The sequence below is a fragment of the Xenopus laevis genome, chromosome 6S, assembly GCF_017654675.1.
Source record: "Xenopus laevis strain J_2021 chromosome 6S, Xenopus_laevis_v10.1, whole genome shotgun sequence".
Taxonomy (NCBI): domain Eukaryota; kingdom Metazoa; phylum Chordata; class Amphibia; order Anura; family Pipidae; genus Xenopus; species Xenopus laevis.
Window position 1 is genome coordinate 26,860,912 of NC_054382.1, and position 61,540 is coordinate 26,922,451.

The window sequence follows — 61,540 nt, forward strand, 5'->3', positions numbered from 1 at the left end:
CAGTAATGTATTGAGCAGCCACTTGAGGTGTTAAGCTTTGCAGCAATATGGGCCAAAAGTCTTGTGCCTGTTTGTTATAATAGTGTGCAAGTTTCAGGCCTTAGCTTCTTAAAAGGTTGGTCAGGACCAAAGAGGAAGCCGATATGCTGACTTGAAAGGAAATTATGCGATTCAAGGTATCCAAAGGGTTAAACAAATCGAGGTCAGAATTTCAGGCAAAAGTCAGGGGCAGGCAATGATTAGCATAATCAGGAATTGAAGCTGAAGGGTCAGAAAGCCTGAGATCAGTCAGGTAGCAATTAAAGAGCACCCAAGGAGAAGGCATTTGGGCATAGAACCTGGACTTCTTTTTATTTTGAATTTGGCACCAAACCGTGTTACAATGACATCACCTCGCCGGTGTCACAACCCATGTGGACACCATGCTGCTGCAAAATGAAATAGGAGCGCCAGCGGACGCTCCAGACAGCAAGTTGTTTATTCTGAGCTTTATTGAGTTGTCCACAGGTATGTAGGTACTAGTGATGTGTGGGCAGGCCTGATACCCATGGGTCTTGCAGGATTACCCACGGGTCACGCTCCTTTCCGGGACCTTCCAAATGCTGGCTTCGACTTCCAGGTTGAGCTTTTAGAGATGCACGTCTCTCGCCCCGCCCCTTTTGTGACATCATGAGCGGACGAGTCTATAAAAGAAGTCGGGCAGGCACGGGTGGTTTGCGGGTTGGGAAAAGCCTGACTCGCACATCACTAGTAGGGACCCATAAGGTAAAATTCTCTTATTGGCTCTCTTATTTTTCTTTATTTATGATGATGTCCCAGTTTACATATGCCATTTGGAAAGAAAAAAGACTCTAGTTACTCAAGGATGTTATGTACAATTCCAGCCCATCATTTATTTAATAGAAGGGGCTACATGGTTCTTCCTCATTGGACTCATTGACATTTAAGGGGTGGTTGCTGCTGGCAAGCCTTGAGCAGAAGGCAGGGCCGGAACTAGGGGTAGGCAGAAAAGGAACATGCTTAGGGTGCAAAGGTGAAGAAGGCACCAGGCATGTACTGTACCTCTTCCATGTGTTTACCCCTAGTTCAGGCCCTCTTCCCCACACGAGAGATAGTATTTGCATTCTCTGGTGCCCCAACATGACATCATCGTGTGTACTTGAGTGTGTGATGTCACTGCACAAAAGAGCGCACATGCAGGAGGGGGAGAGGTGGTCTGGCTCTTCCAGAAGGTCCTAGTAAATAAACCATTCCCTCAGGTAACCAGCACCTTTATGAACATATAAATATATTAAATTTGACTTTAAAAATGAAAAACATATTTCTGTGCAAACTATGCTTTGATAAAGCATTAGTCCAATGTCTTACTTTTTTTAAATCGAAAATTTGAGCCAAAAATAATTGGTAGAAAATGATCAATGGCCTTTTTTGCTTAGTCTACACATGAAAAACAGAGTATTGTTACAATAGTGTCTGGGTGCTCGTACAAAGACAAATTGGTTTGTCTCTTTGTACTGTTTATTCACACGGTGTTTTCTAGCGAGCGCTGTGTTTAGCCATAATTAAAAACACATGGCATTGTACACGAGGCTCTCATATTTTACCCATCGTCCCGCATTACGCTTTCCAGAATAGAGCAAGAGTGACAGGGATATGTAGGTGAGTAACATCGAAAGCTCTATTTGCAGAGGGAACTTTTGACACCTCGCCTTTCAGTCTGCCTTTAATTTCAGAAAATCACTCCCTTCTGGTGATTGTATATTTTTCAAGTAATGCTTCTCTCAGTATAAAAGACAAGGTGTCATTTCTTGGCTAAGGCTCCTCAGGATTTATCACTTCCACAAAATATATAAATGCATAATAATTTAAAGGGGAAAAAATGGCAACATTTCAGCTGCACCTCCACGAAAATAAGATTACATTCAGAATTGTTCTCTTTACAACTCCATTAAAATACAATTTCATCCAGTTTTTTTTCTTACAGAAAGAGACCTGACAAGTGTCATGGAAAAACACAATCTTTTTAGAAACAGGCATAATACTTATACTGCATTTAACATGAAGAATCGTGTAATTAAACAGATTTCTAAAATTCTTCAGATAATTTGGAATTGCAGGTGTCTCCTGTTGCCTATTTTCTGTCATGTCTCTCCACTCCAACATGCATACTGTAATCATGCACTTGTCTGTTAAAGACAGTGACAAGAAGACAAGGTAAAGATCTTTTCTTTAATCTTTTCTTTAATCTCAGATGTAATGGAATTAAACAGCAAAAAGTGCCTTCTGCAGTGTGTTTGTAGATTTCCATAAGCCATAACTGGAGCAGATGATGTAGAATAGGCTCATTTGTGGTCAGTTTTGGACTTTTTTCCAACATTGGTTTCAATCTATTTGTAACTATTCACAACTCTGATCCCACCCATGGGGATCAATTAGCTGCTTTATCTTTGTAGTTTCTCATTATTAGAATGGAGTCACTCTTCGAACTCTTTGCCCATCAGGTCTCAGGTGTGTTTATACCAAACAAAAACAAATATTTATATCTATTTGCATAGGGGGTTATTTATCAAAGTCCGAATTTATCTCAATATTTTCTGCTACAAACTCAGATCAAATCCTCTCAGGATTTTTACGCTTATTTATTGTTACATTTTCCCGAATATTTGTTTTGCGGGAAAAAAAAACAGATTTTCACAATTTCAGATTTTTCATCAGATTTTCATGATTTTTTCAGATGTTTCATCCGATTTTTTTAGATTTTTCATCCGATTTTTTCAGATTTTTCATCCGATTTTTTCAGATTTTTCATCCGATTTTTTCAGATTTTTCACCCGAAAATTCAGATTTTTGCCCGAAAACTTCGGTGTACTGCATGAAAACCACATCAAAAAATCATTGAGACTTTTCCCATTGACTTATATGCAACCTCGACAGGTCTGAGATGCCAGATTTTCAGATTCGGACTTTTCCATCGTCTGGGTTTAATAAATTCCGAAGAATTTGTGATTTTTTAAAAGTCCGATTATATAAAAAAGAAATTTTTCATTATTTTTGCATTTGGAGTTTAGTAAATAACCCCCATAGATAGGGATGGGCAAATTTTTTTGCTTTGTTTCGCCGCAAAAATGACACCCCATAGACTTGTATGGCGTTGTGCGTGAAAAAAAGACGCGCTTTAAAAAATTTCACCGCGTGGCAAAATTTTTTGGACACCCATAGACTTTAATGGGCATCGGCGACATTTCACTGGCGGCAAATTTTTGGTAAAACAAAACGAGTCAAATTCGCCCATCCCTACCCATAGAGTGTACAGCGAAGAGAAGGGAGAGAGATGATGTGATAATGTAATGTGATTAATCCAAAATGCACAAGTGGAATGAAGTAAGCTAAGCAGTTACATGCACTTAATTATTGTGAGGGTGATAAATACATTCAGGCCATTAATTAGAGTTCTGCAAGCAGACCTGTATGCATCCATTGCTGTATCTCTCCTGTACTAGCTCTGCGTGTTCCCACTCTCAGCTTGCAAATCTTACTGGAGTTCATTTTCCTTTTAATAATATTGTAAATATGCATGCCATTTTTTCTTTATCTGGTTGAAGGTTCCACTACACACTTGGATACACCCTGAAGCCTAATCATCATGACTATAGCGCCGTCACCCAGGAATCTAAATTGCTGCATGAAATGTCCATTCTTCTTCAAGCACTGATTAGATCAAGATAAAGTGACAGATACAAGGGCCTTGACAGTGGGAATCAGAGAAGGATTAAAATTGTTTCAATGTCCTATTGAACTTCAGAAAAATGTCTTCCACTTTATTGCCATATACAGCTGGCTGTTTTATTTTTGCTAAATTAACTCATATACTGATATATATACCTCATACAAACTGACACACACAAAAAATGTATACAGAGCAAAGCAATGGAGATTAAAATATGAACGTTTTTGAGACCAAAACAATATGAAGGGGATTTGAAGCAAGTTCTGCAAGCTAAACATTCTATAGAGTATAAACTTTCAGTAACTTATTGTAATATAATGTGCTGATACTAAATAAGGCTCTAAAAGGTCTACATAAAGAAAGTGAAATGTTTTAAAACGGTGCTTGGAATCATTATTTTTTTATTCATTCAATAAAAGGAAATGTGTAATAAACTTTAATTCCGTTGGGCAGCAGAGATGAGACTATAGGAAAGACTATAGGAAAGGAATTTATGCAAAACGTACTGGAATTGTTTCTTTTCTTTTGGAGAAATCAGAATACGGAATTCCCTGCCAAGAGAATTTGTTCTAGGGGATTTATTGAGGAGGCGCCACAAATCATAATCAGTTATGTTTTTTCCCCAGGTGTTTTACTGATAATGTGGAGTCAGGAATAGTAGCAGAAGGTTTCTTCCTCTGAATGAATGTCTGGGGGGGTTGTATACATATAGGTCTGACCTCATTTAGGGCAGAGACACACGCTGCTATTTCAGGAGATTACTCGCCCATCGACAAATCGCATCTTCTTTGGGCGACTTATCGCCTGAAGAAGAAACGATTTGTCGCTGGGCAACTAATCTCCTGAAATAGCGGTGTGTGTCTCTGCCCTTATTGTAACACTAGCCAAGGGATGCAGTAAGCCAGTCTACACTTTTTCAGTTTTCTGATATGAAATCTTTAACATTTTAAGACAAGCTCATATTACATTGGAAACAAATCCCCTTATCTGATCTCCTTTATTGTTAGAGAACAAAAGTCTTTCTTTGGAAGTCATACACCTTATTAGTCCACGGTTCATTGTTCCCCTTTTCAATAGTATTTGTTCAAAACCATCTAATTCAAACATATCCACAGTTCAGTTCAATAAATAGTAATATTGATAGACTGAACAGGAAGAGAACTTTTCATAAGAACCACCAGTTTGAATCAGAACAGGTCACTATCTAATTCTGGTTGGTTAACTGGGGTGGCTTAATTGATAATTGTAAATGAATGTAAAACGAATGTATAAACAAAAACGTGTTGATAGCCTTTAAAGGGATTTAGCATCTCAGACCAATTTCGGGTGCTGGTTTTTTATATGCAAGTTTATCACTTTTGCTCATAATAAATTGTAACTATTCGAATTTCTAGAAACATGTAATTATAATGTTTGTTAAAAAAAAACTTGAATTGCGGTAAAACCACACATGCATGGGGTTCTTTATTAAGGTCCGAATATCTCAGTATTTCTAATATCCAACTCTGAGCAACTCTGAATTCCTGAATGGACCTTATTTATGAAGAAAAATGCCGGAAAAAACTTCGAAGCTTTCCCCGAAAACTCCGAATTGTTCTGCGTTTTCCGCAACGAACGATTTTTTTCTGAGTTTTCTGAGTCTTTTTGCTCCGAATCCCCAATATCATTGGATATTGGTACGCACATCGGGACACTTGACTTATACAGGACCTCGAGAGCTTTTAGATGCTGGGGTTTCGGATTCTGAGTTTTTAGACCATTGGACCATAAGTCTCGAATGATTCGTAGTTTTTTTTTATTGCTGCAAAAACAATGAATTATTCGAGGTTCAGATATTCGGAGCTTGATAAATAACCCCCGCAAAGTCATATAACCATTGGAAAAAGTAGCACATTTTTGTTTTTCATTATGCAATGGGTTTTTTTTATTTATTTTTTTAGCAAATTTAAATATGCTAATTAGATTCAGTTCAGGATTCAGCAAATCTTTTGTTGATGATATGCTATATGTCCAAATTAGAGATTTGGTCTTTTAATTAGCATGTGGGACCTGTCAGCCTCAACCTGTCAGTTAGTAATGATGAGCATTCATTATATTATTATAACTAGCCAAGACTTCTTTATAACAGTGATCCCCAACCAACATGTTGCTCACCAGCCCCTTGGATGTTGCTCTCAGTGGCCTCAAAGGAGATGCTTTTTTTTTGAGTTCATGGTTTGGGGCAAGTTTTGGTTGCATAAAACCAGGGTCGAATCTACAACTTCGAAATTCGACCATCGAATTGAAAAAAAATCGTTAGACAAAGTTTTTTTTTGATTAAATTTAGCAGTTTTCGAAAGTTCAATCGATCATACAAATTGTTCGAATGGAATGATTCGAACGATTCGAACGATTTAATCGATCGAACGAACAATTTTAAAAAAAAACCCTTTGACTTCTAAAAATGTAGCCAAATGTTGGCTATGGGTTCTAGGAGGTCCCCACATAGCAATTCGGCAGGTTTAAGGTGGCGAAGTGTCGAAGTCAAAGTTTTTTTAAGAGACAGTACTTCGATTTTCGAATGGTCAAATATTCAAAGTTTTTCCAATTCGAATCAAAGTTGAAGTCGAATTTGGCCTATTCGATGGTCGAAGTACCCAAAAATTACTTCGAAATTTGAAACTTAAATTCAAAAATTCACTTGGATCTCACAATTAAAAAAGATTGGGGATCCCTGGTTTATAGCATTAAATGGCATGAAAATACTTGTAACTGTAGGACAACTAGCGCCTCTTTTGGGCACGCCTGATCCCTTTGTGTAAGTAGTGATGGGTTTGTTTCTTTGAAATCATAGTATCCTTAGCTTTATTTATAAAGTAGTCCCACAAACAGAACTACAGACAGCCCACTGATAAAATGAACATTAATAGGACAGTCTCATTGATTCATGGGCATAGCCTATTGGAGACTAGAGAGACTAGGGGGCAAATTCACTAAGCCGCGAAGCGCCGAATGCTAGCGTTAATTCGCTAGCGTTTGGCATTTTCGCTACTGCGCAAATTCACTAACGAACGCTGGCTTAGTTTCGCTAGTGTTACTTCGCAACCTTACGCCAGGCGAATTTTCGCTAGCGACGAAACTACGCAAATTCACTAACTTGCGCAGTGTACTGAACGCTACCTTTTACGCTAGACTTCCTTCGCCACCTCAGACTGTTTTTTGTTTGTTTAAAAAAAAGTCAATTTTTTTTCTAAGTCCCAAAAAAACGCTGGCGTGTTTTCTACATGATGGCTGATAGGCTGAAAAAGATTGAAAATTTTTTGGGGCTCCCCTTCCTCCCCCCTACATTTCCTGACTCATGGCAACTTACCTAGACAGTGGGCACATGTGTAGGGCAAAATAAAATTTTTATTTGCTGATTTGAAGGTTTTCTAGGCATTTGTAGTGCAGATACGTGTTCCTCCATTGAAATTTGAATTTCGCGCCGTATGCAAATTAGCCTTCGCTAGCGTAACTTCGCTTTATATAGCGAATCAACGCTAGCGCAACTTCGCAACCTTACGCTACCCCTGTGCGCAACTTCGGATTTTAGTGAATTTGCGGAGCGCTGGCGAAACTACGCCTGGCGAAGTGCAGCGAAGTTGCGCCTGGCGCAACTTCGCATCTTAGTGAATTTGCCCCTAGATTTGAAGTCTAGAGAGTCTAGAAACTAAAACTAAAAAACTAAAAAGTACAAAAACGGATGTTGAATGCCCTTTTTTTTGCACTTTAAACAGTAACCCTATATGTTGTGCCTTGAGAGGCAAAGAGGCAAATTCATTAACCTCCAAAAATTTGCCAGCGACGGCTTTGCTCACAACGCAACACTTCACCAGGAGTAGAACTGGTGGCCATAAACAAAATTTAGTAAAAATGAACATTTAAAAGGCAGAGTAAAAAAAAAAGCTAATTTTTATTCTCTCCTACTACATGTATGGGATCCTTTACCCAGGAAACCCGTTATCCAGAAGGTTCTGAAAATTCGGAAAGTCTCCCATAGACCCCATTTTATCCAAATAATCCAGATTTTTTAAAATTATTTCCTTTTCTCTGTAATAATAAAACAATACCTTGTACTTGATCCAAACAAATATATAATTAATCCTTATTGGAGGCAAAGCCAGCCTTTTGGATTTATTTAATGTTTATATGATTTTCTAGCAGACTTAAGGTATGAAGATCCAAATTACGAAAAGATCTGTTATCTGGAAAACCCCAGGTCTCGAGCGTTCTGGGTCCCATAACTGTACTTCTAGTGGGATAAACTTCTTAAGTAGTAAATATGTTCCTTTCATTTCAGATATAATTTAAAGTGATTACCTGAATTATTTGTTTTTCCCCCTTTCTTTAGCAATTCCACATCTTAATGACAAGTTTCTGTATGTTTTGGCTTGGATTACCAACCACTATTTCTGTGGTGCATAAATCATACTGCATAATTCTCTTTCTTTTTTTTTTAAAGAATTAGAACTTAATCATGTTTGTAACCTCCAAGGTGCAAGTAAATTACTCATGAACCAAAGCAATTTTTGTACTCTTTCTCTAAACCTATGAATGTCTGCAAATAAACTGAATGTATTCTATAGCTCTCTTCTTTGCTATTAGTCATAAATGGTTGTCTATTGCTGCTGTTATTTTAAGGGATATGGCCTTATGCTTTTAGGTATGCATTAGTTCTGCATATTGGCACACACCACCATTTTATTCTCTACCAGTGGCTCTTTTATTACCAGTAAAACTAATTATCTGATTAAAATCCTCAAATTGGGTTGCCAGGTTCTGCCACTGTGGCCAAGCAGGGGCCATGGCTAGTGATGGTCCAGGGAGTGTGTCTGTGGCTTTGGGGGCAGGTTTATGATTTGGTGATCCCAATAACTTTATCTGGATTTCCTAATTTGGAAATTTCGACAGGCAGAAAACCATTCTAAAAACTGGGTTGTCCAGTTGAAAATCTCTCAGGTGGCAACCCTGAGCACAAAGCAATCTTGTTTTGGACAAGACAGTGATCTCCATGCAGAGTTACTCTGTGCGGGCGCCTTGGTTAGGTACATGCTCTATTTTGCCTTACAGTAAAAAGGACGACTCGATCCACCTCCAGGAGTGACATCACTTCCAGTTCATAATGACATCACTACCGCCATACACAACCCTTAGGTCAGGATAAAGTTCACCTTCTGTCGGTAGGATTGGGCACAGATTTTCCAGACCGGACCCACTCATGGCTCTATAGTACGGCCCTGGCAAGAAGAAAATTGCTCAGTGTGCCAGTTTGTGGAACTAATGCATACCCAAAAGCATAGGGATGTATCCCTTATAATAAGAATAGTAATTGATGACAATCTATTATGAATAGCCAAGTATCATAAGAAATGCTACAAGATACATTCATTTTATTTGCATATATTTATTGGTTTATCATTAAAATTTGTTTAAGTTTGACATTTTCCAAATAATTATGTTTTTGTGCAGTTATGAGGTTTTAGAGTTTTAGACTACTTTAGATTACCATGTTCTGCAATAAAAAGCTATTTTAGGGCACTTTGTTACCTGCTGGGAGTAGAATTTCTGCAGCAACTGCCCTTATAGCTCAGGGTAATTGTTCTGCTGAAGTGATGGGCGAATAATTTCACCAGGTGCTAATTCGCGGTGAATTGTTGCGCGTCAACATTATTGTCTTTAAAGGAGAATTCAAGCCATTTGTAAAAAAATTCACAGATTTTTCACCGTTTCACGAAATTCAGGACGAATTTGCCCATCACTATTCTGGTGTCATTAATGTGACCATATTTATTAATTAATAAAATTGCATTAAAAATGTATAAATCTTGACAGAACCTCAAATTTTTCTCACTATTTAAATGAATAAAAATGCGACCTAACTCCCAACCACGTTTTGGCTAAATTTGCTAAAAAAAATCTGAACGTGGTGAAGTGAAGCTACAATTCGAATCATGCAACTTTTTCTAATTGCTGCTCGTAAACCTAAACTTTTTCGAGTTTTAGCTTAAAACCCTCGAAGATCATGTAGGCAAAAAAAACTCTTTGTAAAGGGACATCTGCCATTGACTTTTACATGACTTTGACAGGCTGGAGCTGGAGTATTTATGGATTCAGATTTTTTACCCTTAAAAATTTGACCAGAAAAAATTGGGCAACCACCAGGCATTGATTTCCACATTTATCTAAAGGAGTTCAAAATGCTCTTCCCTATCTTTAAATGGATGGGAAAGCTCATGGCAGGTTTAAAGTGCCAGTACAATAAATAGACGATTAAGGGGTGACTTTGCTACTCTTCTGTGGGTCATAGAACCTATATATATATATATATATATATATATATATATATATATATATATATATATATATATATATATATATATATATATATATATATATATATATATATATATATATATATATATATATGCCGGTATATGTATTAGATGATTTGAAAGCTAGCATTAAAGCAGTGGTAGCATTGGTATTAATGTTGGTTTAAAGTTTCACAAATGCTTGGTTTGTGAAAAACCCTCTTGAAAGAATCTGGAGAAATACTGCCCAAAATCATGCAAGGAATGTGTGTGCTTTTTGCAGATTGTATGGTGCCTCTAAATATAAAACACTGTTAAAACATTTTTGTTTTCCATTACTGTACAGTTAAATGGAGAAAAAAAATTAATGAAAGAAAACATCAACCCAGTCAAGTCTCGCATATTTACTCTGGTAAAGGAGCAGCTTAGGAATCATATTAAATATGCATGGAATAAACTTTGACTGTCACTTTGACAATTTCTATGCAAATACAGGGGCAATGCACGGGGAGGAAAAAGGCTTATTTGTCATCATTATGTTGCAGTGTGGCTTTCGGGGCCTTATTTACTGTTTAATGCAAGAAAACTATACCAATCAGTTGGCTTAGTACAGGTTCTTTATGTCTTTAAAGCAATATTTCAGCATTTATTCTAATTTCTGATAGTCAAGAAGGGCCACCAACAAATCCAAAGTTTTGATATTTGAATTTTTCGAGAACGAAAACCTTCGAAGATCATGTAGGCAAAAGACATCTTCCAATTGCAAAAGGGACATCTGCCATTGACTTTTACATGACCTTGGCAGGCTTTAGCTGGAGTATTTTTAGCAGTTTTGGAGCATAAATAGACTCGAAAAATTTAAGGAGCAATTTTTTTCAGCAAAGCAAAAAAGGCCAGTTAAGCTCATCACTAAATGGGCAACTGCAATCTTCAGATCACAAGATAGTGTATGTATCAAATAAGAAGCATTCCGAATGCTCATTCCGAAACTGCTTATGCAAATTGCGTTACTTTAATGTCAGCTGCTCTCTGCGGGCACTGATCAACAAATTGTTCCAATTAACTTCCTTCTTAAAGAATGTTATACAAACATTAAACACTTGCTCTGAAAATAAGAAACTTCCTCAGCAACATCCAACTTGTTAACTTGGAATTCTGCATGGAAATTGAGCATGCTGTTCACTGAGGTGCAATAAAAGATGGAGCATATTCAGGTACTGGCATGTGACCCAACTAATAATAAAAAAAAATCCTAATAAAAATCTCAGGAGAAAAAGTATTTTGTAATTTTAGAAGTAGACTGTTGATAAAAAAACATTGCTTTTCTTTCCTGGATAAAATTGTATTGTTATGATTGTAAGTTGTGCTTCTGTTTGACTCTCCTCTGAAGAGTAACAGCATGGGATCCTCAAAGCTACTCTCAAAAGTTTCATGGTTTAGGGGAAGGCTACAAAAAGCTATCTCAGAGGTTTAAACTGTCAGTTTCAACTGTAAGGAATGTAATCAGGAAATGGAAGACCACAGGCACAGTTGCTGTAAAACCCAGGTCTGGCAGGCCAAGAAAAATACAGGAGCGGCATATGCAGAGGATTGTGATAATGGTTACAGACAACCCAAAGATCAACTCCAAAGACCTGCAAGAACATCTTGCTGCAGGTGTATCTGCACATTGTTCTAAAATTCAATGCAATTTGTACAAATTTGTCTGTATGGCAGGGTGATGAGAAAGCCCTTTCTGCACTCACACCACAAACAGAGTTGCTTGTTGTATGCAAAAGCTCATTTAGACAAGCCACAGTCATTTTGGAACAAAGTGCTTTGGACAGATGAGACAAAAATGTAGTTATTTGGTCACAACAAAAAGCGCTTTGCATGGTGGAAGAAGAACACCACATTCCAAGAAAAACACCTGCTACCTACTGTCAAATTTGGTGGAGGTCCCATCATGCTGTGGGGCTGTGTGACTAGCTCAGGGACTGGGGCCCTTGTTAAAGTCGAGGGTCAGATGAATTCAACCCAATATCAACAAATTCTTCAGGATAATGTTAAAGCTTCAGTAACAAAGTTGAAGTTACACAGGGGTTTGATATTCCAACAAAACAATATTTTGTATGGATGAATGGTCAAAAATACCACCATCCAGAATCCAGACACTCATCAAAGGCTATAGGAGGCGTCTAGAGGCTGTTACATTTGCAAAAGGGGCTCAACTAAGTATTGATGTAATATCTCTGTTGGGGTGCCCAAATTTATGCACCTGTCTAATTTTGTTATGATGCATATTGCATATTTTCTGTTAATCCAATAAACTTTATGTCACTGCTGAAATACTACTGTTTCCATAAGGCATGTTATATATTAAAAGGAAATTGCTACTTTGAAAGCTCAGCCAATGATAAATAAAACTCCAAAGAATTAAGAGGGGTCCAAAACATTTCCATATGACTGTAATATTAAAGGTATAGCAAATCATTTTCTCTCCAAACTTTGTTATAATTTGTTTATGCTGCAGAAATTTTAATCTGGGCAAAAGCAGCAGAGAGCCAGCATCGCTTCCCAAAAGGTTCCCAATCATTTGATTCAAGGCAAGGAAGATGGTCTCTCTTAGGATGAGGCCCCTAAAAAGACACTAATTAAAAAAAAAAATCAGCTGAAATTTTATAAATCTAAAGCACTAGTAAAAACGCTTTCTGTTTATTTCAGGGGTGGTGTGGTTTGTTTGTTGGTTTTTTTACTTTTGCCAGAAAAGTTTATTTCCCTTACAGACAATTAACCGGGTACCACCCTCAACCTACATATAGAAAACATTCCAAATATTTCCTCATCGTCGCACACAAACGTTTAATGCAACGCTGATCCCTCAAAAAGTTAAAAACACATAATCTATAGTAATATTTGATTTGGAATCACTTCAAAGAATCTAGTAAAAAATATATAAATATCCCCCAAACATCTGTTTGCTGTTACATCTAGGGCTTTTTCAATAAATACACAGTAAGGTTCTGAGCACAGGAACATACTGTGTGTTTGTGAAGCATTTAGTAGGTTTGGTTATATCCTCATAGCTCTGGGCTTTTCCTGAACTCCTCTACACTTTATCATTTTCCTAAAACTAAAATTTAGGTCTGGGGTTAAGCTTTAAAACATACACAGTATAAAAATTCAATCTTTGGCTTAGACCTAATTGAATCAGCGCAAGTAAAACCACTGATTTTTGTGTGTGTTTATTTATTTGGGAAGTTGCCGAAATATGACATCACCTCATTAATGCTTTATATGCATGGTCAAATGTACAAACTTCCCAGGAAAGCCATATAATACCCAGAAAACGTTAACTAATGAGTATTTTAATCTTTTGATGAAAATGCAACAAAACTCTGTGTCCAAACATAATCAGCTTTGTTGCAGGAGAAACGCAAATATCCGTTTTAAAAAACGAGTTAAACGAAGGAAACGTGGAAGGCCCGTGTTTTCCGATTTTTCATTTATCCACTAATTCAGCAAGGCAGATTCAGTTTGACTCGCTCATTAAATAACGATGTTGTTATACTTTACAAAAATAAATATTATAATGCGCTGTGTGCGTATCGATTTTATACCTACTTCCTTGTATTTTGTAACAAAGGCAATGACTGAAACCTAATACATTTACAAAAGGACTGCGCTAAAGATTTGGGGACTTTGTGACAGGTGACATATTTTTTTACATTAACTTATAATTGATTTTAATTTTGACCTTGTTTTTTCATGACAACCCATTTCACTTGGCCAGAAAATTTGTGAAAATGTGGAAAAAAATTCACAGAATGGCAAAATTTAATCTAAATCTCGCTACATGCTTTGGAGTCTATGGGTGTTTTTTTGCCATCTTTTCTCTCCTGCCAAATGCAGAAGAGTCAATGTTATTTCTCCCTCCATATGCATTGCAGTCAGTAGGCATTTTCTTGCCATGTGTTTTTCTTATGCCAAATGCATTATAGTGAAAGGGAAGTTTTTGTTTTTTCTGCACACCAAGGGGGTTATTTATCAAGGTACAAATTTATCTCAGTATTTCTAATATCAAACTTCGAGCAACTCCAAATTCCTGAATGGACCTTATTTATGAAGAAAAAGCCTGGTCGGGCAAACTTCGGAGCTTTCCCCGAAAACTCTGAATTGTTCGCTGTTTTCCGCAAAAATTAAGATTTTTTTCTGAGTTTTCTAAGTTTTTTGCACTAAACAACGAAACCATGGGCTATCGGTACGGACATCAGCACAGACACTGGGACCTTCCCCATTGACTTATACAGGACCTCGAGAGCTTTTAGATGCCAGAGTTTCAGATTCAAAGTTTTTAGACCATTGATTGGTCTTAAATAAAGCTCGAAAGTTCATAGTTTTTTTTTTTTTTGCTCCAAAAACTATGAATTATTCGAGGTTTGGATATTCGGACCTTGATAAATAACCCCCCAAATACACTGAATCAGTGGGCATTTTTTCTTCACCTGTTTTTCTTGGACTCAATGCATTATAGGCATTGGACTTTTTTATCATGTTTTTTCCTGTGCCAAATGCCTTGTAGTCAATGATGGGTGTTTTTTTCAGCCTTCTTCTACTATTCAAACCCCCAGCGCCTTTTTTTTTTTTGGGAAACCAAAACACATGCAAACTTCTAGATCAGATTCAAGAAAAATGTCACCACTCATGAAAATGGGATTTTCACAGTGAATCTGTATCAGCCAAAAAATTCATCCATAGTTTAAATACTATGCAAAGCAGATCCACAGAATATGGGAAGTGTGCCAAGTATTAAAGGAGAAGGAAAGGCTGTATTTACTTGGGGGTGCCAACTGTTAGGCACCCCCAAGTGAATCTTTATACTTACCTTAAACCCCGGGCTGGTGCTCCTATCAGCAGAAAACTACACAGGCCCAGGGTTCTTCCAGCGAGCACCACGGAGCGATTGGCTTCCAGCTTCTTCTTTCTTCTCTCAGGTGCGCATGCAAACTTTAAAGAAGAAGTTGGCTATTTCGTTCTACTGCGCATGCATCTTCCCTGGGAAATTTGAATAAAGAAGAAGGAAGCCAATTGCTCCATGGTGCTCGCTGGAAGATCTCCAGAACCGGTGCAGTTAGGAACACCGTCCCGTGGTGTCAGGTAAGTATATATATAATCACTTGGCACCCCCTTTTGCCATCTTAAACCTGCCTAATTGCTATTTTAGCCTATGGGGGACCTCCGAGAACCTATTTACATTCAATTAGTGGACTTTGAAATATACGTTTTTTTGAGGGGAAACTTTGAATTGGATTCGATTGGTTGCGCTGTTATTTCGATTCATACAAGTCTAATTTGATTGAAAATGGCCTATTTACCGTATTCAATTTCATAAATTTAATGCATTTTAATTAATTTAATTAATAAATTTCAGTTGGTCTTTTTTAATTCAAACTTCAAAGTTATTTTGTAAACCTCTGCAACTCTCTACAGGCTGTATTTCTACACATCTATATACAGTTATAGGACCTGTTACCCAGAATGCTCAGGACCTGAGGTTTTCCAAATAATGGGTCTTTCTGTAATTTGGAACACTATACTAAATGCTAAAAAAAATCATTTCAACATTAAATAAACCTAATAGGATTGTTCTGTCTCTAATAGGGATTAATTGTATCTTGTTGGGATCAAGTACAATGTACTGGTTTATTATTACAGAGAGAATAGAAGTATATATGAATTATTTAATTAAATGGAGGCTGTGGGAAATGGCCATCCTGTAATGCTGAGCGTTCTTTGTTTTTGGATAATGGATCCCATACCTGTACAAATGTGGCTCTGGGTAACTGGTTGGAGAAAATTGGGCCCTAACATCAAGGGGGTTATTTAGCCAAATCCGAAAAGTTTTTATTATTTTCTGAAAACTACTCCGACCAAATCCGCACTGACTTCCCCCCCCTATTTATCAATAAATATTCAAGAGCTTTTCTTGTGCGTAAAAAGTCACGATAAAATCTGAATTGTACAATTTTTTCGGATTTTGATCCTGAAATGTTTTCTGTAATCTACGATTTATCCAGCAACCCAGCGAGACTCAGAAAATCTCCCAATTGTTAATGGGACATCTGCCCTTGACTTTTACATATTCTCGGCAGGTCTGAGTTGGAGTCCTTTTTTTATAGAACTTTTTAACACCATCGGACTTTAATAAATCCTGAAGAAATTGTTTTTTCCTCAAAAAAATTGGTATTTTCTCCTTTAAATGTCCAACTAGAAAGATATGTATCTTAAAAAATAACCTCCCGAAATTATGTCTCGACGCTGTGTTTAAACATACAATTCTGGGACCCATATCTAAACAGATATCTCATCCCAATTCTTATTGCAATGTATAAGAACAATAATATCGATTTCCTGATTGTAGTTAAAATGTATTTTGAGAGAAAACACAGCGGTGCACATAATACATATCCAGGATGATTATGCAATTGAGTTTATGAAGTTGGTAGGGTTTAAGCTAAAAACTTGTAATGGTGCTAAATCTCTTTACAGGAGTCTGTAAATGGAGCAGAACATGGCAAACACACAGTGAGCCTTTATATTTTGATAAAGTTATAGAACAGGAAAATGTTTTCAACCACTTCTTGATATTGTAGACTTTCACAAGAAAAGCCCGGAGCAAATATTTGTTTATAGTTTGTAATATTTTTTGTGACACTTGTGTGCAGGTCTGCTCAATATACTGGCACTTAATAAATGCAGAATATAAAATCATAATACACAGAGTGTTGGCAGTTTATTAAAATGTTACTTTTTGATGTAAATGTAGCAGAAACGATCACAGTTCTAATTATACGAGAGAGTGTGAATAGGCACGCATCGCCCACCCTGACCTCGAAATCCAGAACCAGGTAGAAAGTCAGGAAACAATTGATACAGTTTGACCAAGACGCCCACAAAATCCAGGTCTTCGTGCAAAGCTGTTTAAAATTATTTTTCAGACTATTTTTCTTTGTAATCTGTTATAATAATTCAAATAAATCCTAAAGTGTTGGGCATATTTTATTGTGTGTATCGAAAATTCTCATGGGACCACAATAAAGAGCCAAAATTCTGGTTAAAAAAAAATAAAATGTGGCTGCCAAGCTACTCTAATACTCCCCGATTGTTCTCCATGTGTGTAGTACAGTATGTGAATCTATGGGCATTATGTTATTAGTCACGGGTATAGGAACCGTTATTCGGAAATCCAGCTCAAAATAATTAAAATTTTTAAAAATTATTTCCTTTTTCTCTGTAATAATAAAACAGTATTTTGTACTAAGATATAATTAATCCTTACTAAAAGCAAAACAATCCTATTGGGTTTAATTCATATTTAAATGTTTTTTTTTTGTAGACAAAGTTTTGAGAATCAAATTACAAAAGGATCCCTTATCCAGAAAACCCTAGGTCCCGAGCATTCGGGATAACAGGTCCCATGCCTGTATTACGTTCTGTGTAGCATTCATTAGAAAATACGGCAGAAAATGCTGTTTGCATAGAATAAGATAATAATTTCATATTCAATTGAATAATAAATGAATGTTCACGTTTCTAGTCGATTTTAATACTAATTGATTCATCCAAGATCAAATGGGAATCTGCGTTCATTGCAGGGATTTCTCTAGTTTATCAAAGATCAATAAAACTGACCCATTGGATCAGTTTATCACTGTCCATAGCCTGTGGTTATATCTCAAAACAAATGGACCAAGAATCCTATTAAAGGCTATAGGCAAGGTGTATTTGATAATTAGAATTATTGTTGATTAAATGCACTTCCCTAGTGGACTCATTCTGAATCAAATTTATTCACCTGGATTTAAACAAGGTATTAGGAAAACCCAGAATGATTACGGATCAATCAACATAACAGTAGTTGAGTCCCCGTCCAAAAAAAGAGCAATACATTAAGGGGCAGATTTATCAAAGGGTCAAGGTGAATTTTCAATTGAAAAAAATTAGAGCTATTTTTTGTGTACTTCGACTAGGGAATAGTCCAAGTTTGATTCGAATTTGTAAAAAATTTGAAAATTCGAATATCGAAATTTATCATGTACTGTCTCTTTAAAATTCGACTTCGACCATTTGCCATCTAAAACCTGCCAAATTGCCTGCCAAATTGCTGTTTTAGCCTAGGGGGGACCTCCTAGAACCTAATTGGAGTCAATTGGTGGACTTTGAAAAATCTAAGTTTTTTTGTAAAAAACTAACCCCCACATTTAATAAAAGGCACTAAGTTTGCCCAGGAGCAGTAACCAGTAGCAACCAATAAGATGTTTGCTTTTAAACATGTGACCAGGAAATTTTACCTGCTGATTGGTTGCTATAGGTTACTGCCCCGGGCAAACTTAGTGCCTTTAATTACATAACCCATTTAGAATCTAATTCAATAGAATACGCTATTCCTTCGATTCGTATGATTTTAATTTGCATAACACGGACCTATTCAATCGAAAACTGACTTATTCGACCAAAAAAAACTTCGACTTAAGTTCGGTTGGTCTTTTTGAATTTGAATTTCGAAGTTATTTCAATCTGAAATTCGACCCTTGATAAATATGCCCCCAATTATACAATTTTAAAACCTGTAATTGTGTTACTTTATTTTGTTTTAATATGTTTCGAATGTACATTCAAATTGCTAAAATGTTGTGTGTGTGTGTGTATGTATATATATATATATATATATATATATATATATATATATATATATATATATATATATATATATATGAGATCTGTTATCTGGAAACCTCAGAAAGCTCTGAATTACTCCATTTTATGAAAATAATCCAAATTTTTAAAAATAATTTCCTTTTTCTGTGTTATAATAAGAAAGTACCTTGTACTTGATTCAAACTAAGATATAATTAATCCTTATTGGAAGCAAAACCAGCCTATTGGGTTTATTTAATGTTTACATGATTTTCTAGTAGACTTAAGGTATAAATCTAAATTACAAAAAGATCTGTTATCAGAAATACCCCGGGTCCTGAGCATTCTGGATAACAGGTCCCATACCTGTATATATAAATATGATCCATGATAAAGTATACCCAAGTTTTACTGTTGAAGAGGTGGCTTTGGAAGCTAGCAAACATATTTAGCACATATGTAGTGCCCCTATTATCAAAAGTAACTCCTTAATCTGAATTCCTTGCAGCCGTTTTTCACCAGTACTCTGTTATTTCTGTTTTCTGTGCCCTCACTTATCCAAAGAGCTCCTAAATGTTTCTAAGTACAGTATTTTCCCTAACAGTTTTTGCTAGAAAGGTCCACTCATTATTGATAAGTGATAAATCAACATAGCATTTATCATACACAGGTGTATTGAATTATATGGCTGTTGACCTGCTGCAGATTTAAAGTTACGGATCCTAAATATGCAGCATGGGAAGAACTCTGCCCTTTTATCACGGGCCGTTGTCATGGAATCTGGAGCTGGAAAACAAAAATTAACAAGTATGCGTTTGCAGCCCTGGAACATGTAGTTAATTCTCTGCATAATTCCCATATCTATAATGTATCATTAAATATTTTGCAGCTGAGTAAACCTCAAATATTTTATTTTGTATCCTGAGCTTTCCACTGAAATGCGGCATCCCTTGTTGGTTGAGTGTTCATATTGTTGCTTCTTCTAGACGTGAAAGACAAACACAGATTGCTTTGATTTTGTTTGATTTAAGTTTTTATACTCTTAAATAATCAAAGGCAAAGATGGCTTATTTAGAGGATTAGTGTTTTGACATTTGATAAACTGCTTTCGCTTACAATTTTGGCACTGTTGTTAAATGTGCAAAGACTGTTATAGAATGATAAATTCTAAGCAGCTTTTCAGTTGGCCTTCATTTTTCCTTTTTTAATAATGTTTTAATTATTTGTCTTCTTCTTTTTACTCTTTCCAGCTTTCAAATGGGGGTCACTGATCCAGTCTAAAAAACAAATGCTGTAGGCTACACATTTATTCTTATTGCTAATTTTTATTACTCAGCAATCATAATCCAGCCTTTTACTGAAATTAACGCATGGTTGCTAGGGTAATCTGGACCCTACCAACCAGATTGCTGAAATTGCAAACTGGAGAGCTGCTGAATAAAAAGCTAAATAACTCAAAAACACAAATAATAAAAAATGAAAACCAGGAGCAAATTGACTGACAATATCACTCTCTACATCATTTGAATAGTTAATTTAGAGGTGAATAATCCATTTGTTTCACACAACAAGCTCTACTTTTTAGGGCAGAGACAGACAAGAAGATTCAGGGAGATTTATTTGCCTGTCGACAAATTGCCTCTTCTGCCTCCCTACCAGCTAGAATCTAAATCGCCGGTGGGATGGCACTCGGAGCGCTTCGTTTTCTGAAGTTGCCCGAAGTTGCCTCACGAGGAAACTTCAGGCGACTTGAGAAATCTAAGCACTCCGAGTACCATCCTGCCACCGATGTAGGTTCTAGCCAGTGGGGAGGCAGTCCAATTTTTTCTACTTTTTAGGGCAGAAACAGACAAGAAGATTCAGGGAGGTTTACTTGCCTGGCGACATATCGCCTCTTCTGCCTCCCTGCAGGCTAGAATCTAAATCCCCGGTGGGATGGTACTCGGAGTGCTTAGTTTTCTGAAGTTGCCTCACAAGGAAATTCGGGCGACTTGAGAAAACGAAGCACCCCCAGTACCATCCTGCCACCTATTTAAATTCTAGCCAGCAGGGAGGCAGTTCGAGTAGATTAGTTGCTTGAAAAAGAGGCGTTTGTCGCCGGGCTACTAACTAAGAGTTGTTGGCACAACTCTCAGAAGTCAGCTGAATCCTAATATTGCCTGCAAATTCTGACCAACTATGAACACACTAAACTTGTATAAACTTGACCTACTTAAATGCAGTTTCCTGGCACAACAACAAGGCAACATATGTATCATAGCTGTGATAATTATACCCTCCTTACAGGACACTGTGGAAGTTTTGCATTTCCTACAGATAACTGGATGAGTAAGTGCTCCAGTATGCGCCACAATTTTCCTAAGGCACTAAACTAAGCTTTAAAGGACATATGTAGCATAAGTGAGAACCCATGACGTTTCCTAGTTTCTCATTAGAGAGCTATAACCTATCCTCGTCTCTCACAGCATCTCAATTCTAACAGCACAGAAAAAACATTCAGGAAGGGCAAGTTTCTTTAATAAAAATGCTTGCATTTAAATATAGCCAAGAGGTCACTACAGTATTATATACCCATGATTCTCCTGCAGCCCTTAATAGGAATTAGGCATGTGCCAACTTCAAGAGGGAAAAGGGGACTTGGTGGTTCTCAACTCAACACATTTCAACTTTTTCTGGTTGGACTTTTATTAAACTCCTTAAAAGTCTGAATAAAAAAGTACTCCAACACAAACCTGCCGAGTCAATGTCAGATGTCCCTTTGATTTTATGATCTGCGCTGGGTTTCGTTCAATGATCCGAAGATTTAGTGGTTTCAGAAGTCAAATCCGAAAAAAGGCAGACTTTCGGGCGTCAAAAACGAAAAAGTGTGAGTTTTTGGCCACAAATCCTAAAAATTCGTATGATTTGGATTTTTTGTTGAGTTTTTTTGCTGTACAAGAAGTTTTTTTGGAAAAATGTATTGATCAGTAGGGGGAAAAAGTCCTTGTGGATTTCGTCAGAGTAGTTTTCAGAAAATAGTGAGAACTTTTTGGAATTTGATAAATAACCCCAACAAAAAAAAAAGAAAACAATTCGGGGCAAATTTACTTAAAGGAAAACTATACCCCCAAAATGAATACTTAAGCAACATATAGTTTATTTCAAATTGAATGACATATTAAAGAATCTTACCAAACTGGACTATATATTTACATAAATATTGCCCTTTTACATCTCTTGCCTTGAACCACCATTTCGTGACTATATCTGTGCTGCCTCAGAGATCACCTGACCAGAAATACTACAACACTAACTGTAACAGGAAGAAGTGAGGAAGCAAAAGGCAGAACTCTGTCTGTTAATTGGCTCATGTGACCTTACATGTGGTTTGTATGTGTGCACAGTGAATCTTACGATCTCAGGGGGCGGCCCTTATTTTTTAAAATGGCAATTTTCTATTTATGATTACCCAATGGCACATACTAATAAAAAAGTATATTATTATGATAATGGTTCATTTACATGAAGCAGGGTTTTACACATGAGCTGTTTTACTCAGTATCTTTTAATAGAGACCTACATTGTTTGGGGGGTATAGTTTTCCTTTAAGGTCGAATATCGAGGGTTAATTAACCCTCGATATTCGACTGTCGAAGTTAAATCCTTCGACTTCGAATATCAAAGTCGAAGGATTTAGCACTATTCGTTCGATCGAACGAAAAATCATTCGATCGAACGAAAAATCATTCGATCGAACGAAAAATCATTCGATTGCACGAAAAATCATTCGAACGAACGATTAAATCCTTCGAATCGTTCTAACCGAAGGATTTTAATACATCGATCGAACGATTTTTGTTCGACCAAAAAATGCTAGCAAAGCCTATGGGGACCTTCCCCATAGGCTAACATTGACTTCGGTAGCTTTTAGGTGGCGAACTAGGGGGTCAAAGTTTTTTCTTAAAGAGACAGTACTTCGACCATTGAATGGTCGAATAGTCGAACGATTTTTAGTTCGAATCGTTCGATTCGAAGTCGAAGTAGCCCATTCGATGGTCGAAGTGGCCAAAAAAAACATTCGAAATTCGAAGTTTTTTTGCTCTATTCCTTCACTCGAGCTAAATAAATGGGCCCCTTAGTGAATTTGACTTGTTTTGCTTCACGAAAGATTTGAGAAACTACGAGACAGTTGGCAAAACAGTGAAAAATTTGCAAAACACATTAAAGTATAATTTTGTCGCAGCAACATTTTTGTAGCAAAATACATTCTCCCGACCCTATTTTTTCAGGCTTTTTTCTTCATAAATAAGGTTCATTCGGGAATTCGGAGTTGCTCAAAGTTTGATATTAGAAATACTGAGATAAATTCGGACCTTGATAAATGACCCCCAATGTGATCTTGCGGATATTTATTTTCTTTGCTGTTTAATTTGTATTTATTTGATTTAGTGCTTGTATGTTTCTGGCTCTGCTGATGGGATCTTGACTAGGTAACAAAATTGTAGTGATGCTTTTCAGCAGAAGATTGCCAGTGGGAATACATATGTAAATGTAGTTAATTCTTTGCCTGGTCGGCGTCCAAGAGATTTTAATAATACCCTTGTTAGAAATGGCACAGAAAACAGCAAGATGACTAGACAAATGGGAATTAGAGAAATAGAGAATTGAAATTGATGTGATGCTTCTCACTGACATGTCCAGCTCGCCACCTGGCAGCGAATCAGCAAGAAAGCTCATTTCCACAGCCGAGTCTATGAGGGGTATGACCTGATTTCTGCTGGGATCACCGTTCACAGATCAAAGTGGGATTAGTGTAATTGTACCATGTTTGCAATGAACATCACTGGGTTTTTGAAACATCTCTCTCATTCTTCCTTTCTCTCTTGCAAAGAATATAGGCTGATAGGAAACAGCAGGAAAATTGAAACCCAGAATTGCAATTATGTAAGATCAGACGCTTATACCATGCAATTTTATATAAGTTTATACAGGAAGGGGGAGTTAACAAATTCAAAAAAAGGAAAAAAAAATCAAAATGTTCTTGCAGAAATTTAAAGAGCCAGTAATACCATAAGGTTAACCATGAGATTATATTTGTTTGTCTGGAACATGCTAATACAATACTTTATATGATTAAAGCTTTCATTGTATAAGAGTGTGGACAGCTATGAATGCCGCTTAAAGGGATTCTGTCATGATTTTTATAATGTCGTTTTTATTTCGAAATTATACTGTTTACACTGCAAACAATGCACTCTACTATATATATAATTTGAATTCTGAACCTGCAAGTATATTTTTTTGGGCTTTCAGAAAGAGCCACTTTAGGATGGAACTGCTTTCTGGCAGTTTTTTCTCCTGCTCAATGTAACTGAATGTGTCACAGTGGGACCTGGATTTTACTATTGAGTGTTGTTCTTAGATCTACCAGGCAGCTGTTATCTTGTGTTAGGGCGCTGTTATCTGGTTACCTTCCCATTGTTCTGTTGTTAGGCTGCTGGGGGGGGAAGGGAGGGGGGTAATATCACTCCAACTTGCAGTACAGCAGTAAAGAGTGAATGAATTTTATCAGAGCCTTCCCCTAGTCCGTGGCCAGAAGCTGCGGCAGCTTTCGTCTGAAAGCGAGTGTGTGCATGTGCATTATCTCTTCTGCAGCACTTGCACTGTTCCGCGCTTGCACTCTTCGGCGCATGCGCACCTGCTCTGCTTCGGTGCTTGAAAAATTAAAAATCTGACTTGTTTGATATAGTACCATGGACAGGGACACATTTACCATTGGTGTATACAACCTGTGTAGCAGACAAGATAGCTCTTTGGTGTTAGGACTAAACCTAAACTAACAAAAATACCAATATGACATGGGCTTCACATAGGTCTATTTTATTGCTACCTACAGATTATTTTATACAGTGATCAACTTTCATGGAAGACCCACTACAACAAATGCAACAAAGAGAAAGTTTTTGCTTGAAGAAGGACTCAAAACATATTTATGTGTCAGATATAAGTGACGTTCTCACCATCCCAAAAAGCAGACTGGTCTAAAATACAGCTGTGTGGGAAATGCAATTGCTGTATTATGTAGCATTCTGGATAATGGGTAGAAAATATTTCTATTTAATTTATTTGCACTACTCAGTCCTTGATTTTGTTTCTTTAATACATAATTATTTAATGAAATAATTTAAATATGCTGCAATCAAAACAGCAACAAATCTGTTTCCCTTAGCACCATAAGGCCCCTGCTCCAGCAATTACCATCAGGAAATGTTTACTGGCATGTTTTCTAGGAGGGGCAACTCACTGCAGAAAACAAGTCATTGTGTATTTTGGATGCATTGATGGTCAATACAAGCAGTGGCAGTCAATTCTAGCGTAATTAAGCTTGCACCCATCCCTATTATATACTTATAAACACTCATATTTGCTTCAGCATATATAAAAATAGGCTTGTGTGTAGCCGAGGCTGTTGCTAGTCCATCAGAATATACAGTAGATAAAGCTTTTTACTACTGAATTTTACTGTAACTTTGCAATGCAGAAAGAAAAGGGTGGATCTTAGTAAAAGTATTTTAGCCAATACAGAGCTGAGTCCTGTTGGCAAAACTGTGGCCAAGACAAATAAGACAGCCCTTATGCATGACGAGCTTCACATATGCCACATATACAATACTTTAATTGATTAAAGCTTTTATTGTACAAGAGTGTGGAGAGCCATGAGTGATATTTAACCCTTGTTTACTTAAACCAGTGTATTCTACAGTTTCTCTGTAGTCTACTATACAAACGTGGGTCTTACGGCCCTGCTGGAACTTGAAAAGCAGCCCATTGGCAAAGAACTGAACCTCACTCTATATGCAGAGACGTCTGAATTTGGTGGCACTGCAAACAGATGGGAGCAAAGTGGGCATCAAATTCGCATCATTGAGAAAATGCAAGCCGTGTATTCTAGGGCATCAAAGGCACTGGGAAGGCCTTTACTTAGTACAAAGACCACTTAGACTCATGTGACCTGATGCCAGATTCTGGTGTAAGGAGAAGAGTGCAACTTGTATCTACTAATGCTACAGGTGCAAGGTCTCCCTATTGGAACCCTAGGGGGCACAATATTTCACCCCTTATGGATCCAGCACTTGTGGCTCTAGCATTGAACTTCACATGTGCCATTGATATTGAGCCAGTGAAAGTTAAACAATAAAAATATATGCATTTTTACAGTACTTATTACTAATTAAACACACGACCAGGGAATGTGCTTTGATCAATCAAACTTTATTCTATGTTAAAAGCAAATTTGGAAAGGCCACTCACACTATACTTTACTTGTACTTTAATTGGCCTTGCAGTTCAATCCCCACAATCCCCATCGAATATTTATATTTTAGAAGAGTTATTCTGCAGGAAGGCAGTCCAGACATCCATGTCGTTGTATTGCCCGAAACCCATTACCTTAATGGTGGTGTTATAAATTTAAAAATGTATGTGTTGGCCATGGAGATCTTTCTTCTATGAAAATGTCCTAGGGAATGATCACAGCTGCCCTAGTACTTGTGGTTATTAAAATAAAGCAATGCTTTATCTGCTTTTTGTCGCCCATTAAATACACCTGCATTGACTCTTGCTGTGTATACTGTGTATACTACCAACTGTGAAACCACCACCAGCAAGGCAATGAGTCAGGTCCTTGCATTTATCCTGTTTAATTAGCAAGAGGTGACAATAAAACTTTTTTTGCATATGGAGCCACAAAGTCTGAGGCTAGCACTATAATTATGTGATTAAATGTAATTATATACTGTGGGTGCGCATTGGTGGACCCATTTCCCTTTTATTCTCAAGCATTATGGACCGGTTTCCTTGAATAGCAATGTACAATGAATGTAATACTCTCTGGCTTGCAAAACCTGTGTATCTAACCAAGTGCGCACTCCTGAATATATGTGTTGTTATAGGGAGGGCAGTAAGTAAAGGACAGCAAGTTACAGTAAATATTTAGGCTACTTTTGAAAAAATTTATATCTGTAACTATGTAATATTTAAGAGCCACTGTTATAAGGGACAGATTTTCAACAGGGATTGCAATCTCTGGCACCCTAGCATAACCAGTACTGTAGGGTACAATAATGGAACCAGACTTGTATTCATGTGCCAGATATATTACAGGAAGGCCATCTCCTATAGACTCCATTTTAAAAAAATAATTTAATTTTTTTTTAAATGATTTCCATTATCTCTGTAATAATAATAAAACAGCTCCTTGTACTTGATCTTAACTAAGATATTAGAAATCCAGATTGGAGGCAAAACAATCGTCTTGTGTTTATTTAGCGTTTTAATTATTTTTTGTAGACTTAGGGGTAAATTTATCAAAGAGTGAAGTTCCGCCACTAGAGTGAAATTCCGCAGCTCTCAATTCATTTCTATGGGATTTTGAAAAGTTCAAAAAGTTCACCCTTTGATAAATACGCCTATAAAAATCCCATAGAAATGAATGGAGAGTGGCGGAATTTCACTCTAGTGGCGGAACTTCACTATTAACTTCACTCTTTGATAAATATACCCCTTAAGGTATGAAGATCCAAATTAAAGATCCCTTTGGAAAACCCCAGGTCCGAGCATTCTGGATGACAGGACATACCTATAATGGGACCTTTATAATTAATCAGAATATACAATGTCCACACAAGCATTTAGAAGCTTGTTTGTGTAGCATCCAAACCTAGGTAAGAGACCTGCAAAATAAAAAGCAGTTTTAGAACTATCCAGTAAATGGATGTATGTATGTATAACTTTATTTGTAAAACTCTGTTAAGGATCTGCAGCGCTGTACAATGCATAAAAGTACAATAAATACAATAAATATTCACAGTACACAGAGCTCATAAAGGATAAAGAGCTTAAGTGCTATATGGTATGAGACACATAGGGAAGGAGGTCCTTGCCTCATAGAGCTTACAGTTTAAGTAGGTGGGTGGCTAACATTCAGGAATAAATTGGAGTACATCATATTATAAATGGCTCATTATGAATAATTTGGACAGCGCTGGCAGTGGCATAACTACAGTAGATATTATTGGGCCCCACAGCAAACTATTTTTCAGGCCCCCAAAATGTCTATAGGTTGACCAGTTTTAGCAATATTTATTAAAATTGTATCTGAATTAGGGCCTTGTGGGGCCCCTAAAGCTCATGGGCCCCCTGCAGCCGGAGGGTCTGCTTCCTCTATAGTTATGCCCCTGAGTGCCGGTCAGTATCTATACAGAAAAGATTTTTCCTAAGCAAAACGTTAAAGATTTCTTTCAGGGCGTGGTCAAGTCCTTGGGGCTACCAGAAACCAAAAGCAGTTGCTAAAATATAACTGCTGGACAAAAGGCTTAACACGGAGTAAATTGATAGCTCAGCTCTGTGCAGTAGAAAAGAAAAGAACCCACCCTGGTCAGTGTTTATGCCCCACAAACTGGTGGTAAGCCTGGTCAGCCTCAAACACTGTCCAAGAAACTGCATTACATTCATTTAATGAATGAGTCCAATTTAGTTTACAGGTTTTTATCATGATGTATAGTTTTAACATACCTTAAGAGATGTCAATGCCCACACTTATGACACCAATGACAGTGTTAACTTTAGGCCCAGACCTGCAAGGCAGCAGTGCTAACCACCATCATAACCATACAGTCTGCTCATATATCTTTCCCAATGCCCAATCCTTGCTCGTTCAATGCAGTAACAAAGCCTTTTTTTATTGTTATTATTCTAACAGAAAAAAAATTACCTAAAAAGAATGTTACCCAGTTACTGAATATATATTGACATGAAATATTCCTTCCATGTAATTACTCCATCTTTGACAGAGAAGCAGTTTCCATTGCTCTCTGAAGTGAATAATATTTTTTTGACAATATTAACCTAATACAGCAAGAGACAGCTTTGCAAAAAGTCTGTTGGATATAGAGCAGCCACACAATTAAAACTGAAAAATAACATCAAATTAAGCAAGGTTTCCTATTAACAAAAGCAATCTGTGTTTCCCTGTCAAATAACCTGGCCCTGTTTTTCACATCAGGGTTACATTAAAATAGTCCCAGACAGTGTTTGTAAACCATGTCCCTAAAGTGTATGGGAACAGGCAGAACGAGAATAGCATCTGATTTATCAAAGGACTTCTGTGGGGATAGTAATAAAGTTATGCTGAATTTGCCTACTGGCAAATGCTTCAATAAAGGAGAGAGAACACAATTTTGCCATTGTGTGTCCATTTTGGTTGAATATGCAGCACTGCTTAGCAGCACTGCTTAGCAACGAGAAGGTGAGAAAGCTGATAACAATGTAGTGATTTTTCTATTCAGGATACTTTAGGGGTGGGAGGTTCTATCACGTGGATGCCAACTTTTCCCTGCATGCCAGCCACTTAACCTGAAATGCCAGGGTGCATGTGGGAGGTTGAGCATGGGGTGTATGTAGAGTGCCTACCTCTTTGGGTTATTTACAAATGCAAGTGCAAATGCTAAAATTGGTTTATAGCTGAGCCTCCTTTAACATTTTTCATAAATGTACCCATGTAATAAAAAGTGAAAAGTTGGTTACTGTTCTCATACCTGTAGCAGGCAATCAGCAAGTTGATTGTACTTATTGGTTGCTATAGGTTACTGCACCTGGGCAAAAATAGTGTTTTTATTATGGGGGTAAGTCCTAAAATTTCACCCATGAGCCACAAAAACCCTGCCCACAAGTGATGTACAGGTCGAAAAAAAGATTTGACTTACACCCGACCATAACCCACTCGCTCCAGACCCTTACCCAACCCTAACCAGCCTAGCACTTTAATTCATAGAAAGGGGGGTGGGCAGGCACGTGCCCAGGCCCGGACTGGCAATCTGTGGGTTCTGGCAAATGCCAGAGGGGCTGCTGTGTGGTTCCATAGAAAGTTTCCATATAGTGGGCTGGTAGGAGGCTGTTTTGGGCTGGTAGGGGGCTGTTTGGGCCTCTGTGTACTTGGAATGGCAGGGCCTATTTTGACTCCCAGTCCAGGCCTGCACGTGCCTATAAATAGGTGCTGCTGGAACAAGAAGCAGGTGGGGAGAACGGAAAGAAGAGCTGAACCTGAACCCACCCGAAACCTGCAGACAGTGTGCAGGAGTCAGCCCAAATCTGCTCTACCCACGGGAATCGAGACGGCCTGCACAACACTACTACTCCCACTACTCACAAGCCCACCCCTTCACAACCACCGACTTTTCCATCTCTGGGCTTTCCTATGCCATGAGGCTCCTGACTGCAGTACCCCTTGTACCCCCCTAATGGCAGCACTGCATATTGCAAATGCATTCAACACTCTCTGTAACACCTTCATTGTGCCTGGTGTTACTGCTTCTCCGTACATGGATCCCAGGCTTCCATATCATAGTATATTCTGCAAAACCTGACAACATGTAAATCCTGCCTTTCACCTTGTTTACTCCAGGTGTGGTGTTGCTGCTACAATTTCCATCTGGCTTACTAATGATGATGGGTGATTTAGTTAGGACTGCTATATCCTTTTGTCCAGTTTATGTGGGTGCCCACTCTTTTTTTGCATTTGTGTTTGTCTATATGCAGGAAAGCATATCTGTGCGGTTGTCCGTTCAGACATTACTGATGTAGCATTTTGCAAGTCGCCTAGTAATTACTCATCAGCAGTCTCTAGTGGTAAATGTTATTGCTATAGTGAGTGGCTGCCGTATGCTTAATGTCCAAATCACCAAATACCTATGAATTCCTTTATGTTAATTGAGCCTAACTAATGATCCAAGGGCCTAATGAATGAACCAAGAGCCTAACTAATGACTCAAGGGAACTTCCCCTTTAAAAAAATCCAGGCTTGCTCTTTATGGTGCCATACATTTTCCTCATTTGGGCGAGTTCCTCCTTTGTGTTTAATGTGGTTAAACAATTCTATATTATCCCATCTGACAACAATCTACATCTAATACAAGACATTCCTTTAACAAGTTTCTTACACATGGCTCAGTTGCAAGGAAAATAAATCATTGTGCTCTCTGCACTGACATGTCAATACTCCTGCAAAGAGCCTCATCCCATTTTGCACAGCAAAGCTCCAACACTTCTGCCTCTATAGATCAAGGAGCCTTTCAACTTGTCAGTTTACTGGTACAAGATTTCCTGACTGTGTGTTTTGTAGCAGTTACCTGAGGATATGGAATGACAAGGGGAAGCTAAATTAATGGTGTGAATATGATTTATCGTATTTGCATTAGATAGTTCACAGATAATGAGACGCTGCAATTAGAGTAAAGCAAATCTGAGCAAACAAGCCCATAGTACTTTTAAACTAAAAGTGCTTTTTTTTTTTTTTATAAAAGAGCCTTGCAGAAAGGGGCCATATTAATATATTGTTACCCGTGTGTCTGTGCCTAAAGTGGCAGTTTTTAGGGGGTGACCCAAGAATGCCTAAATATTTTAAAAAACTAAAATTTAAAAAAAAAAATTATCCACTTACCAGTGACAGAGCTGGGGGCAGGTTACCTCTTATTTTTGTGACTGTCACATGCTCATATGCAGTGAACAGCCAGTGCTGAGCTTGTGCAGAAATAGAGCTCCTTTTACAGTACTCAGAGCCAGTTATTGGCTAATATTGCTATTTTTAACTTATCACACAGTATTATTTTCTTCACACAACATGTTGCATAGCTTCCCTAGAAATGCCAATGCTTGTGCCCAATGCCGCTTCCCTATTTCTGTATGACGTCAAAGAGGAGAAACTAAGGGAAGGATAAATGAGAGTGTGGGAGGAGTAGCGACTTACTCCCAATACTGTATGTAATTTAAGGCACTAATCTTGCCCAGGTGCAGTAACCCATAGCAACCAATAAGGTGTTTGTTTTTAAAAAGGTTATAGTAAATGCTGTTCTGATTGATTACTATATGTTACTGCCACATATAACCCCATTACAGAATAAATCAGGTGAGGGAAGAGAGGAAGAGAGAAAAATTTTTGGAGAGTAGGCCTGTGGTGGGCCCTTGGCACCACAGTCCGACACTCTTTGTGCCTTCATGCATTCAAATTAAGTCTGCATTTCACGTAAGTGTATCAGCCCTTCCTCTGGGTTCTTAGTATCATAGGATGCTAAGGGTTATAATGTAACCACAGCAGGGGCAGAACATTGGAACTTGCTGAAATACATAAATTTCCCCTTAGATTGGGGCTCCAACGAAGGGGCAGATTTATTAAGGGTCGAAGGGAAAATTAGAATTTTCTAGTTTTTTTGGTGTAATGCAACTAGGGAATAGTTAAAATTCGATTCGAGTTTTTTAGAAATTCAAATTCGATTTTCGAAATTTATCATGTACTGGCCCTTTCAGAATTTGAATATTTTGACTATTCGCCACCTTAAACCTGCCGAATTGCTATTTTAGTCTATGGGGGACATCCTGGGATCCATTTGGAGTTGTTTGCAGCCTTCCTGAAAATCTTTTTGGAGAAAAAACTCGAATCGGGTTTTGATTGGTCGTTTTTTATTCTAATTTCGAGTTCATGGGAGTTTATGGGAGTTTTTACAAACTCCCATGAACTCTAAATTTGACTCTTGATAAATCTGCCCCTTAATGCAAAACTTTGCAATAACAAGGCTCCACTCATCTTTAGCTCTATCTTCAGTGCACCCTTAAAATGAGCCCAAAAGAGCTTCATATAAATCTCTTTCACCTTTAGTATAATTAAAAAAAAAAAGGACACATAATCTACATTACCATAACAAAATTCCTGAATGTGAGCTTGCCCCAATATAAAACGCACATTATGCCCTCTCCTTTATTTGTATTACCCCCTCCTCTTGTAGCACTGAAAATCTGTTCTTTTTTTCCCTTTCAAATCATGAATGTTCTAATCGAGCGATTTCTATAGATCTCATGAGAAAAATTCAATTATTTGACATTGTAGGCAGTGGTTTTGCAAGATATTGGTAAATTAGAGGACTTGACGCAGAGCAATTCGATTTGGTGGCTAGACTCATGCTGCTAATCACAGTGGAGATAAAAATTATTGTCATGTTTTTGTAACGCTTATCTGGCCTAATCTGCCAATTAGGAGTTAAGGGTGACCAGCTAGATAGTGAGCATGGGTTACAAATGCGAATCTTCACCCAGGGCAGAGCCTTCGCCAAATGGAAGCTTCCCCTTTAAACTATAGTTGAACTACAACTCACAGGCATATAAGTGCAAATAGAAGAATGGACGCCAGGAGGTTCTTTTAGAAGGGTTAAACAGGAGCACAGGTTTATTATGCCAAAGGCAAATGACCACAGGTTTACTTACAACAGTTCTGAGGACACAGCAGATGGAATCTCTTGGGACAGTAAAGGTTCACAGTCAAACAGATGCGACTCCCAAAGGATATTGCAGATAGGTGTATATCAAATCCCAGTTCAACCGACGTTGCACAGTGAGGGGATCGGGATCAATCAGGTAGGGGTCAGGTAGTCCTTTGCTCACCTACTGCCCTAACAACTGAGTTCCCTGCTCTAAAGGCAAACAGGCCTTGTGGGAAGCTACTCCCTACTACAAATCCTCGTTGGAGCGACAGCTGCTCTTTCTGCTACACCTCTCTGTCTTTCTCTCCTAGAGAGAACTATAACAGTATCTTACTATTTAGCTGGTCCTCGTTCACGGGGTTTACCTGGTCCCCGACTTAGCACTAAAGGTGTCAGGTCCCTTTAGGGTAAAGGCTTTACTGGGGCCTATGGTGATCCCAGGCTCAATGGAGATTCACCTAGCAGCAGCACCAGGAGCCAAAGAGGAAGAGGACACTCCCTACACACACTATATAGCAGTGTGGCAGGGGAGTGTCATTACACTCTTTGTCCAATAGGTGTGGGTGTTACACTTTGCCAGTTACAAGGGCTTGGCCCAATAACAAGGGAAAAGAGAACTACATACAAAAGGTAGGGGATTAACTCTATAGGGATAGGATATCCTATAGGTCCCTACATACACCCGGGGGAAAAATCCATTTCGTCCCGACAATGGTGAAACGATATAGACACAATAGTAACAAAGTGAATATATAAGTGCAAACCAACAATACCATTGAACATCACTCTTCTGGTATCCTCTCCTGAGGAATACCTGGTAACAATGGGTACTGTGGAGAAAAGAACAGTAAAGAGCAAAAGTGCAATACTGTATTGGATAAGTTTCAGTGCAAATAACTTCAGTTGCATAACTTTATTACATTCATGAGGTCCTTATAGGAACACTCAGGCACTTAACTTACGACACTTGAACCATCCATAGTGTATCAGGAGGTCCAGGCACAGGCTTGGCTGAAAAGAAAAATTAGCATAGATTTCTTTTCACACATGAACACTCATTTTTATTGCAGTTGAGTTACATGACCCCACCATAACCAAAAGCTTTATTCATATCACACCCCCCCCCCCCTACCCAAGTGTACAAAGTCACTGAGAGCCACTTGGGGAGTAGTAAGGTGAAGAATAAAGGTGCTACTCAGCGAGTAGTTAGAGGTAGAAGAGTTTTGGTGGGGGCTCAGCAGTCTTTGTCTCATGAACCCAACTATTTACAAGTTCCAGACAATGTTCAGAAGTCCAGAAATGGAACAATGAGTGAACAAAACAATGAAGAAGGCCCAAAACTTGGGGCATCAATCTTGAAGAACAATGAAGAAGGCCCAAAACTTGGGGCAATCAAACGACGTCCTCAAGTGTAAACAAATCATCTCTAAGAGGAATTCTCACTCTTAGAGGCATACTGAAAAGTTACAACACACAGGGTCCAGCCGGATCCACTGTGGACAGCTTAAGAAATCATCCCATACTTTTCCAGGGTATGTTCATAGGATAGATAGTAAGAAGGGTGAGGCTTATCTACCTTCCCTCCATTAGGCAGAGTGGTTGACAAACTGAAGAAGCGGTCCTCTTGAAACTTCCCACAACTTTTAACATGGTGCTTTAAGATGGTACGCCCATACCACCATTCGCTGAGGGTGTCACAGAGGAAGACCATGTCACGCTGCCGCTTCTGTGGATCGCTTTGAAACAATCCCTTGGGTCCCACATCTGTTTTCCTTAGAAGTTCTCCATAAAGCCATTCTTCCAAATTCTTCTCTACTTCGTCATAAACCCACTCAGGTGCATAGGGCATGGGATATCCCCAACGGTCACGCACACGGGCATTGATGATGCGTTGCACCCGTGAAACTGTGCGTGCCTTCTTGGGGTCGGCCCTTCCCTGAGCGACCCAGAAACCTTGTGCCTCTGGAGAAAGCAAGGGTGTTGACAAGCAGGCAACAGGCTGCTGAGAACTGGAATGCTCTGATGGAACCACTGTGGATGAAGCCTCATCCTTTGGTGCAGTGGTTGGCTTTGGAGTAGCAGGCCTAGGCATGGCAGGCTTGGGTGTAGCCGGCCTAGGAGTGATAGGCCTAGGTACAATATCAGGGTTCCTGCGCATAGTACTCCCCCTCCCTCTGGGTGGAACACGTGTATCCTCACGCTTTGTGGCTGCATCCCCACTAGCGCCTACTCCAGGTGAAATAGACAAAGCTTTTATAGGAACGATCAGGCTTTGCTTGCTGGGTGGGCACCCTGAGGAGAAGTGAAGAGGATATGCGGGAACAGGTGCAGGAGCAGAGTCTCCTGACACTGAAGACAGTCCATCTGTGTCTGTAGCGATGGATTTTGTCTTTATGCCCTTTTTAGGATCAGCATAAAGTACATAGGGACCTAACCAGCACTCGTGAAAACAATGGGGGCACGATGAGTGGAAATTACAGGTCTCTGTGGATAGTTCACGGGTACAGTGCCCGCAATAGGGAACAACTATCCGGTTATAGTGGACATTTAGTTTTTCTCCATATGTCCCGGCCCAAATATATCTAAGGCCAAAGTCTACATCTTCTATGTCCTCATCCGAGAACAGCGGAGCCCCAGATAGGTTCTCCTCCGCATCCGCCCAACCCTCCCAGGAATGGTCAGCCATAATAACTGAAAAGGGTTTTACCGGAATGAAGAATGTAGAATAGTCCTCCACTATGCCCGCAGCCGCAGGGCAGTCAGTAGTGAAGTCCGGAAGGTCTGCACGTGGATGGGCCACAGCCGTGGTCCGTGATGGTGCAGCACCTTGAACCAGGAGCGGTGTAGAAATCCTCCGGTTCGCTGAAATGAGAAGCGGTAAGGTAGCTGGTACCGCTGAGATGTAGAGGAGTTGTAGGACATAAGCCTGTAGCAGCCGCTAAGGTTTGATCCCAATGTAGAAGGGAGCTGTAGCACACGCATCCGTCTTCTAGGAAACTCCTGTACAAAATGGCGGCGGGACGTGACGTCAGGGACCGCCTTACTCCCAAAGCGCGCCAACAATTACTGCGCGGGAAAAAGATTGGCGCCAGCTAAATCTCGCGCTAGCGAGACTTGAGCTATGGCGCAGGCTCGTGTATCGGGAATAGAACCTCCAAGCCCGAACCCACGGCCCTGAGATACCAGGGGAAAAACACCTAGCAAATTTAGTAGAAAAAGACGTGCAGGCAGCCTTTTGCCAATCAGGTCCGCCGCCTGTCACGAAAATTTAAAGCGACAGTGCACAAAAACACTAAATCACAAAAATACAAAAATAGCCTGGATTTAGGGGCGGGGCCCCACGTTGGGCGCCAAAATGTAACGCTTATCTGGCCTAATCTGCCAATTAGGAGTTAAGGGTGACCAGCTAGATAGTGAGCATGGGTTACAATGCGAATCTTCACCCAGGGCAGAGCCTTCGCCAAATGGAAGCTTCCCCTTTAAACTATAGTTGAACTACAACTCACAGGCATATAAGTGCAAATAGAAGAATGGACGCCAGGAGGTTCTTTTAGAAGGGTTAAACAGGAGCACAGGTTTATTATGCCAAAGGCAAATGACCACAGGTTTACTTACAACAGTTCTGAGGACACAGCAGATGGAATCTCTTGGGACAGTAAAGGTTCACAGTCAAACAGATGCGACTCCCAAAGGATATTGCAGATAGGTGTATATCAAATCCCAGTTCAACCGACGTTGCACAGTGAGGGGATCGGGATCAATCAGGTAGGGGTCAGGTAGTCCTTTGCTCACCTACTGCCCTAACAACTGAGTTCCCTGCTCTAAAGGCAAACAGGCCTTGTGGGAAGCTACTCCCTACTACAAATCCTCGTTGGAGCGACAGCTGCTCTTTCTGCTACACCTCTCTGTCTTTCTCTCCTAGAGAGAACTATAACAGTATCTTACTATTTAGCTGGTCCTCGTTCACGGGGTTTACCTGGTCCCCGACTTAGCACTAAAGGTGTCAGGTCCCTTTAGGGTAAAGGCTTTACTGGGGCCTATGGTGATCCCAGGCTCAATGGAGATTCACCTAGCAGCAGCACCAGGAGCCAAAGAGGAAGAGGACACTCCCTACACACACTATATAGCAGTGTGGCAGGGGAGTGTCATTACACTCTTTGTCCAATAGGTGTGGGTGTTACACTTTGCCAGTTACAAGGGCTTGGCCCAATAACAAGGGAAAAGAGAACTACATACAAAAGGTAGGGGATTAACTCTATAGGGATAGGATATCCTATAGGTCCCTACATTTTTTTCATGTGACATTTGAAAAGTGACATTTGCAACAAAACGGAAAGAGACTGCAGCTATAAAGTTATGTGCTACAATATTTACTATCAGAGGAAACCACTGGCACAGTTGGGGAATCAGTAATAACTAATAAATGGACCCTGGTTATTATTTCTACACTTTGCTTCTTGCTCCCACTAAGATGTGGTAATAATATACAGCGGAAACTTTAAAAGGACAGTAATGCCATTTAGAAAAATATATATACTTTAAGTTTGTTTCTGTTCATTCATCTCCTACAGAGAAACTATTTCATGGCAACAAATGCCCTGACATTTTCTTTTAGTTCTGTAGAGAAATGAATAGCATTTCCACCCGTGTAACAAATAAAACCATTGTATCCTGCACTAATTATCTGTTATCTGCTATGAACTGAAGAACATGCATAGACAAACAAGACGGGGGTGCAGAAGGGAGAAAGCAAACAGGAGTGTGAGGGCAGGGTTGGAGTGGAGCATTGGGGGCCTACAGAAACTGCAACCTAAAGGGTCCTGCTGGCAGGGGCCCCTCTGACTTTTACACCTTGCCACCACACTAATCAGGAGAGCAAGTCTGTGCCGGCCCGGTGTCCCATCTGCCCAGTCCGACCTTGTGTGTGGGAGTGAATGCACCGTAAAATGGGGGTTTGGCCCTGGAGCATTATGTCTACATATCCAGTTCTGCCCAGACTGGCAATCTGTAGATTCTGACCAATGCCAGAGGGGCTACTGTAGGATGCCATGGATATTCACTATTTATTGATCCTGTGGGGGCTGCTTGGGCCTCTGCAGTGGCATAATCTGCACATTATTAGTAGGGTTGCCACCTTTTGCTAGATTTTTTACCGGCTAGTGGGGGGGCTTGTACAAAAAGGGGCGGGTGTGACGTTAAAGGGGTGTGGTTTTTCATAAAAGGGGTAGGGCCATGGTGCGGCCAGGACAAAAACGGAGGAAAAAGATAAGTTTACAGGGGATTGGGGGCAGGCCGAGGGGGTCTTTTTAAGGGTATTACAAATTTACCGGCAGCTACATTGCCAGTAAATTTGTAATACCGGCCCCGGCTTTGGCAGATGTTTTACCGGCTAGGCCAGTAAAATACCGGCCGGGTGGCAACCTTAATTATTAGAAAGATCATCACCCACCGCAAGTAATAGAGCTGCAGGGGTGGAGTAAAAGCTTTCTCACTGGGCTGGAGGGGAGGAGCGGGCACTAAAGTTTTTTTTCAGGGGGCCTGGTTAGCTGTAGTTACGCCACTGGGGCCTCTGTGTACTTTGTTAGCAGACAGCTGATCTGAACTGCATGTGCAGCTTCTCTGTAAGTGAGGACAGACACACCAACTTCTGTGTGAACAGTGACTTGGTTGCTTTATAGAACTCAGCATAAAAACTTCAACATAACATGTCTGCAACAGGAAGTTTTCATAGAGAGCACACACAGGAAGAGGAAGAAGAAAAATCACATTGCTAAGCAACAATAGACACATTGCTAAGCAACAATAGACCCTCCCTGCATTAAGTTACATGCAATGGAACAATCTCTGTCTGTTGTTTTCCAACATACTTAACTGGCAGAAACTATCTCAGTTTGGACCTGGGACACATATCTAGTAAACATGCATAGAAACCAGCAAAGCTGTTAAAGTGGCTTAAGATGTGGGTGTGTTTTTATGCCATGTTACCAGCTAGGCCGGTTATTAGACTTGCCTGGCATTGTGCCCAAATATTTCAAAGAATTACACAAAGTCCATTGAAATGTAAAACTTTGAAGGAAATTCTGGTGCAACTCTGGTGTGCACACTTTTCTAAATAGCACACACACAGTCACTGGTCACAGGCCCAGACTGGCAATCTGTGGGTTCTGGTAAATGCCAGAGGGGCTGCTTTAAGGTGCCATAGAAAGTCATTATTTAATGGGCTGGTGGGGGCTGTTTGGGCCTCTGTGTGGGCTAAATAGGCCTCTGTGCCCACTGCCAGGGCCTATTTTAATTCTCAGTCCGGGCCACTGTCCCAGGTAGTAAAAGCATTCATTGTAAGTGCTCCTAATAGGCTAGATGATGTCTTATTATAAGCAAAGTGATGTGTAAGGCCTGTTTCTCCTGTAAGTGTGGCAGATATTAGGGTAGGGCAGAAGGGGCATATACTATGCACCCCAACACAAGAAGGGTCCTGTTATATATGATCAGGTATGTCCAACCTGCAACTACTGCTGATCTGTGGAACCCATCCTCTCACACAGTGACAATTCTAAACATCCCTTCTTTATGTACAGTTTTATGCCCAGGGGGGCATCATTCTTTGATTGCCAGGGGCCCACTTTTCCCTAATTTCAGGCCTGACTATAGGGCAGGCCCGGACTGGCAATCTGTGGGTTCTGGCAAATGCCAGAGGGGCTGCTATAAGGTCCCATAGAAAGTCAGTATTTAGTGGGCTGGTGGGGGCTGATTGGGCCTCTATGTGGGCTGTTTGGGCCTCTGTGTACCTGAAATGCCAGGGCCTATTTTAATTCTCAGTCCGGACCTGCTATAGGGTGCCTAAATGGTACATATGTGAGTTACAGTTTGCTTAAATCTGAAGAATGCAATAAGGGATTCTGTTTACAAAGACACTAAGATGGTATACATGGCATACATATTATATATTATATATGCATATTAATACGGAAAGTGTAACTGAAGTCTTTGTGATTTAATTGAAATGTTCCCTGTTTCCATTGGGCCTGCTCATGTTTTGCTGTTGATTAACCTGTCACCAAATAATTCCTAACCTCTGACAATATTAGTTGGCTGTTACTTTGGAAACTGAATCATAGCAACCACCTAAAGTACAGAAGGAAATATAACTTCTTAATCCACATTATTTTCAGGCCTCGATAAATGGTTATACTGTCATTAAGGTGCCCCTTTCAAATGGTTGGTATAATAACATGGATGTTACACTGTACATATCATGCTACATGCTCTTAGAGCTCTCTCTCACTGACTACACTTGTATGTCTGTCAGTCTGTCAGTTATGGAATGGGTGAGCCATTGGGCAGGAGGGTGACCAGGCAGGTGGGGTATGCCTGCAAATCCTTTTCAATGTCTTGTTGTCTGGATGAGTCTGTTCAGTGTGCTCAGGGCTCTACACACAAAATGTCAGTCATCACTCCACAACCCTTAAGTTTTTTTTCGAGAGGGAAGATTTATGGTGATCTAAAAGAAAATATTCTGCAAGTGCTGAATCAATAAGCAGTGGGCTCTCCATAAAACTCACACTGAAACTCCAGGGCCAGAACTGCTTCTTTAATGAATGGTTGGGATTCCAATCAATCCTTTCCTATCTGTACAGTATGTGTTTATGTGTGTATGTGTGAATATGTGTGTATGTGTGAGATGATTCCCACTACTATGCAGCATTCAGTGTATGCATCACTAAGCACCATTTATAAGGATATATGGTGTAATAGCCAAAAGCCATGAATGTCCTGTAAATTGCTTATGACTGGTACTTAGTGATGTCATTAGTTATAATTGGTGCTCGGTGATGTCATTTGTGTTATATGACTTGCTTATTGAAAATAATTTAGCCTGTTCAGTGGTGCAACAACGAGAGACTGGGCCCACCAACAATTTTTTTCACCAGCCCAGCCAAGACCTAAATTGTGGATTATTGTATTTGCCTTAAGTCACCCCCAATAGTGATGTGTGGGCCCGTGGGACCCATGGGTTTACCAATGGGTTGGGTGGGTTTGGGTTGACTTGTGCACACCGTTCTCAGGTGACCTTCTATCGTCCTATTTCCACCTCTGTTTTCATCTTTTTATATACTCAAGCCGGCATGTCCTGCCCCTTCTGTGACATCACTGCGTGGCATATAAATAAAGGAGTGCACCAGGTTAGAGTGCAGGTCAAGTTTTAGTCAACACGCACATCACTAACGTCCAACCTCTTCCTCCCTTCTAAGCCCCCACAGCAGACCATGGGGGTCTGCTTTCTAGATAGTCAAGCCACTGTGCCTGTTAACTTGGCCTGTGACTTTGTGCCATAAGGTGGTTGTGGAACTCCTTGGTGACTTATAAAATGAACTATAGTGTGTGTGTGTGTGCTGTCAAGAGCTTCAGAATATGTCAGATCTATATAAGAAAACTATAATAATAGTAATATAAGAAACACTGTATTTTCCACAACAATCTGCAATAGTGTACAGTGATTCACAATTGAGTTAAAATCAAACAGCCCGATCTAAGAACACACAAACACACCAGCATTTCACATATTAAATTTCACGCACCCACATGTACTCACATAATTACAAACATACAAATATACAACATAAAAATATTGTGTGTTCTGGGTTGTATGTGTGTGTATGTGTGACATCAGAGTCCCTTCAGTGTAATAGTGTAATACCTGTTACTTGGATATGCTCAAGTATCAGCTAAAAAGAAAATTGTCACAACGTCCTTTGTACAAACCACTAGACATGGTGTATTACAAAAAAAAAACCTGAAAGCAAAACTGATTTGACATATTGATTTTTACAGAGAATTGCCTTACACTGGCAAGAAAACACCCAGCTAAAAGCAATCACTGGTGACACCTATAAGGGATTCAGCTGGTCCCCCGAACACCCAGACAATTCAACTGGTTTAGCAGAACACAATAATGTAGGCAATATTCCCAACAAAACAAACACCCACACTAGCTGAATTTAACATAAGAGAATATTATTTCTATAATATCATACATATGTCTTTTTGAAAAAATGAATATATGTGTGTGTGTGTATATAGATAGATAGATAGATAGATATCATGCAAATAAATATGTGTGCATGCAGTATAAATCTGTGTGTGTGTACATATATATATATGTGTGTGTGTATATATATATATATATATATATATATATATATATATATATATATATATATATATATATATATATATATATTATACATGTGTGTACGCACACACATATTACAATAGATTATATATATGTGTGTGTGTGTGTGTTTTTCCGTCTCCCATTCATTTGAATAGCTTTCAAACTAGAAAATGGAAATGTGGCTCCTGCCCTCTATTTCTGCAGCAGCGTCCTGGCAACAGAGCAATTTTCTATCATCAGGGATAAATGGCATCGAACAGAACATTCTGATAAAAGAGAGAAAGGGAAAAAAAGAGCTTTAGCCCAAGAAGCCCATGATTGCTGCCCTTCCTGTCTGTCATCCCTTTACAAAATCCTCTTGTCGGAGCCTGAGCCGCATGCTGTCACAGCTAATAATGTCTTCTAGGCAGAGAGAGGGAAACAACAGCCAGGCACAATGTTCCCATTTATTCCACAGTGGGCTGATTTAAACATTGCACATATCTTTGTTTGGTTCACTGCAAATTAAAACCAAAAATATAGGAAGTTGTATGATGCAACAATTATCAGTGTCACATCACTGCCTGTATAGCCAGCCAGGCTACCTTTAATTCAGATGGGCCCAGTATCTCTTGTGTGTACTGAATGGATTGCACTGTTGATAGAATCTCAGGGATGTGTGTAGGTGCCATTGTGGGTTCTGGGATGTGTGCATGTGTGTCTTTGTGACAGAAAACAAATGCTGGAAATTGTCAGAAAGACAAACAGTTTGTTTTGTGGCATGTGTGAGCATATGTGTGTTTTTGAGAGAAAATTGCATATAGTGAGCGATTGTGTAGGATAAGTGTGTGTCAATGTTTGAGACAGGGAAAAAATGCTGAGATAAATGTATTTGTAAAATAAAGTAATGTGTGTTTTTTGGCAAAGGTAGGTGTACTGTATACAGTATGTGTATGCTGGTGTATATACAGTTATAGGATCTATTATCCAGAAGCCTTGTGTCCTGGGGTTTTATGGATAAGCGGTCTTTCTGAAATTTGGATCTCCATACCTTAAATCTAATGGAGAAGCATTTTGGAGAGATTCGTCAGCTTTAGTCGCGCATAGGTAATTGCAGGTGACAAATCTCTCCATCGGCCACTGCTCTTAAACATTAATTGTTTTGCCTCCAATAAGGATTAATTATACTTAAGTAACACTAATTATACTTAAGTAACACACAAGTACAAGGTACTGTTTTATTAATACAGAGATAAAGGAAAAATTTTTAAAATTTGAATTATTTGATTAATATGGAGTCTAAGGGACATAGCCTTCCACTAATTTAGAGCTTTCTTGATAACAGGTTTCCGGATAACCCCACCCATACCTGTTAGACATACGTATATATATATATATCTAAATAAAATAACAAAAAAGTACCACACTCAACAGGCTCAATTACAGTATTTCATTTTAATAAACAAACAAAATGAATTTCTTTTGTTTGTTTATTAAAATCAGTTACTTTAACTGAGTCTGTTGAGTGTGGTATTTTTGTGTTGTGGTTTGGTAAATGCAAATAATCAAACAAATATGCACGTCACTCACTTCAAGCATTTATTTGTGAACAATCACCACAGCAATAAATGACATAATTGTAAAAAAATAAACTCATATTCTACCATATGGCAGTGTCTTCCCCCTGTCTGCAAACCTCATGTTAGCCACTAACTCCTCATGCGTTTCGCACCAACTGGGTGCTTCATCAGAGGAATGCTCCTCTATGTTTGATGACTTTAATAATATTTTAGTCCCAGGAGTGCGCTACCATACTTTGTTTGTGTGCATACAGTACCAGGAGCTGCACCCTGGTAGATGAACTAAGAGTTAACATTGGTAGTGCAGATCTGCTTGGCTGATAAATATAGGATAGGCATGCGTGTGTGTGTGTGGGTTAGTTGTTTGTATGGGATGGGGCTAAACAGAAAGTTGGGCTCATTTATAAAATTGGTCAAATTTGCACCTGGGCAGTAACCCACAGCAACCAATCAGAGCTTAGATTTCTTTTAGCCAACTGCAGGCAGAACTATGAAGAAAAAACGTCTGATTCTATGGGTTACTGCCCAGGTTCAAATTTGACCAGTGTTTTTAAATGAGGCTGAGGTGTGTATTTGAGATAGGTGTGAGTAAATGTGTGTTGGGATGTGTGTGTGTGTAAAAAAGACAGTATATGTAATCTTGAATAGGTGTATATGTGTATGAATGTGCTGAAAAAGGTTTGTGTATGTAGGTACACACGCGCATGTGTGTTTGGATAAATGTGTGTGCTGAGATAGGTGTTACGTGTATGTGTTTGTGTGTGTGCTGCATCTTTTGAAATTGTCACCCTTGTTTGATAGATAGATAGATAGATAGATAGATAGATAGATAGATAGATAGATAGATAGATAGATAGATAGATAATAGATAGATAGATAGATAGATAGATAGATGATAGAGAGAGAGAGAGAGAGAGAGAGAGAGAGAGAGAGAGAGAGAGAGAGAGAGAGAGAGAGATAGTTAGATAGATAGATAGATAGATAGATAGATAGATAGATAGATAGATAGATAGATAGATAGATAGATAGATAGATAAATAGATAATAGATGGATGGATGGATATATAGATGGATGATGGACAGACAGACAGACAGACCGACAGATAGCTAAACCCAAATGATACATAATAAAATACTGCCTGTGAGCATTTGTATATAGATAGGTGTGTAAGTGTATATAGCTATATCCAGTAGCACTACAAAGGAAGCAGACCCTACGGCTGCAGGGGGGGGGCAGGAGGTATAGGGGCTCCATGAATCCCTAATTCATATACAATTTTAATATATATTCTAAAACAAATCAACATCTAGACATTTTGGGGGCCTGAAAAAGTATTTGCTGTGGGGCCTAGTAATATCTAGTTATACCACTGGATATAACAAATAACACAGCCCAGTGTTTAGTAGAAGCTGTAGCAGCAGCGGGTCAATGCTGGAAATACACAGTGGGTGGGTACCCAGGGGCCCACCAGTGCGGCAGCATGTGCGCTGTGTGGTCCGGCTAGCCTGCCGTTACAGTGGTAACGTTTGGGCAGATGGGATGGGAGACATGTGGATGCGCAGGAATTCGCAGCCCCTCCAACGAGATACAATAGGTGTGGGGGGGATTCCTGCAGCTTCCCTTTCATTACATTGCTGCTCTTTGCCAAAAGAACAAGTCCAAACCTAATATATATGTTCTATTCCAACAAGCCCCTGCTGGTAGCGCCAACTGGTAGCGCCAATCCGTCAAACTGCACTATGTACCAATCCATGCTAGTACAATGGTCTCACAGCAACGCTCTGCTTCCACCAACACTTGTATCAATCACCAATAATAGATTTGCAGGTAGCTAGAAAGAGATTACAGAGAGAGAGAGAGAGAGAGAGAGAGAGAGAGAGAGAGAGAGAGATGCTATATGTAGATGCATTGGAGGAGCATCTGGCACTACAGTTGGTTAAACACCCCTTGAGCTGTCTCCCTCTCTCGTTATTTACACAACGAGTGGATTATTTAAAGTGACATTGACCAGAGAGGATTTAAACTGACCAGTGTTTTGCCTGGTATTTACATTGTGCATATTGTTCCCATAGGTATTCATGCCTGCACCTCTCTGCACCTGTTAGATTAGAATATTGCTCTAAGCGGAGCGCATTTGGAGACCATTTGGTATTCTCACCTCTCCTTGGCTAGAAATAAAATCGATAGCATTGCCTACTTTTCAAGTGTTATTGAATTTACTGCCATTGCTGTTTCTACAAAGAAACATGAAATTTCTATGCATACTCTGAAGGATTTACATACAAAATAAGCTATAGATTTATACATGTTTTTGTATATAGATAGATAGATAGATAGATAGATAGATAGATAGATAGATAGATAGATAGATAGATGATAGATAGATAGATAGATAGATAGATAGATAGATAGATAGATAGATGATAGATAGGTAGAACGATAGATATATAAATAGATAGATAGATAGATAGATAGATAGATAGATAGATAGATAGATAGATAGATAGATAGATAGATAGATAGATAGATAGATAGATATTAATAGATGACAGATAGATAGATGATAGATAGATAGATAGATAGATAGATAGATAGATAGATAGATAGATAGATAGATGATAGATAGATAGATAGATAGATAGATAGATAGATGATAGATAGATAGATAGATAGATAGATAGATAGATAGATGATAGATAGGTAGAACGATAGATATATAAATAGATAGATAGATAGATAGATAGATAGATAGATAGATAGATAGATAGATAGATAGATATTAATAGATGACAGATAGATAGATGATAGATAGATAGATAGATAGATAGATAGATAGATAGATAGATAGATAGATAGATAGATAGATAGATAGATAGATAGATAGATAGATAGATATTAATAGATGACAGATAGATAAATAGATAGATAGATAGATAGATAGATAGATAGATAGATAGATAGATAGATAGATAGATAGTAGATCAGTGTCGGACTGGCCCGGCGGGAAACCGGGAAAAAACCCTGTGGGCCCCGACCCTTAATGGGCCCCCGCCGGGCCAGACCCCTCTCCCGACCATTTTGATAAAAAAAAAAAGATTTCTTTAGGCGCCGCGCTGCGCTAGACGATAGATAAGATAGATGATAGATAGATATTTAGATAGATAGATAGATAGATAGATAGATAGATAGATAGATAGATAGATAATATACAGATTTCAGTGTATCCTAATTTTAGCATGGAGATGCCTGGAGCCCCGGGTAGAGCAAATAATTGCACTTATCCCACCGAGGGAAATGTGCTTGCATATGAAGTGAACTAAAAATAAACTGAAGATAAACAGAATGAAAGGTGGGGGGCATCGCCATAATTTTGTGCAATTAAAGCGTCTGTTTTCACTTGCCGGAGAGCTGAAACAGACATTGAACCCCCCCCCTCCCCCAAAAAACGATTTTCTCGTGACAAATTAAAAGAAAATTTGATGGAGGGGACCTATTCTTTGCATTTTGCTTTAATATTGCTTCCTGGATGGGAGCGAAAGCTTAGATGTAGCTGTTTCCTGAGTATTATAATACTATGTAAATAGGTTATAGAGAGTTAATGTTGATAGAGGCAAAATATACAAATACACAACATAACAACACGGCAGAATCAGTTATCAGCCACTTTACACACATTTACACACAGCCCTATGCCATTCCTTCTGTGATTCCAAGATACCAACATAGGCATTAAATACTTCTATGAGTAATATCAATAGGTTGAATCGTTAATTTAATCAGATAAGGGAACTAAACCTCAAATTAGACCTCAAACTGAGACAAACATATTCTGATAATGGTTAAACGACAACAAAACGCTACCTTTGCATCCCTCAGACCTTTTTTTTAATGACAGGACAGGTGGCATGGAGACTGGATTATTTAAAAAATATATATATCTATCATATTAGCATTTTTAGCCTTTATTCCCTATTTATTCCCTATGCCTCGCAGTCTCCACTGCTAGAATAATTAAAAATAAATGCGATCACTGATCTGCAAAAAAAAAAAGCTGCAACTGTAGAGTTCTATCATGTTGAAAAAGTGCAATACACTTGAGTTCAGAGCCGAAACGTTGAAATAAACGAAAAATTATTTTGCACTATAATTAAGTTCTGTTTTGATCTATATATATATAGATATTTTTATATATAGATATTTATATATATTATATATGTATATATATATATATATATATATCTATATATATCTATATCTATAGATAGATAGATAGATAGATAGATAGATAGATAGATAGATAGATAGATAGATAGATAGATAGATATATTTTTCTTTAAACCACACATACACCGGGTGAAATGAAATGTATTGATTCCATAGGTCTTTGTTTCCTTTGCATGTTTATTTGTGTAGGTGATTAATAAAGCAATGAATGGGTGTGCTCAGTGAGCCAGGTAGATATCAGCCAGGCAGGGGGTCGGCACTACAGGAATGTATATTATTTGCAATATACTTCCAGTCTCTGCTGCTACCACAGGAAACATTAAGAAGTCCTCCGGGGTAAATAGAGAGTTGTAAATAAATTGGAAGGAGACTCACAATGGCAATGGAATCATTTTTCTTGTGAGGTGAAAGGGGTGGGGAGAGGCAAGAAGGGTCGGCATATGTCTCGCAAAGCTAAAAATATCCCCAGTTTCCTGCTGCTGTGTGTTCTTCCTGGCAGCCTGCTTTATCATGCCAAAGCCCCCAAATTATAAATCACACAGTCAAGGTATTCAGCAGCATTAGGGCTTCCTATTCTCCCTGGCAGGGGCAACATTATGCATAAGAATTCTAAGATAGCACTTTAAAAGAATTGCCCTGCACATTACTGATCTATATCCATACACATACATACATGTGTATATATTTATATACTGTATACACATGTATATACCCCACCAGCCCAATAAATATTAACTGTCTATGGCATCTTACAGCAGCATTTGCATATTTTACAGTAGGGGGTTTGTTTATAATAATACACACGTGACACAAGTGACATCATTACAACTGCTGACATCACTCACCTCAGTTTATCAGGATATTTTTGGACATATAAATCATAGGTATGATAGTAAAAGGAGACAAAGTCAAATAAGACACGTTAAACAGCCAAGTAACCATAAAATATAAATGAACATCTTTATTAAAGGTTATCCAGCCTGTTGTCCTGCTACTGTTGTTGTATTTAATAATTACAACCCCTGCTGTACACTTAACCCCTGAAAAAGAACACTGCCCCTTGTATCTCCTGTAAACCAGCATTTAACATCCCTAAATAAAAATCTTCATTTCTGCTATTCTGCATAGACTTGGCACAGGGTTGCTGCTGCTTATGAGAACTTGCCCCTGGGACTGAGGCTGCTCACAAGGCCCATTGAAAATGGTCAATATTATCTTTCCTTTGACTATTGGTAGGGGAAGAGTTAACATGCCTAGATGTGTCTCTGGCCTGTGATAATAGGGGGGAATGCGTCTTTAGGTGTAACAGATCTTACATTATCCACACCTGCCTTTCCAGTTAAAATTCCCCCCTCCCACACCTTACACAGATTGCCTTGAAAAAAAAACCTTCATCCTTTTTTGAATGCTAAAAAGCGTATAAAGGCCAACTCCTACGGGCCGATTCTTCTTCTCAGCGAGCGAAAAACACCCTACAACATGGGAACAATGGGAGGCATTGAAAAGCCTTGGGATGGACAGTAATTAAACAGCAGGGGATCCCATCCCTCCAGGCAGTGGCCTAGAGTTCAGCACCAGATGTAGCGGAGTAGAACATACCCCCAGCTTTTTGCATTCTGGTGCCACCCAAAAACACCCCACAGCACATTACACCTTTAAGGTGTGGCTCCATTAGCGCCGAGCTTTCTCAAGGGGACACAGGAACAGACAGAGAAAAGAAAAGCAATAAATATTTACAATAAACTTCACTTCATTCAGTCAAGAGCCATTAACATCAACCAATCAACATAGGAGAATTGTAAACTTAATGAAGATACATTTTGACTAATTAAAGGAAAATGAGCAACACAAATTTATTGTATTCTGCCTTATCTATGAAGTGTGTGTATATATATTTAGATAGATAGATAGATAGATAGATAGATAGATAGATAGATAGATAGATAGATAGATAGATAGATAGATAGATAGATAGACAGTTTTGAGTTAAAAGACAAATGTATTCTTCCATTACAAGCACCAACATTTCTGCAGGTTTAGGATCTTTGCAGGTCTCCCAATATTTATTATCCAGACCTCATTCTTTCCAATTCCTTTATCCCCTTTGCTGCCAATATATACCTTTGGGGAAATTGACTGTAGGGATATAAGCTTCTACTGTCTGCAGTGGGAACCCCTTAAACAACATGATTGTGAACTAGTAAAGATAAAGAGGAAAGTCCCATAGTGCCAGTCTCCCTGGGAATAGATGCACCTGTAAGATCCAATAGAGGGGATAACAGGCTGGCTGCAGGCAAAAAAAAAGCAATAAAAGTGACTAATATACCTGCTCCTGTTCACTAACATGAAATATGAAACAAGTCAAAGAAAAGCCTCATTCGTTTTTGTCCATGTCATTTTTATTAGTGTTTATTTTTATTCATTGTAGTTTAGTAAGTGCGAGGATCAGGTTACTGCTATTTTTGCTTTAAAGTGGAACAATTGTTAAGGACAAATAATAAAGCACCTACAGCGTTTAACCTTTTCATTACCCAAGTGCCCTGGCAATTGAACGTTGAACTGGACTAATAACAGACTCCTTCGTTTTTAGACACACAAAACAGTGGTCAAAATCAAATGAGAGTCCCGATTTTTGCATTGGATCCGTTTATGGTATAAACTGATTTATTTTTCCCAAAACTAAATGTAGGACAAATATAAGAAAATCTTGATTTTCTTGCGAATATACCTACACAACAATCTCAAATTTAAACACCTTTTATTTCACATAACACATAAAAGCCTGATTTAGGAAGGGATACGAATTAATAAACCAGGGATTTTTCAAGAATATTTTTTTCCAGTCTTTTTCTCTTTCACATAGCTACATTTGCTTTGAGCTTTTCCAAAACACATTTACTCAGATCCCAAAGCCACAGGATACATTTTAAAGTGATCCCTAATATTTTACCAGTATAAGCTTTAATTTTCCAGAGAGAGCAGTGACATTTTTTCCTATTTTCAAGACGATGTAATTACACCGATACCTTTTTTTTATATAAATATATATAACCGCAAAATACATTTTCTGATTTTACGCAGATTACGCATTCTAAACGAACCCCCAACTTTCAGCAGAATATTTCAGGCACAATAATATTGTTTATTAGCATAAATGTAGAAATAATTAGCAGGTCCCCGTGGTGTGCGCTGGCAAAGGCATTAATGCATTATTTCAATTACCAAACTCATTGCCTCAGACAAAATAGATGGAGATATTTCCAGAGTGCTTACCGAGGAAACTGGAGGTTATTAAAATGAAGAAAATGTAAAAAGGGGGTAGAATCCAACAATTCAGTCCACAATCGAACCGGTTATGGGAAACATATTGTTCAGTTCTGATGCCTTTCCATCCAAAAGCCAAAGATAACGTTCAGGAATAAATATATATATATTTTTTATAGTCAGACAGATTTCCTACTTGGTCGTTGCTGGCACCTGAACACCAACCTGCTTCAATTTCTTCTGCAGAAGATTCCAAATCCTGCTCTAGATCCAGCATAGCCCAAAGTTTAGTGTCTCTACCCAGTCCATCTTTGAACAGAAATGGTACAAGCAGCTGGATGTGCAGATATAAATCCCCTCGCAAATAATAAATGGATTAATAATAATAAGGTATGAAGTTCTTTTTATAAAAATGAAGTGAAACTAAATGCTGCAGTTAGACAACCATTTTGATAAGAGGATAATTGAGGCGACACTGGTGTATAATTAGAGGATAATTTATGCTATATCCACTTTTATTCCACCTCCCAAAATAAATCCAGTCCATAATCATTACAGGCAAATTGTTCTGAATTTTATAGTAGCAATTTGAACAAAGTACTGCAGTTAATCATGGGAGATTTTTTTTTTTGGTATGTGTGTGTGTATTCTTGATTAGATCTCTAATTGCCTCTCTGCGAATGTAAAAATACCTGTGAATCGGCTCTATTAACAATGTTGACAATAAAATCAAATAAAAAGTTGTGTTTAGAATGCACATATTTCGTGGCGGTGATTCTTTCACTTGTGGAGGAGCACAGACTCATCAGGATTTTGCCAAACCACTAAGAACACTTGCATGATGTGCATCTTTTTACATCGCCCGAGCAATGTGCAACTGTCACTTCACTAATCCCTACATATCTCATTTATTGGTTTGTTGTCTGATAAATGGGAATTGTCTGCATTGTCCGACTGGCTGCACATCAGCACCTGCATATACCGGGGGGGATTAAGCCATTTCTAATACAAAATAATATAAAAGGAAGTGGGTTTAAAAAATGTTGCCAAATAACAATGCGCTCGCGTGGCAACTAAGCGGTTAAATGTCAGGTGCCACTCCTAACCAATGAACCCCAAGAACAAATTGATCTGGCCTATTTATATTGAAAATGGTGCTATACAAAAAAAAAATATGGATAGAAAAAAAACCCGTTGTTTTTAATCGCTTAAAATAATGTAGAATGCGAGAAGCCTGATCCCCCCTGCTTACATATATGGGGTCGGGTAGTTGCTATTTGCTATTATTCGCAGGGAGGTGAGAGCGTTAGCGCTGGGGGAGCTCGCTGAAAGGTGGGCTCTAACTCGCACGCACAAACGCCAGTAGAAGCAGAGGGATTGTGACGTCAGGGGTTGACTGACCAATCGGGAGGCGCTGCCCTTTCGCAGACAATCCATTCGACTTTGTGGCTTTGTGCATCGAGTCTAAAGGCAGCAGCTGAACTTTAACAGAATCCACCTTAAATCTCAGCCTTAACTGCACAAGGCAAAACAAGTGAGAATTAGGAGAGGAGAGGGGGGCTTTAACATTAAAAAAAAAAAGCGAGAGAGAGAGAGAGAAAAGAAGGCTCCATTAAGCTGCAAGGCCTCTCACTCCGCGCTGCAAGGGAAGGGGGAATTACCTTAAGTATAGGGTAGGTGGCCTCACAGGGGTGGGGAGGGGGTTGATTGCTCTCAATCAGAAAGTTTGATGATGACCATGACTACGATGGCTGACGGCTTGGAAGCTCAGGACTCCTCCAAGTCTGCCTTTATGGAGTTTGGTCAGCAGCAGTCCCACTCCCAGCAAAGCTCGCCGGTCATGGCAGCCGGTCACTACCCTAGTCTACACTGCCTGCACTCCGGCTCCCACCATCACCCGCAACACCAGCACGACACCAACTACTCCGGCAGCAACTCGTACAGCCGCTCCCTGGCCGCCTACCCTTACATGAGCCACTCTCAGCACAGCCCCTACCTGCAGTCCTGCAACAGCAACACCACGACTCAGAGCCGAGCCGAGGAACCAGGTGAGGCCGACCCCTAATCCCCATTCTGCAGCCCCTAATCGCTGCTTCTTTCTTCTACCCGGGGTCGCTGCCATACTCCAGCGTCTCCCTTATTCCACATGCAACTTCTCTGTGACATCTCTGCCCATTGTACCAGCACCGGGCACACACACTATTCTTTATTTTCTGTCCGTTTATCATGCAGATTTCATCGCAACTGCCATATCTATTATTGCTCTTTCCTACGGTGCAATTATCCACACAAATACAATTGTTTCATTATTTATAACAAGATACGTGCAATTTTATACCTAAATGCACGGAAATATTTTCTATTAAATTCTATAAAATGTAGGATGCGGCTTTGTTTATAACTGGCCTTGTACATTTAAATTGTGAATTTCCCTTCTGAGTGACAACCCAATTTAACAATAAGTACCAGAAAGGGGGGTGGGATACTTAGAACATGGATTCACTTATTTGCTTATCAGTTTATTTATTCTACACGCTTTGCCTATTGCTATTGTTAATTAAATACACCAGATAAAACCTATTATCGCTGTCGCTTTTCTGTGGCTGTGTAAACAGGGGAACCATCTATCCAATCACATTCTTATTAGAAGTGGCCCTGCTCTTTATGTGGGGACTGACAGTTATTCGTGCTTCTATTAAACGTCTGTGGTATTAAAATGTTTATTATTATTATTATTATTATTAATAATAATATTATTATTATTATATAAATGAAAATGTCTGCAAATAACAAAGTATTTTAGTTTAGAATATTTTAGGGCAAAGTGCACTGCTGAATCCATTATTTCGATCAGTACATTAATACTCATTGCAATGATATATTCCCTGTTTGAGTGAAAGCTCTTTGGGCACTACCACAGGCCGCAGTACATGAGACATGTTAAAGTGTTTTGCCCCTTTGCTATAGTAAATGTTTAAAATAAATCCCTTTACTGCAGTGCTTGCTTTTTCTAATATTTAGGGGGTTTTTTTCATTTCGTATTTTCTATTTGGTTTGTAAATTTTCTCATACAATGATAGGAGTGAAAAGTCACTATATCTTGGTTTTAAATAAATGGGTTCTTGGGCCTCCTTGTTGCTCTGGCAGATAAATAGGAGAGATCTAATCTGCTGCCTGTATTATGGGCAATCGTGTTCACTGCGTTGATGTCACAATGGAGGGCTTTGATGTGGCGTATCGGTGTCATTAAAAAAAATGGACTTGAGATTCTTTTTGAAATGACCGATATCCCCCCCCCCTCCCCAAGTTATTTATTTCCACACGGCAGATGATTTGATTGGAAGATATATGACTGGGCGATCAGAAACTCGGAATCACCGATTGTTCACTCACTAGGCAGCAAATTGGTTACATAAAGTCAATTAGCCGTGTAAACATTTCGTTGGCTGAAAGAATCCCCAGCCTTTCCTAGAGAATAATACAATATATCTGTTGCTTTACTGGAGCCTCGGTGCCGTTTATTGCCTGGATCATATACAAAGGGCAACTAAAATTATTTCTTTTTTTTTTCTAACTCTAATTTTAAAGAAGTATTGCCTTCACGGTGTCTACAATAAATTGTATCAAATGTAGCTTCTCTTAAGCCCTAATCATATGAATGCAACTAGGTAGACACTAATGTAACATTTTTGTGCTTCTCCTTCAACAGACCAGCAAAAAACAACGGTGATAGAAAATGGGGAAATCCGGTTTAATGGGAAAGGGAAGAAAATTCGCAAGCCCAGGACGATATACTCCAGTCTCCAGCTGCAGGCTTTAAACCATCGCTTCCAGCAAACCCAGTACCTGGCACTACCAGAGAGGGCAGAGCTGGCTGCTTCTTTGGGTGTCACTCAGACTCAGGTAATACACCAGGGACATCACTGAGAGCCTCAAGGCAGAACACAACACTTTAAACACAATGCCAGTAAACTGCCCAGCCAGGGTCCATTTCCAGCATAAATTTTATGCATATCACCTAATTAATATGCATTCATATAATAAAGATTCTGTTCATTGCTTTTAAAAAAATTCAAGTACAGCAAATAATTCCATCCAAGGCATTTCGGCTTAGTAAAACATAATATATATTGCTTGGATGGGATATACACAATATCATTTTATTTAGTTAATACTAGTTTTAGTTATACCAGGCAGTATAGTCATGATAGAGAAAGAGAAGCATATATATATATATATATATAGATATAGATATAGATATAGATATAGATATAGATATAGATATATATATATATATATATATATATATATATATATATATATACTGTTCAAATGACCAGCAACTCCAGGGGTTTCAGTGAGAAAGGTCCCTGAGTGGACCGAAACGTCACGTTGGCTGTAACTGCACTTATTTAAATACAAAACTTTTCACTGAAACCCCTGGAGTTGCTGGTCATTTGAACAGTGTATGAATTTTTTACCATGCACCCGGGTATTTGATACGACACAGTGTGCCACCCAGACGAATATGGATATATATATATATATATATATATATATATATATATATATATATATATATATATATATATATAGTACCACTAGACATTTAACAGCAACACACAAGCAATACCTAAGGGGTTCTCCCAAACTAAGCTGGGTGTCAATGCACACAAAAAACAAAATAAGTACATTAAAAAATAAATAAATAAATAAAACAAATAAAAAATAATAATAATAAAAAAAATATATTTATATATATATATATATAGATATATATAGATATATATATACAAAGTACCACTAGACAAAAAAATAATAATAATAATAAAAAATAAATAAACAAAATATATATATATATATTTATATAGTAAAATAAATAAAAAATGTATATATATATATATATATATATATATATATATATATATATATATATATATATTTATTTATTTATATAGTACCAGCAGATATTTAACACACATGCAATATCTGAGGGGCTTCTCCCAAGCTAAGCTGGGTGTCGATGCACAATAAAAAAGTAAAAATAATATATATATATATTTATATAGTAAAGTAAATAAAAAATGTATGTGTGTGTATATATATCTATAGAATCTACAGACACAGGGCCCTACAGTTTTACTTATTAATACAGAGGGAATCCTTACATTTCAGATATGTCATTCCCTGGTCTCAACGTTGTTTGTGTGTAACAAACCTTACTGGCCATGTACATATTTGTGTGTGTTTATGTGTAGGTTTGTATTATTGAGGTAGGTTGTTAAATCCTGTTTATTGCAACTGCAAGATAAATATAAAGGATACATGACTGATAGAATGATGAATAGTTACAGAACAATAGATCAAAGATGAAGAAATGGTTCATAAAACGATACCGAAATAAGTTATAGATAGAAGACAACGCATAGAAAATAAATAGAAAATAAAAAAGATGATAGCATATATATATATATATATATATATATATATATAGATATAGAAATATATATATATATATATATATATATATATATATATATATATATATATATATATATATATATATATATATATATATACACACACACATGTACAGTTGTGTTCAGAATAATAGCACTGTGTTTAAAAAATTTAATAAAGCTCAAAATCCTTATAATAGGTTTTATTTCCATACACATGAAGGCACTGGGAAAACATTATATTCCAAATCAAAACATGCAGAGAAATGTATCAAATTTGTTTTCAAATTTCTGCACAATTCTGCATTTCTTGGTTTTACCTGACAAACAGCATTTTTAAAAGTCATCCTATCCCTTTCTATTGCGAATTGGGCTGGTCACTCCATAATGTCGATCTTTGTTGGTCTGGAACAAAGATGTTGCTCCTTTACTGGTGTGTTTGGGTTCCTTGTCCTTTCCTGTTCAGCAAAAGGCAACATGACCTCTTCAAGTATTTTGATGTATTTAAACTGATCCCTGGTATGTGATAAATAGTCCCAACATCAAATTATAAGAAAGATCCCCATATCATGATGCTTGTGCCACCATGTTTCACTGTCTTTACTGTGTACTGTGTCTTTAATTCAGTGTTTGGGGGTCAACTGTCTGTAGCCCCTAGACCCAAAAAGAACAATCTTGCTTTCATTAGTCCACAAAATGTTGCGCCATTTCTATTTAGGCCAGTCAATGTTTTTTTTTTGGCAAATTGTAAGCTCTTCAGCACAGCCTTTTTTTTAACAATGGGACTTTGCGGGGCTTCTTGCCAATAGTTTGGCTTTCACATAGACGTCTTGTTATTGTAACAGTATCACTGGTAACTTTACACCTTCTTTGATCTTCCTGGAGCTGATCATTGTCTGAGTCTTTGCCATTTTGGCTATTCTTCTATCCATTCCAATGGTAGTTTTTCGTTTTCTTCCACATGTTTCAGGATTTGGTTGCCATTTTAAAGCATTTGAGATTATTTTAGCTGAGCAGCCAATCATTTTCTGCACTTCTTTATATGTCTTTCTCTCTCCAATCAACTTTTTAATCAAAATACTCTGTTCTGAGCAACGTTAGAGCGACCGGTTTTAGTCAAATGTTCAGAGAGAAATTGCACTATAACCAACATGCACAACATTTGCTGCTTCTTTGCTTAAATAAGGGCTGCAATTGACACCTGTTTTTTCACGGAATGAATGAGCTCACACTGCTATTATTTGGAAGAAGCCTCAATTAATGATTCAATGACACAGAATCAGCAGCATGTCAAGACTGTTGGGTCTGTTAGTTTACTATGACTCTACTACACCTACTATTAAATGATTTGCCATGTAGAAATATAATTTTTACCAAAAACAGTGATTGATCAGGTTAGTGATATGGGACTGCTATTATTCTGAACACAACTCTCTCTCTCTCTCTCTCTCTCTCTCTCTCTCTCTCTCTCTCTCTCTCTCTCTCTCTCTCTCTATCTCTATCTCTCTCTCTCTCTCTCTATATATATATTTTTATTCATATATAGATAGATAGATAGATAGATAGATAGATAGATAGATAGATAGATAGATAGATATCCATTTTACAGTGGCAGGCAAGTGAAAGTTAAAGATTATATTATTATATATATATTATTATATATATATATAATCTATCTATCTTTATATATATAGATAGATAGATAGATAGATAGATAGACATTTTACAATGGCAGGCAAGTGAAGTGGGGAATGGCTACTGCACAGTATGATACTGGCATTCTGATTGCCATTATCTCTGAGGTCCTTGGTAAAGACCAGCTAAAATCTCTCATGACCTGTGGGATTTTCTGGGTATTCCATTAGAGTCTATTTAATATGAAATTCCTCTTTTTGGCTGCAGGTGAAGATCTGGTTTCAGAACAAAAGGTCCAAGTACAAGAAGCTGATTAAACAAGGCAATAATCCCCTCGAAATCGATCAATTGGCCGGCACAGTCGCCCTCTCGCCACGGTCTCCAGCCATTCCTCCCGTGTGGGACGTTTCGGCCTCTAAGGGGGTTAGTATGGCTCCCAACAGCTACATGCCTGGCTACTCCCACTGGTACTCGTCCCCGCACCAAGACACAATGCAAAGGTCGCAAATGATGTGAAGCTCCTGGGTCCAGTTGGGCAAAAGACTTGTGGAACAAGTAGCACCCATGCCAGTCACGTGCCTGGATCTGAGGAATTTACAGTGGCTGCACAGGAGCCCACGAGTGGGCTTAACCTCAGTGATAACACCTCATTGGATAATCTCTGCTGGACTCCCAAAATAAAAAAACAAGTTTGGATTAAAGGGCAAATTATCTGCATGAGACAAAAACAAAAGAAAAAGCCATGTACAGCAAATGTGTGGCTTGAGCAACGAGCAGGGAGAAGCGGGCACCCAAAAATACACTTGGAACCCCATGAAATAACGGATCTTGGACCCTACTTAGGAGCCACTGTTTTCTAGCGAGACTGTGAATGAATCCGCTCTAGAGACGTTTCTAATGATGACACATATGTATATATTGTTGAATTGCAGTTGTATATATCCTTTGTATGTTATTGTCTTTCATAAATGGAAACAAAAGCAAGCATTCCTCAGCATGCCTCAGCGTCCTCTTCATCAAGCCGTCCTTTTAAAGGGCAACTTTGCCACCTTTCCCAACTGTCAGCTTCCCTTGTTGTCGATCTACAGCTCCTACCCTAGTCCCTGTAGTCCTGTTAAAAATGAAGAGGGTTAGCAGAATAGATACAGTGTATACAATCCTTGCACAAGAGCTGCAGAAGAAAAAAAGGAAAGAAAATACCGCTGCAGCACCTCTTTGCTGCGAAAAAGTGAAAACTTGGAACAACCAGGTAACGTTTCGGGCTTTTTCTTGCCCTTTATCAAGCCTGAAAAAAAGGCAAGAAAAAGAGCATAAAAAACTATAATAACATCAGGTTGGGTGTTATGATACAAATTGCAGTTTAACATTCAATGCACAAAAAAACAAGCAACACTAATGGAAAATGCGCTGCGCTTGCCCTTGGCGCTACTGTGTGCAGTTGCAGTAAAAGCTGAAACTAAGCAGCGGGTTTTGTCATGCCCCTCGCTGGGAGAATTAATGGGAGAGACCTGGGCATCTTTCAAATCCTGAACCCTGAAAGCACCGAGCCACTTATGAGAAATCAATAGAAAGGGTGCTCGATATAATGACAGCTACACACAGTCGTGCAAAAGGACAGTCTCTATAATTAGGCACAAAGCAAAGAATTACTTACCAATACACCAGTGTTTGTGTGTGTGTGTTTTTTTTTTGTTTTTTTGTTTTTTTAGCTGAGCAAGTTCCAGTCTTCAGAATGGCTTAAACCGGTCAGTCTTGTCATTTTGTACAAGTCGCATTGTTATGTCATTGAACAGAGCCGCCTTATCTCTCCCCCTTCCCACTGTGCAACTTTGGGTTCACATCTCCCCAGGATCATTGCTGAACAAAGCCTGCAGCTGCCGTCCCATCCAGTTACAAGCAAACATTGGGGACAATTTAACGTTTTTATCCACAAGAAGGGGTTTTTTTTTCTTCTTCTTCTCCCATTCTCTTAAATGCAGCCGTAATTAGAGTAATTTTTCATGTAGCCCGCTGATTACAGCGTTTTTACCGTCAAAGATAATTACCTGTAATTTTCTTCCACTTTTAATACTAAAAAGCCATCTTTATTTAGATTCAGGAACAGGAAAAGCGAAACAAAAAAAGGGAAATTATTCTGTTATTCATACACAAATTGCAGAGATGTAGGGCCTAAAATTGAAAATTAACCAAAATTATAATAAGTGAAAAGAAGGGAGAAAGATTTCAGAATTACAGCTGCTCGGAGGATCGCTGAATAATTCACATTATGCTAAACCTGGAGCTTTGTGCGGGGAGCTGATCTGCCAGAGCCGAGAGAAGATTTGGGGCCTGATCCCTCCATCTCGCCTGACTCCCCCCCCTAGCACTTTGTTCTTTCACCCCAACACATACAGGTACTGTGAACCCTGGGAAATTGGCCTGCTTGGTTCAAAGGGTACTTGTCCCAAGAAAAGATAAAAGTGGTAGATGATGATAGATAAAAATGATAGATGATTAGATAGATGATAGATAGATAGATAGATAGATAGATAGATAGATAGATAGATAGATAGATAGATAGATAGATAGATAGATAGATAGATAGATAGATAGATAGATAGATAGATAGATAGATAGATAGATAGATAGATAGATGGGATAGAGGGATAGATGGATGGCTAGATAGATAGATGACAGACGATAGATGACAGATAGATGAAAGGTATATAACATAGATAGACGATAGATAGATAGATAGATAGATAGATAGATAGATAGATAGATAGATAGATAGATAGATAGATAGAATGATGGATGGCCAGATAGATAGATGACAGATGATAGATGACAGATAGATGAAAGGTATATAACATTGATAGATAGATAGATAGATAGATAGATAGATAGATAGATAGATAGATAGATAGATAGATAGATGACAGATGATAGATGACAGATAGATGAAAGGTATATTAAATATATATATATAGGTAGCCAGATAGACCAAGAAATAGGTAGGAGCCCCAAACAACCACTAGCACTCTCATTAACTCATTCACTACCCTACCCACTACTGCGCCAAGTTATTATGCCCCACCGTAAAGTGTGACAGCTCACGACGGGTTAAAGGTAGAGATGGGCTGAATGTCCTTTGCTGGTGTTCAAAAATTGGGTGTAACAATTGGAGATCTCATTCTATATGACACTGTCTATTCTCACTGCTTAATCTA

At 38.5% G+C, this 61,540-nt stretch overlaps 1 protein-coding gene across 1 annotated transcript; it reads left to right on the forward strand.

Moving 5' to 3' along the window:
* The first annotated feature begins 52,657 nt into the window (after nt 1–52,657).
* On the forward strand, nt 52,658–59,315 carry dlx6.S (distal-less homeobox 6 S homeolog). Its single transcript, NM_001096815.1, is given in 3 exon segments — nt 52,658–53,285; nt 54,947–55,140; nt 58,599–59,315. Coding segments are annotated over 3 exon segments (762 nt in total). The 5' UTR covers nt 52,658–52,966; the 3' UTR covers nt 58,848–59,315.
* The last annotated feature ends 2,225 nt before the right edge of the window (nt 59,316–61,540 follow it).